Here is a 68,777-nt window from a genome sequence, read left to right on the forward strand (position 1 = left end):
TATTCTTTTATAGCTTCGTTATTAGTAATAATTTCGTTAATATATATATTTAGGTATCCTTAGCTAGGTCTTACCTAGGAATAGTTAGAAGTATAATATTCCTTTTTCTTATATATATAATAGGTAACCGAAGATAGGTCCTTATTTCCGTAGAACTAATAATAGGATAAGACGGGAGTATTTCGATTAGGGTTTATAGTCTCTTATCTATAGAAAGAGGATCGGTACTTCTTAGTATTTTCCTATTATCCCTTTTAGTCCTAGTCTTCCCGGTATTACTTCTTCGGATTTATTCTAGGTAGAGAAGGATTCCGATATCCTATACCTTAACTATCCTATATATAGATCGCGGCCGAAACTATATTAGTACGATTCTCCGGGAGATCGTTCTGGTATAGTACTTTAAGTTTATTTTTAAGGACTAGACGTAGTTTTACGTAGTAGCTAAGAGTACGCTCTTTCTCCTAAATATTTATATAGTTTTCGATAGATTAGAGATAGTTATAAAATACGCGTAGGTCTTAGTCCTTAAGCTAGTAAGCGCTATAGTATTTTTCCGTAATATTAGCCTCCGTAAATCGATCCCCTCGGATAAATTTGAGTATCTAGTTAACAAAATTATCCTAGGTAGGCTATTAGGCTATAAACTCGGTCTTTTTATAATTTATCTACTAGGCCTATTAGGTCGGTTCTAATATAAAGAATCTAATAGGAATCTTATATAAATTACTTATATATCGGTCGGGACTAGCTTCGAAGATATATTCTAATTTATCGAGCTACTAGATATATTACTCTAGGATTAAGATAGAGCTTAAGCGGTATAAGATATTATTAATTTTAATCTCTATACCTCGGGGTCGATAGGAAAGAGGAGGCGCGGATTAAGGTTCGGGGGTATCTCGTTACCGAATCGTAGCTTTATATTCGAGTTACTAGATCCGTACTAGGAGGTAATCGAGGGTATTTTGTTCGTTTAACTTAGCCTATTCGGGAAATCGTATCTCGAAACTAGACCTATCTTCTAGGTCCCGAGGGGTTAGGCTAAGTTTACTTAAGGATTACCTAAGCCTCTTACTAACTTATCGGGATCGTTCCGCTACTATAAGATAGGCGGATTATTAATAGATCGTCGGTATAGATATTTCTTCTCTAGGTAGCTAAATAGAAAGATTTAGTAATTATTAGAGGGTCTATATCGTAGGACAGAGAACCTATTAGCTAGGCAGAGAGTCTAAGTCTATAATTATAATTATCAAAGACTAAATCTTAGGGTGTAGTAGACTTTACTAGTTTATATAATATATATATAGGGGTTCCGTGTACCGAGTCCCTATAGCCCCGCATAGAGCCTTTAGGGTTATTATCCTAAGGCGACGCGGGGTCGATTCGATCGTGAATCGTCCTAAGTCACTATATATAACTATACCGTGATATTAAAGGAGAAATCCGAAAAGAAGATCTTAACGAGCTTCGCTAAAATAAGCTTATTAGCTATTAATATTATAGCTATATTAATAGATAATAACAAATAGTATACTTAGATAGTAGACTCTAGCGTATTAGCGTATATAATACCTTATTATATAAATTTTATTAATTTCACGCTACTAATTACTAATATAAAGCTCCTAAATAGTTATTAAGTATAGACTAAAGGATATAGTAATATTATCCTAAACTTTTTAAATAGAAATAATATTTCTAAGCTTAAGCTACTTAGAGTCTAGTATATTCCTTCTTTTAATATAAACCTTATTTCCTTATAGTAACTTACGAAGGATTCTAGTATTAAGACTCGATTTAATAAGATATATAGCTCCCTATATAGAAGGGAAGAGCTTATCGTTATAGTAAAGTAGGAGAACGGTTAATATTAGGTTCGTATCTATAATAGTAATAGCCTTATTAATATACTTAGAGCTCTATCTATTTAACTATCCTACATATTTAGTAATAGCTATATACCCGCTATAGATTTAGCTATAGCTTCTTAAATTAGTAAGATTTAACCTATTTTAATAGACCTAGCTTATCGCAGAGCCTATTACGTAGACGAGTAGAAGATAAAGCGTATACCTAAATATACCGAAGGAATTAATATTAAAAAGGGATCTAATATTAAGTACCCTTATCCTCCTTATATTCTTAGTAAAGGCTATATCTTACCCTTTAGACGAAGTAAGCGTATTAAGACTATACTAGTATAGAAGCTTTATATTAATATTTAGGGTCCTATCTTTATCGTAGGCGTTAGAGGTAATCGTTATTTTATAATAGTTACCGATAATACTACTCGCTTCTATTAGGTCTTCCTATTAAAGGCGAAGAGCGAAATTACTAATAAAATTCGTATATTAGTAACCTATTTTTTAATATAATTTAACTATAAAGTTAAGGTAATTTTAGGCGATAATACGTAAGAACACGTTAAAATCGCTACTTTTTACGAAGAAAACAGTATTATTTAGGATCCTATTCCCCCCTATATACCTTAGCTTAACGGTATTACGGAGATTAGGAATCGTTAGCTTATTAAGCTACTAATCGCTATATTAGCTAAAAATCAGCTTCCTAAATATCTATAGGGTAAGCTACTTTTAGGTATTAATTATATAATAAACCGTCTCTAGTAGTCTACTATTAATATAACTCTATATAAAGCTTTCTATAGCAAAAAGCTAGATATTTTAAATCTATACGTACTTAGCTACTAAGCTTAGTATCTAATTCTAAAGGAACATAGGGTAGATAAGCTTTCTCTGTATATAGCCGAAGTAAGGCTAGTAGGCTATAGTACTAATAGATATCGACTCTATAATATTTATTTAAAGAAGATCGTAGTCTCTCGTAATATAGTCTTTAATAAGAATATAACGAAGGATCTACCTAAGCCTATATATAATCTTAATATAGAGCTAAAGTTAGTTCCTATATAATCTACGGCTAATTAACGCTATTATATACTATCGGATTTCCTACTAGCTAATAGCGATTAACTAATTTAGCTAGATTTAGCTAATAGTCCTAATAAGCTAGTATAGCTAGTAACTCTATCTTCTTATATTCTAATAGAAGACCTACTATTATCTAAGTAGTCTAATATACTACTTTCTTTATTTAAACGCGAAGTCTAACTTAAAAAGCTTCGTGAATAGATTAAGTAGAGATTCGCCTATAAATAGAATAAATATATCGACGATAGCCCTTAAACTATAGAGGATAGTTCCAGAACTATCGAGGGTAGTCCTAGAAATATCGACGATAATCTTTAAACTATAGAGGGTAGTTCTAAAACTATCGAGGGTAGTTCTGAAACTATCGAGGCTAATCCTAAAACTATCGAAAGTAGTTCTTAAACTATACCTAAGATAGGTCTTCGGTATTCCTTACGAGTCCGTAAGAAGACTTAAGCGGCTATAGAGTTAGAGGAATATTTATATTTTCTTAAGTATTTAAATATAGCTCTGGCTAATTATATTAAATATACTACTTTTTTAATTCGTAGTATAACCGTAGACGTATAACTACTTCTAAAGCTTTTATATTAAGCTTTAGCTTAGTTAACGCTATATAAACTAGATAGCTAGCGGGATATAATATAAAATTATAGTAAGGATAAATAGACTAAATAGATTAAAGCTATAGATAAGGAAATATAGAAGTAGCTAAAAAACGGTACTTAGCGCGTATATAATCTTCCTACTAAGGGTACTAAAAAGACGCTTCTTCCGCTTCGATAGGTCTTTCGTATTAAGGACGATAGGTCCTATAAAGCGCGTCTTATTATAAAAGGGTTTAAGTAACGTAAAGGAATCGATTATCTTAATATTTATATAAGTATAGCTAAAGCTTTAAGCTTTAAAATATTCTACGTAATCGCTACGTATTTCGGCTAGTAGATATATTATATTAACTTCATTATAGCGTTTCTTAACGTAGAGCTTCTTAAAGAAATCTATATTTAACTTCCTAATAGTTTTAAAGAGCCTAGAAAATACGGCCTTCTTTTAAAGACTTTATACGGTCTAAAACAGAGTCCTCGCGAGTAGTATAATACTATCTATAGGGCTCTAATAGTAATTAGATTTATTTACTTATAAGTAGACTATTCGGTATTTATATATATAAAACGTAAGCTCTATCTTCTTATATATATTAATAATATACTAATTATTATACCTTTATATATATCTCTTATATAGCTTAAGGACTATATTCGAAAATCCTTCGATATTACTAATAATAGTACTACTACGCGATTCCTTACGATTAATATCATTTAATCTATAGATAGCAAAGTTATACTTTCTTAGCTCGCCTATATTCGTAAAGTCCTTACTAAATTTAACCTATAAGATATATATATAGTCCCTACGCTATTTTATAATAAGGAGATCCTATAACCGCGTAAGGATACTACTACTCCGGCCGAAGTTAAAGCTTACTGTAAGATAGTAGGCTTACTTATTTAGCTAATAGTTAATACGCGACTAGATATTATATTTATAGTTATAAAGCTTATAAGATATATATATAACCCCTCCGCGAAGTATATAACTATATTAAAGCGTATCTTTCGATATCTTAAGGGTTCTGAAACGCTTACTATCGCGTATTCCTACTTACTAGACCTCCTCTTTAGATTCGTTAATATAGATTAGGCCGGTAAATATATAGATAGTAGTATATTAACCTCCGGCTTCCTTTTTAAGCTTACGAATAGTACAATTACTTAGGCTTATAAAAAGTAAATATATATTACTCTTTCCTCTACAGAAAGCGAGTATATAGCTATATCTTTAGCTATCTAAGAGGTATTATAGCTATAGCTTTTCCTTAAGGAACTTAATATAGAGTCCCTTTTATAACTTCCTACTATAATCTACGAGGATAACTAAGGCGCTATTTACCTTACTAAAAGCTATGATTTACACTAACGAACGAAGTATATTAACGTTAAATACTATTATATTAGAGACTAAGTCTCTAGGGGGGTATATAAATTCGTTAAAATCTCTACTACAGAGTAGGCAGTAGATAGCTTCACTAAGCCGCTATAGCGAGTCTAATTCGAGAGGTTTCTACACCCTTTGGGTATAAAAAAGCTCTGATTTAATAGCCTTTCTAGCGAGCTTAATTCTAAGGGTTTAAATACCTTTTTAAGCTCAAAAAGCTATATTAAGGCGTTATTAACATATTTATATGATCACTTTTCATGTTTTTCGTGTTTTGAGTGAGATTGGTGGATCGAGGTCCAGGGGGGTGTTGAGATAGCTTAGTGGTCAGGCGTGTCACCAGTGTGGTGCGCGCCCACGCACACCACCTTCGTAGCTTAGATAGGCACCTCTCACCAGATTCAATCTCACCATTCCTTTCTCCCCTCTTTTGGGTCTGCTACGATCTCCCAGTAGCCTCCAATAGTTTACAATGCTATTCTCCGGTGCGAGCATAGATTCGGGATGTTGAAGGTACAGTAAGACGAGCCCCCCCCATAACGAGGTCATTGTCCTCGAGTCAAACAGACCACAATCCAGTCCTTCGTAACCGGAAGAAGATCTGGGCGAGTGGCTTCGCTAACGGGTAAGAGGAGATAAAATGGTGGAAGAACACAAGCACCATGGGCCTTCCCAATTGGGCGACCATGATGGGTCCGCTAAGCGCCAGATTCGGTAGACGACTCGCATTCATTGTGTGGACTGTGGAGTTGCAATCAATTCAGGGACTCCATACTCGGGTCTTCACGAGAGAATCGGCCCTGGGCGCCGCGACTAAGTGGGAACCAGAATGGGCCGAGAGCCTGTGCGTGCACTCTTGAGGTAATATCAGGAGACGCCATCGCCGTCCGATCGGCATGCCAGGCCCCGCCTGGCTTGATTGAAGATGGAAATGGGAAAGTGGTGGTGATGGTCATGATCTTTGCTCTCTCGTACTACACGAGAGAGAGAGAGAGAGAGAGGCACGTGCCGATAGCGGTTTCATGTCAGATCCACACACTCTCGACCTTCGTCTGTACTCATCCCTGGGCAATGCTCATTCGAGTGTCGGGCGGCAATCATTCTATCCCAAGTTTGTAGAAATAAATCTACCGCGGAGAAGATTCTGGTGGTTAAAAAAAAAGGGACAATCTCACGGGTAACCGACTCTGTGTCCCATAACGCCAACAGACTGCATCGGGGCCGAGACGATGTCTGGAGTATTCGGGGGTTTTTTTGCGCATGAAGAACAACGTATTGTAGATCTTTCGTTTGAGAAAACGTGACATGGTTTCGAATTAACCGATGTATCCCACGGTAAGCACTGATTGTCATCCTTTGAAGATTGCTCATGATTTGCTCGTTAAGCCAGCGAGGGGGAAGTCTCTTGGAACCTTGTCTCGTCTCATATACTCCTATCCTGGCAGGGTTGCGGGGAAATCATGGGTCAGGTATGGAGGGCCTGCAGGAGGTAAGTCGAACACGAGCAATGAGGACATCGGTGTCAACGCAATGCGAAAGGCATGTGCCATGACATCGAGATGGTCCGTGACTAAATGCTCGACTGGTCGTCCATCATGCCACCGATTTACTGAGATGGATATGAAGATAATCCTGTTGACAGAGACTCGGGGACAACTTGGTCATACTTTAGTATTCAGTTAAGGTAGTAGGAACGGTACTATGCATGTCGCTCGCAGATCTAACCGAAAAGGTTAGCGACCCATAGCGCAAACTCGATGCAGGTAAGCCACGGCGCGAGTTCTCTTCCAGACTACAAGTCAATTTTGTGAAGGGAACTTGGATTCAATTCGTATATGAAGCAAGGCTTGTACCGCGTGCCCATGTACATACTTCGACCACGCTTCAAACATAGACTGTCTACCTAAACCTCCCTGATCTATGTCTCAACCCCCGCCTGCACTATTCATATCATCCAACTCTTGAATTTCTGTCCATACATCCTCAAAGTTCACCACAAGATGATCTCCCTCGCCATCTTCGACTTTGACGGAACCCTCTTCGACACCCACGACTCCATCTCCCACACCATCCAATTGACCTTCCAAGCTCTCCTTCCCTCTCAACCTCCCTCCCCGACCGAGATCCAACGCCTCATCGCCAGCGGCGCCGGTCTCTCCGACACTTTCAAAGCTCTCCACCCAACCCCCTCGACCTTGACCACATCGATCGAAGCCCACTGGATCGCCAAATACCGGGAGCTATACGCAATCCACGGCCAAAGCCTCATCCAAGCGTTTCCCGGCGCAGAGATCGTTCTAAGCGAGCTACGTACCGCCGACATCCCCGTCGCGATCGTGACCAACAAGGGCGTGGAAGCGGTCAAAACGGCGCTTGAACGCAATGGTCTGCGCCATCTTGTTCCCGAGGATTGGATCGTGGGTGACAATACGCCGGGCGCGAAGCGCAAGCCAGACCCGGCGAGTTTCAAGAATGTGTTGAAGCCGATGCTGGTCAAGGCTGGGAAGCTTGAGGCGGGGGATGTGTTGGTTGTGGGGGATACGGTGGCAGATATTGAGTTTGCGAGGAATATCGGCGGGAGCATTTGTTGGTGTCGGTATGGATATGGGGATAGAGCGGTCTGTGAGGCAATGAGGCCTGGTTTTATCGTAGATGCGCTCGCGGATGTATTGAGTGTTATTCGGGGATAGTTACAATGATGTAGAAAGATGCGCTCGTCGGTCTGGTTGTATTCTTGCATGTGGATCCATGTTGGGACTTGCCCGTCCTTCATGCTGGTGACATGTTGATGGGTTACTAACTTACTCCTACGCTACGGTCTCAGAAACATGTCGAGTGAAATGCATGTCGTTCGATGATTGTGGTGAAGGTAAGGCAATTCAAGCAGTAAGTTCACTTTTCTTGATGTGTACAAAGGACTCGGGTCAATGAGCTTGTTTGGCTGATTTTGATGAATTCTAGTACATGACAGAGAGGGTCCCAAATTCGCCTTCTTCCTTTCAGGCTCAAAGCATGGTCATAAGTTTGTGATGAAGACCACACTTGCATGGAATAGAATCAAGTCCGTTCACAAAGTGCGGTAACGTTCACTCGGCACCCTGTGTGCATGGCATCACAGTAGGACGGGAACCAACTTCTTCTCGAGCTCTACCAAGACTCGGGATCGCGCATTTCCCAGTTCTCAGACCATCGAGGACAGTCGAGTGTATAGAGAATACATGTACGTCTTGCTCATACTGCGCCTCAGAGTCGCTGACTAGCCTCTGTTTGGAGGCGACTGCGAAGAGCCACCAGCCAAAAGCCGGGCGGGATTTGTGCTCTGTTTGGGTTATCACTCTGTCTAGGTTATCAAGCATGGAGCGATGTTGTCAATTTTAGTTTGATGTTCAGAACATCCTTCGCCTGCACACTGTTCTTCAAGCCACGGCGTACACGACCGGCGAAGGAGTCCACGTGGTCACCGTGGGCTGTAGGCGAATGTCCTGCGCCCCCAGGAAATTCCACTCATTGCGCGTGATGGGGGTGACATCTGATGCGGAAAGGGGAGTCTTTGGTCCGCGTCTTGAAGAATGTGGTTTCATCGTGCTGGACTTGAGTGGACTGGCTTTGACGGCGTGTGTGCTTGGCTTTACGGCGGTCCTCTCTCTCGTCTGCGCAGGACTGGTGGAAAGACCTCTGATGATATTAGACTTGGCTGGTGAGACCTTGGTCAATGGCTCTCGACGCGCCCGGACAGTCCGCAGGGGAGCTGTCGCAGCGGGAGGCTTGCGTGTGGCCTCTGTCTTGACGGGTGCGGGTGGTGAGGCAATGATGATAGCTTCTTGGTTGTAGGTGGCTCGGTGTGCGGTGGCAATGGTGGCCAATAATTCATTCTTGACATCGAACTGTTCATAGATGCGGTGGAAAAAGGCCTTGCTGAAGGGGCGGCCTTGGAAATCTTGCATGATTCGATGCAGGAGCTGGACACAAGAGGTCATGGCTTGTTCATCGGTGCGGGAAAAGGGGCGAGAGGAGAGGATGCACATGCGACGCTTGAAGATGTAAATGCGGTCCATGTTGAGAAGGGTGAGACCCTCTTGACTGAAGATGACTTCGTTCTGAAGGATGGATTGCTGAACAAGGTATTCGTTGGCTTTGCGTTCGTGTTGGCTGCGGCTGAGCGCCTCGGTCCAGCTCGATCCCAGAGAGAATTTCTTGGCTCCCTTGGCGATGGCCCGTTCGAGGACGCGCCAGGATGCGACGTCGAGAGGCGTGATGGGGATCACCATCAGGTCGGATGGCTCTCCCGTGGGGTAGGGCTTACCCCGGCCCACGAGGAGGGTGACGTGCATTGTCTTTTGCTGCAGCTTGGATGAGATGTACTCGAGTGCGGGAATGATGGAGGGGAGCACCACTTCCGAGTCAAAATTGAAATCCGGAGAGAGAGGAGGAGAGATCATTTCGTTGGTGAGCAGGCGAACCGGTGACCCGGGCACGAGAATACCGGTTGGCCGTTGGAAGACGCCCATGGCGACGATATGATAGAGCAGATAATACTGAACGTGATAGAATGATGGATGAACAACTGATTCCAGTGGGGATATAAATTGATGAACTGGGCTCTGATATAGCTGTGCGAGGAGGTAGTGGTGGTGGTGGTGGTGGTGGTGGTGGATCGAGAAGGGATGCACAGTCGGATCGCCGTGGTGATATAACTGTTGTCTTTCCCCCTGCTCGACTCCTCTTCCTGCACGAGTGTCCACCAACAGTTGGACCAACTCTTCCCCAGGCTCTGGGCTCTCCCCGCACGGCTTGAATGGAAAGTGCGGCTAATTACCCGTCATTTTAGCTGCAGGATTGATGCTAATCATAGTCAACCCCTCGACCTGAACAGCCAATCTCCAACCCGGCGTCGTATGCAAGCCAAGCACTCGGCCAATCCACCGCAACCCACACCACCCGGTCCAGACCTCCCCCGAAAGGCCCTAAGTACACCAATTACTCGAAATGGAACCGCGGGAACAAAAATAACTTCTGTTGTAGCCGCCCGGGGCGTTCTGTATGCAATCAATCACGCCAGCCGACGCAGCTGGTCACATTACTCTCGTGGTCGAATTCCACGAGAAATTTCCATTTCGTCCACAGCGGTTGACGATTCGCGATAGACACTTCTTGGACGCTTGATCACCTGCAAATGATGCAGAGCATGTCAAGGGCCTTGATTTCCACTTACCGGGGGGACTACTAGTCTACTACTAGTACTCGACTACTCATTCCCTGCTTCACGAATCTGAGAAGAAAACTCTCGATAGCGACTCCTCCACGCTTGTGGCACGGTGATTCATCCGGTGACCTTTGAACGCTTGACTTATACTTGAACGAGGTCAAAAATTGTTGCGTCTTCCTTTGAGCGCAATTCTGAATATTTCTCAGAACCCTCATGAGACTTGCTGACCCATACGGTATCCTTCATAGATTCTCTTGTCGCTCGATCACTCACCTCTTGATCAGAAAAAATCAAGCTCTCTCAGCCGCGCGATGCTCGGTAGTCTTCGCCTTCAAAGAGCTGGAACTCTTCTGCCACTTGTAGATGCCGCAAACTCACCTCATTCAAGCGATTATCTGGAGCACAATCGCCAGATTGACTTTTGACAGCTCAGACTTTCATGTAATGACAGGTTATACCCTCGCTTCCGTGGCATGGAACACCAACCCAACACCCAACATGTCGTAACCTATGGTCGCCGGTCAAGCAGCATCAGTGCTGTCGACAGGCCGTACCGAGAACAACGCATCCCCCCAACTTACCGCGAACTATAGGCTCGGAAGAGATCCTGGACAATGACTTGATGCCCACCGTGTCTGGCGTACCAACAGGCTCATCAACGCAAATCCATGACGAATCCGGACTCTGTTCGAACCGCAGTGCCGTTCGTCTAGCCCGGAGACAGGTGTCTAGGTCTACAGGTGTTTTTTTACGTTGACACCATCCATGAGGCTCATTTTGAAAGCAAGAGTACCGAAGCTAACTGACCAATGAGTACAATCCCCGGGCGCTTGGAAGCGTAGGGTCCAAAAACTACGCCCATGCAGCTGAGGTGAACCAAGGTTAATTAACCATGTTATCCCGGTCTCAGTGCTCAAATTCACTTGCTTCGAGTTGATCAAGCCGATCTATGCAATCATCAGCTGACAATAATAAAGAGCCTGGAGTAAATCTCTCTCTCAAGCTACAGATCATCCCTGCCGCAAGGGCGCCAATTTCTGGACGGAGATTCAAAGACGACTGGGTAAAAAGAATCAAGAAGAATCAAGACTCGCTCCTAGATTCTTCAAGGCAGTTGACCGATACCTTGACGATTCCCGCCCAGGAAAGTAATACAAAATTGCAGCATTATACGTGGTTTAAGATTCCACGAGTAATAGACTCCAAAACTGTAGACGTGGAACCGATAGCCCCGGTGCGCCCAAAGTATAACCCTTGATGGATGTCAGTTAGAATCTTGCGGCTTTCTCTGCACCTTTGTCCGGTATTCTTCAGATGGTGTCTCTTTACTCGGTCAACTGCTTGCCAGACTCGATAAGATTACGTCTGTTTTCCCAGCATCGGTGCTTCTGCATGGGTCCTAGCATCGGCGGACCGTAGGAGACCAAGACAGAAAGTGGATCGTTCCTATTCTACTTGGCTATCCAAACACAAAGACAAGCCTTCGTTGCCACCATACATTGACATGCTTCCTTTGTGTCTAGTGCCTACTAGCCAAATGAAATCTCACATGAACGCTAAGCCTTCCATTCTCCATTGGTTTACCATTTACAACCACAGTTACCTCTGAACCTGAAGATTGGATGGATGAATTGAACCTTAGTTCTGATGACGGGAATGAATTCAAATCAATGGGTGACCCTGCTACCGATCCGGGTAATGACCCTTTTGTAATCAGAGTAGGGCTCGAAAAATGCAGGGAATTCTGTAATTGTGGATACGAAAACCGCTGGACGGGTTCCCGTCGGCGCAGACCGTATTCGAGTTGCTCTCTGTGTAACAATCTAGACGCTCAACAAGGCATCCAAAGCTGTCCTGATGGATCCGAGCCAAGATGGCTCAAGGACTGCACAGGCCAGTTCTACCAAGACCACACCGTCGATGACGTGGTAGATACATAGAATTCTTGCTTCTCCGATAAGGTCAAAGCTCTGTTCAGTACGGACGAGTGATCAATACGGGACCTGCTTGACCTATCAATTGCGGAGTTCGACAAAAGGACTGGCGTTTATCCGATACTCGTCGTCTGAAAGTCCAAGGTTATCGGTGCTGATATCGGAACAGCTTCAGGAAAGGCGGCCATCAAAAGTCGCGATAGACAGACAGCATGACCATTGCGTCAGGTCATTCACAGTGCAACTTAGTCTTTATTTCCTTCGCAAGGAAGCAATCACGAAAAAGATACCAAATCGGCCATTGGCAAGTTTTGCGCCATCCGTAGACTGAATATCGAAGGGACCTGCTTATACTCGAAAACACATCTTTTGTGTGTATGGTTTCAAACGCTTCTGCAACCGGAAACGAACGGGATATTCGTATTCTACACAGAGTTTGCCTAGCTGCTAGCCACTGTTTATATTCCGTGCAGTCCAGTATGAAGCCCGCTTAACGAGACATTTTCGCTAGAACAAGGTGTTGTTCTAACTCGGTGGGAGGCTTGCAGAACGGTGCGTGAATGTAAAGAGTAGCGAGGAAGAGATGGTATCGTGGCTACTAGTAGGGTGATTGGATCTAAGTGAATCGTAGGCTACTGTCTTTGAAGTCCCTATTATGATCAGGATCTACATCACCACGGTAAGCTTCGTCCACGGGAACTTGATCACGTTACTAAGCTAGAAGGGCCTTGCGTGAACCGTGAAGCGACAGAGCCTGGATCCTCCCGATGAGAGTCGAAGCTTGAACCCGAAGTGATCACGAGACGAGCGGAGCCGGTGTAGGACCTGTCCGCCCTCCGGTGGAAATCATCCCCCGTTCACCTGGAGGGTTGAGTGCGAGTGATTGGCCATCACTTTCATCGGGGGAGACATTTCGAGCCGTCCAGTCGGGCTTGGCAGGACGGGCCAAAGTAACGTTGGCTGAACGCCAAGACGTCGGGCCTTGAGGAGAGCGAACAGTAAAGTGCCCAATGCCCTTCACCGTGGAGATGGAATGGGCTGTGTGGGGATCTTGCTTATCAACCGGGTTGCTTCTCTCTTCCAACGGGTCAGGAAGTGTAGTCCAGGACCTGAGGACCGCCAGACAGTCAATCAATACGTGCATACGACCAAAAAGCAGCCGACGCCAGCCGTGCCGAACCCGTGGCGCGGGGGGCTGTCTTGGCTTGAAGGGGAGGGACCGGCGGATAGCGGTGGAGCAATCAGGCCTTATCGCGGGCAATGGACCGAATTGAGGTAGCTAACTGTACTTGACGGGAAACAATTAGGAGATCGGATGAGATCCAGGGCCATGGATTTTCATGCTCGACGCTTGATACGGTTGCAACCTTGTAACGTACATGCTCCTTGGCTCTGGAAACCGCACCGGCAGCGGTCCGCGAGGCACCTCGGCTCGCGTCACCCGAATTGTAGTCCCTGGACATTCTGTAGTTCTCAGACGATGCACCGTCTGACATGCTGCCGGCAATCACCTTCCGTGGCAATGACTGACGGCGGTGCAAGATCTACGCATGTAGGGGTGACAAGGCCACATCTGTGGCGGCCGATTAGTGTACTCGCCGTTCGGGAATGTTGATACTGTTACGAAGACTTCCACCAGTGACGGGCCAAATTTGCAAAGACTACATAGTAGTATGGGTCAGAACATAGAGAAGCACCTTAGGATACGATCTCCTACCTCATCGACTATTTCAACAGAACCTTTACAAAAGACCATCTTGAAGGCACCTACCTTCAAGCTGTCATATCAGGTAGTCTACAGAGGTCGCAAAGGACATGTACTATCGTCGGAGACCTGAAGTCCAGGGACTGAGGGACTTCTCCAAATCGCCCGGATAAGGTATTCAATGTGAGAACACTGCCCTCCAGGCCTCTACGATGCGAATGGCATGTTCAGTGGAGCTTGGCGCACATCAACCCTAAATGGGAGATTCCTCGCGGGTCTTCTCCGCTCCAAATCTTCTCTTCTCAATCGGCTCTTCTACTTCTTTGGGATATCTCTGGCTCTTCCCCACCTTCCTTGCGCGACATCACCTTGGCCATTACCGCATGGATATCTTCCCCGTACCGGGTCAATCTCGACCCAGTTCAACACCTCCATTTCCCCCGGGCTTGGCTTTCCCCCTCCCCCTTCAAGCTACCAAGCTGCTCAACCCAGTCCGGGCCCAGACTCTGCCTGTCGGAGTGGGGCCAGCCATCTCGAATGGAGCCAAGAGCGAGAGCGAGGGAGCTTGCGGCTTATCTCCCCGACTGGGGGCCAGCGTGCGCTCTGAGATTCTCCGTGCTCGATTTACTTTGCCTGGATCGACGCTTGGCTTTTGCGGCGAGGCAGACAGACTCGGGATGGAACGCTGGCCGAGAAGGCGCATGAGATCTTCACCATGGCTGGTCAGCTGCAAGACGTGGGCGGCAGGGATCCCTCAGCTCAGTTCTGAGACCCCAAGAGGCTGAATTGCCCAGACTTGCGACGAGCTTGGGATTCGTATAATACTAACGTTTCCCTCTCCCCCACCATTCTGCCCATTTCGTTTTCCTCTCTCTCTCTCTCTCTTTGGCCCATTGTCTTTTTGACTTCTCTCCTTTCTTCCGGTGGCTCACTCTTGCGGCTGCTGTTGTCCTTCGGGGGTTTCCATAACTCACCAGCTCAGATACGTCTCGGCTCTCACGCAGAGGAAGTGAGAAGCGATCTCTGACGATATCCCAGAGTGGCTTTGAACTCGTGCGAACCTCGATGTTATCGCACGAGACAAAAACTGAGGGTTACGCCTCGGCAGAGCCAGTCAAACATGAATACAGCAACGATGGAGTGGGTGTCGCAGAGGCGGGTGGTCTCTCCAACCCGGACCATGTCGACCTGCACCGTGCCCTCAAGGCTCGTCATATTACAATGATCGGTATCATTCAACGACATAAGCAGATGACGTGATGATAAGCAAGGCTAACGACGATTGACAGCCATTGGCGGTGCGATTGGAACTGGATTGATCATTGGTACTGGTGATGCTCTTGCAAAGTATGTATTGACTCCATCTTTCGTGTCTCTTCACTTGATCAATGTTGAATTGATATTGACACTTCTCATAGGGCCGGCGTGAGTACATGGAATTCTTTCCCACTCAGCTTCGATACCTCTCTAATACATGTTGACCGCAGCCCGGCTCTGTCCTGATCGCCTACTCTTGGGTCGGCTTCATTGTCTATCTAGTCATGTGTGCTCTCGGAGAGATGGCCACCTGGCTTCCCCTCCCTTCTGGTTTCACTGGCTACGCGGTTCGCTTCTGCGATCCTGCTCTCGGTTTCGCTCTCGGCTGGACGTACGTAACCGGCTTTTCTTTCACCCTCCCTTTTGTGATGCTAACAAAGTCACTGCTCAGATACTGGTTTAAATATATCATTGTCACGCCGAATCAACTCACGGCCGGTGCACTTGTCATATCATACTGGTTACCACAGGAAAGAGTGAATGCAGGCGTCTGGATCGCAATCCTTCTTGTCGCCATCGTGTGCATCAATTACTTCGGCGTCCGCTTCTTCGGCGAATTCGAGTTTTGGCTGTCCTCATTCAAGGTCATCGTGATCCTTGCCGTCATACTGCTCAGTTTCATTCTGATGTTGGGAGGCGGCCCTGATCATGACCGGAAAGGCTTCCGCTACTGGAAAAATCCCGGTGCCTTCAACACCTACATCCTGGACGGAGATGCTGGCCGCTTCCTGGCATTTTGGTCCACCATGGTGAGCGCCACGTTCGCCTACCTTGGCACGGAGTTGGTTGGCGTGACGGTAGGAGAAGCGCAGAATGCGAGATCAACTGTGCCAAAAGCAATCAAGTTGACCTTTTGGCGAATTCTGGTGTTCTACATTCTCTCCGTCTTCTTGGTGGGCTGCTTGGTGCCATACAATGACCCAAAGCTCCCATACAATGATTCAAAGTTCAAATTGAGCACTTCTAGTGCAGCTGCCTCGCCATTTGTCGTTGCCATCAAGAACTCGGGGATCCCCTCCTTGGATCACGTTCTCAACGCTTGCATCTTGGTCTTCGTCTTTTCCGCTGCCAACTCCGATCTGTACATTGCCACCCGAACTATCTACGGCCTGGCTCGCGAGGGTAAAGCTCCTAAGATCTTTGCCCGTACGGATCGGCGCGGTGTCCCCGTGTTCGCTCTGGCCATCTGCTCTGCGGTTGCCCTGATCGCATTTATGAACGTCGCCAACGACTCCCGCACCGTCTTCAAGTATTTTGTCAATCTCGTCACCATCTTTGGTCTACTGACTTGGCTTTCCATTCTCGTCACCCATATCTATTTTGTGCGAGCAAGAGAAGCTCAACGAGTGCCTAGATCCGATTTAGCGTACGTTGCGCCTCTCGGAATTTGGGGATCGTACCTGGCGCTGGCATTTTGCATCCTTATCATCTTCACGAAGAACTACGACGTCTTCGTCCACAGCAAGAAATATGGAAACTTTGATAAAATCGGATTCATTACAGCCTACCTCGGAATACCGCTCTACCTTCTACTTCTCTTTGGCCACAAATTTATGACCGGCTCTAAGGGAGTCAAGCCCGAGGAGGCCGATCTGTGGACCGGCAAAGATGAGATCGACCGGGAAGAAGCTGCTTTCATTGCGGCGCGCAACGCGGAGATGGAAAATCATGCTGGGTCCCACTGGTTCTATCGCAAGTTTGTTTCTTGGTTGTTCTGAGCATAGGCAAGTTGATATGGAGGATTCTCTCTTTTCTCAATGCTCATTTGACATGAATGCATGAAGGTCACATGCTACAAGCGAATCTGTTTATCCAACTCTACTTCCCGACTGTACCTTCTACTGTGAGGCAAAGTGACATTCTCATGGCATGAAATAAGGGATACTCATAAGTAGTACAATCTTGGCTTTTTTTTTTTCTTTCTGAAACTAGGTAAACCATGAAAATTGCTGGAAATGCTCGTAATCGCATGTTGTGAACATCATCTCAAGACGCAGTATGGGCGGAGGAACACGGAGCTTGCAAAGCCCTAACAATCAGCCACCCCTTCAGAAGCCCAGACAAGACCTCAGGAAACCCACCCATCCGAGAATTAAAACCACGACCAAGCCCGCCAAATCCTCAACAACCAAGGTAGAGCACCAGACCAATTACAGACCATCGACAAGCCATGAAATCAGATTGAGGTAGGCTCTATTAAGCTGTCAGCCCTAGAGCACGACCTCATCCATCCCGCGGGGATGCAGTATGCAACTATGCACCACATCTTATCTCGGATCACCTTATCGATAACGGATATTGGCATGTGCTTCGGGTTTGATAATCTTTGCCAAAGATTGTACAGAACTAGTGATCATTTTGGCCGTGGGCACGTTGTGATATAAAAAAAAAAGTCATGTCGTGTCATGGAGACCTGCCGGGTGGTCCGACGAGGTGTCACGTTCTTCAAGCCCAGGTTCCTCTTTGCATGGCATGCTCGTGATACTGCAGTTCCCACCGCGGTCCGTAGTAGCCTATGTAGGTAGCACGAGCCTCTCCTCCTCTGGGTACAATCTTAATTGCACCTCATCCCCTTTGCTCTTTCTTCTTCGGTGGCTGCATCTACCGTTGTAGCCGAAAAGAATCATTTGGTTTTTCCATCAGTTCTGGTTTGGCAGGATAGATAATTCGCAATGGAGCAGCCTTGGAGAGATTCCTCACATTGAGAGCTTTTTGGACAAGACGGTTCAAAAAGAAAAGAAAAAAAGAGCGGAATTACAATTGGAGGGACGTGAACAGATCATATGAGTCATTAAGATTCGAGTAGATGAACCGCAGCTGAAGCGTCTCTTGACCGATCATCTCGACGTATGTCTTATTTCAAAGAAAGCGGCTTCTGTTCAAAGTTGAACGGGGCCTTGACCGTCGGTACTGTCAAGTCCTCTAGCTCACGTAGTTTCTCCCCCCAAACAAACTTGCCGAACGCCAAAATGGCATTGAAAATCTCCTTCCCCGTGGGAACAATGTCCTCTGGTGGAAGAAGGAAGCCATAGCTACCTCGGTCGCGTAATTTGATCTGGAACGCGTACGTGGCGTGTAAGTTGTGGTAGAACCAGTCCAGGGCACTTCCGCCCGCGCTGGTGCGGGACGACCCTTGGGCGGTCAGAATCCCTTCGCAAGCCGATGTTACGTCATACGACTCGTGGGTAGACTGGCGAATTGCTTTGGCTAGTCCCAGGCCCAGTTCCTCTAGACTTTCCAAGGTTGGCGGGACGGCGGAGCAGCTGTAGGAGTATGGGTACAGGATCTGTTGAGAGTATGAGTGCAGGTCCAGGAAGCCCACCATGTCGGCACGACCGCTCTCGGTTTCGTTCTGCGCCCACTGGGCCAACCGACGAGACTCGAGGGCCTCAAATGGCTCCGATCCTGCGTAGTTTTCCGAGCACGGGTTCGACCGAGTCGACTCGCCGTCCCACTCATAGTCCCAGGCTCGGTCGAGATCCACGCCTCGACAGAGTGACAGCCCGGTTGGCTGTCGATTCTTGCGCCACAAACGATCCCCTTCCCAAGAGTAGACGTAGCCATCTGGGTTCAGCGTGGGGATCAATATCCAATCGTATTCTTGCAGGAGTCGGGTCACTTCGGCGGAATGGCCGTAGCGAGTGATCAAGTTGTATGCCACGTAGGTGACGGTCGAAGTGCTAATCCACTCCCGCGCGTGAGATCCGCCAACGATCAAGATCGTCTTGCGTGGGCCCGATGGCTCCAGCGGCGATGGCGACGCTCCAACTCGCAGAGCTTGAATGTCCCGACCTTCGTAGGATTTTCCTACGCTCGTCAGCTGGACATGTGTGGGGAACATGGACGCCATCAATCTCATCCATTGCACAATCACCGATAGCGGCTGATAGTCGTGGAAGAAGACATCTTCCACCGGCGCGGTCGCGGCTCGCCTGCTCCCAGACCGGAAGTCCGGTTCGGTTTCTAACGACGGGTGGAGATGTCGTGGGTAGGTATTGTAGATCATGTCGACCAGATCGTCCATGAGCGGAGTATGACTCGATCGCAAGGAAGGAGGGAGCAGATCGAGGAAAGAGGGTATCTAAAGGTGAAAAGGACCGGTCAGAATCTCTACCAACGGTCTTTCATTCGCGCTTCGTTTCCCGTCATGCGAAAGACGAAAAGAAGTCAAGTCGAATCACCTACCATGTCTTCGGCGAGTCGAATATCAACATATCTGGTTGTAGTCGCCCAGACATCCAGCACAAGAACTTTGGACGCCGCGGCCAGCGCCTCGGCGTCGTGCGGATGTCGCAGGTGAAAGCGGATAACAACGTCGCTCCCGTAACGGTCGCGCACATTCTTTGGCAAGCTGAGCTGCTTGAGAGATGATGACCGGGGCTTCCCCCACAAAGATTCAATCACCCAATCTCGAAGACAATTCCACGGCCGGCGCGGTTGAGGAGGCTGGTCGATGAAGTTGGCGGGTTGAAGCTGCGGTGGTGTAGCTGCATCAGGCGCAATGCTGGAACCCGCGGGGACGGCCGAGATGGGTGGACTCAGCGCCGAGAGCAGGACGATGCTGCGAAGAACACGCATCGCGACGTGTCGATGCCCGTCGATGGGTCTGACAAGGTTGGTCAAAAAGTGGAGGACCAATTGTTGAGGAGAGACGGCTTTCAATCAGTCTTGAACAGCAGAGAAATCGCCGAGGGGAGTGCGCCTAGCCGACGTCGTTGAGGCTCAGACTGAACGGTTGAAGCGGAACTAAGATAATCAAGAATTAAGGAATTGGGAAATTATTTGAGTCAGTCGTCTCGGTGGGTCGGGCTGGTCCGAAAAGGGTCAAACTCAAACGTTTGGACAGACTGCGGGGCGCAAAGCTACCTACAGTTAGGACTAGGTAAGTTAGTAGTTAATAGGTACCTGTGAGCTGACTGAGTGGCGAAGTGATACTGAAGTAAAGCTTTGGAGCTTCTAATTTTGGACCTGGACGATAAATGACTCGTATCGATAAGATAGCGCAGTAAACGTCCTTCCTCGCCAAATCAATCACTCGGGTGTCATTGCCATTCATGTACTACATACTTACATAGTACATCGCGCTTATCTTGACCATCATGAGGCCGACGGCGTACTGTGGAGATGAACATGCACATTGCACAAATGCACAGTGCCTCTTCATACGCACGGATCAACTATCGGACCGGCCCCGGAAATGATAAGCCGCTGCCTAGCCTGGAAGTTAGAACGCTACTCGTTAGTTATCTGCGGAGACCTACGATAGTTAGTCACTAACTAACTTAAGTTACCTGTTGTGACGAATCCTCTTATGACCAAACGTCACATATACCCAGCATCGATAATGTAAATAGATTTCTTACCCATAGCTACATTTTTTGGCTGGCAGAGATTGTATCAGTACTTTATGTGTTGTGGAATAGAAGGCTGACTTTGTGGAAGCATGCGATATGAGGAAATGCCGTTGTCCGATGGGCAGAGATAGCCATCAATGGGTGAATATATGCAGGTATGTGTACATCAGTTTTCTTCGAAAAACGGTACATCTACGATCGATGGGCATGCCAGCCAATAACCACGCCGCAGATCTTCCCTTATCCCTCTCTTCGGTGTGTCTGCCTTACCTCTTGGTAGACGGCTGTTTGAGTCGTATGTCCCTCTTCAACTCCCGTATGTAGGCGTAGCTTACCATCAATTGGTGACACTACATCCACTCGGTCTGCTATTTCTAGACTAATTAATATTGTGAACGCTAGGCTGTATGATATGATCCCTTATCTTATCTTATCACAAGCCTTCCTATCTAACAATGGCCATGACCACCACCACTCTGGAGTAACTTTCCAGTTAAGGGATGGTACAAATGGCCATTATGCTTATAAGAAGAATCAAGGCGAGATGGGTTGGAAACCTGACTCGAGTATTCGCGTACAACTCATCCTGTATCTACCTAATTCTTATCTCGCCCAATCTTTGCGACACTACTTTGTTACTCCGATGATGTCCAGCCGTTCACTCTGGGAAAGCGGGCAGTGGTTCCTGGAATCACTTGATCTCGCTCATGGCAATCTTCAACCCTAGAACCTGCTGCTGGATTGCGGCTAGCTGAAGCTAAAATCTGAACTTGACAGGACAGACAGAATCGGTGCAGATGCATTTACCTGTAGTTTTCCTTCCTGCCGCTTGCTCAATCAAGACCAGGCGGATCAAGAAGAATGCGGCACGCTAGGGCTCGTTGATGCCCGTACCGAGCTTTTTGCCCTCGGGTTCCTATTCTACCAGATCAATTACGGCTGTGAGGTGTATTGAGATCGTCAGCTGATGTCGCATCCCCGTGAGCACGGTCTCGAGGTCGTGGGACTGTTGTAAATGATGGAGTTTCCCGAATTGAATGGCCATTTGCATGTTGACGAGATGATCGATCGGTGCTGGGACAACAAACAAATATAAGACCGTGGTAATGTCTCCCTCCAGACAGAGACTTGACGGCCTACCGTGAAACGTCACGTGGTCCTCCACCACAATTCTCAAGTATCGTCCTCTGCATCAGTAACGATATCCTTCTCTCTGCTCCCTTCCAGTCCATCTCCACCTGCAGGGGCAGTACAGGCGCCAGTCGTTCCGTCCTCGCAATGCTTTGTCATCTTATGATGTGGCCTTTGCCAGGTCTTGCATGTAGGTAGGCTAGGTGGAACCTTCAGTATGTCTGTTCCGACCAATGCATTTGACTGATGAGTCCATCGACTCCATTTTCTCTAATCTGGTAATCACTCGTTGAAGCATGACGAGGCCTTTTCGTCCTCGTTCAGTCAGTGACATGTCATGCAGGGTCTATTAGTCTAGATGGCGCCGGTCGGATCCATGCGGCTTTGAATTGATTGCCGCGTAGGTCTAGACCAGTAGACAGTGTCTACTAGATACTGGACACTGTGGACACTGGACAGTCATTCTCATTTCAATTGTGGTGTATGGGCTATGGTGTACAAGTTAGGTACGCACTGCCCTAGACAAGCTGACTTGACGAGAACTTGCTTGTCAGTCGTGTCGATCCCGTTTATTTGCTGCGTGGGTGTTAGTAAAACTACACCCACCACTGAATGACTTGAACAACCTATGTAGGTAACTACTAGGTACTAGGTAGTAGTTAACTAAGTAACTACTACTAGTAGGATAATAGGTAAGTAGGTCATGGTCATCGATATGGAAATACCAGGGCGGTTATTTCCTATAAGTTGGAGGTTCAGTCCAAGAATGCCAAGTAGACCTTCAAAACTTCGTCGGCCTTGCACCAACCCCTCCTTTCTTTAGCTCGAAGTCCTGTTCTCACTTGTATCTCTCGCGGCAGAGTCTCCGCTACGATTGTGCTTGGTGACAGTCGCTAGTGGTGACCATCAGCCACGAGGCACTTGCCATCTCAGGCAAAAATGCCAACCCACTACTACTGAAAGTCCGAGTGTGACTTTGCAGTGGTTCGCGAAGTGGAAGCGGAAAGTTCCCACGCGGAAACTGCTTTCACGTGTCGTGTATGTGAATTGCGAATGCCCGTGACTTAGCCGTCCTTCAGTCTCCAGCAGTGCAATCAATCTGTCCAGTGTCCACCACCTCCGTGGGGAAATATCCAACTTACATTCTTCTCACCACGCCCAGCCCCATCGATTTGACGTCTACTGGCCAGCACCGCCCCTCACGTTCTCAGGCAATTTTGTCTCTCTTCCTCCATCGAGAAACTCAAATCCATTGCATTTAATCGAGGCTTCGTGACCCAGTGGCTCGTTGCCCCCTTTGGGGTTTTTCGTTTTTGGATCGGTTCCCTGTCCACAAGTGGACGATCGTGCACTCCACTCCACGTCTGAGCCCATAAGCCGTGTTCTGGAACACTCCAATATGCAGGGCTGGCATTGACCTGACCTGGATCGTGTTTCTGTCGAGAAGCAACCACCCTCTCCCCTCAATTCTTCTCCTCACCCTTCACCCTCGTGCCCGTCGAGCATTTCGCCGACTCCCTCTGGGCGATCCCTCCTTTAAGAACTCCCCACCCCACTACGAATACAAGCACCACCACCGCCACCACCATAACCACAACCATCGCTGCCTTTCCCGCTAGTGACCACTACCGCTCCTGCCCGACTGTCCAAACGACTTCTGCCTAGAATCTCACCTCCTCCCCCGCCCCCGGGACACTTCCTGACAGCCACGCATGGGTGGAAACACCTCGGTCTCTCGCAGCCATGCATTGGAAAGGCCTGCGACTCGTGGCGGATGGGAGTGCCTCGCGTCGAAGCACCATTGAAGCTCCGCCGCAGGTGCGGCGCAGCGAACATCTGCCCCGACCCCCAGCCCCCGCCGACAGCCCCCGTTACTCTGAATCAACCTCTCGGACGTCTACCAATATTCCGACGGGGCTCGACGATGTCGCGGCCGCGGGACAAGACGCCGACCATAGACTGCAGGTTCCAATGGAAGGAGGCGCGCATCGAGATGTTGAGCCTGCGCCGGTCGATTTTATGGGGAGTCCCTCCAACGGGGATACCCCTAGCTTGCGGAGAAATCGATTCAGTTTCATGAGATTGCGTCACGCCTCCGACCCCCAGCTGTCCAAGTCATACGCAAAGGCCGAGGGAACGCCTCCAGTGCCGTCGCTGCCCCGTGAGTACAACGATCCAATTTTCTCTTGCCCGGCTCTTCCTCTCCCCCATCCTTGGTGCCCCTTCCCCTTAGCCTCCTTCTCCTCTTCCCCCTTTCCGACACGGAGAGCTTCTCCAGTCGCAGTCTTTCTCGTGACGCTCTGATGCACTCCAGACACAGATCACGGGAAGAGTGGAAATTGAACAAACGGCTGACCCATCTCCAAGCTCCCACGATCATCACCACTGCGCCCACGAGTCACGATCTGGAACCACCCGCGAAACCCAGACACAAACTGCGTCTGCTGCCCTTGTCCCGAAAACACTCAATGGAGGAATTACCCCGAAGCTCGAGGGAAAGCCAGCGGAAACCGGCACGGCAACAACATCCATCCATCGACTCCCAGATCGCTGACTCGACCCTTTCAACCATCCATTCCCCGGGCGCAGAAGAACCAGGCAGACTGTCAACAACCTCCATTCGAAGTGCCGGCCGAGATCTTCCCTTCAATGAATCTCAGCGATCATCGGTTTCGGTGCCTGATCCACGCTTCTCAGAATCGTCTCGGTCCGATCAAAGTCATGGAGACCAGACGTTCTGCACAAACTCACCGCGAGACGTACAATCATCTGCAGGGGCGACGGGGAAAAGATTCCGCATGCCTCGACTGAAGCGACACCGCAGCCCTCTCTTTCCATTGCCCCCTAAGGTCCCCTCACCCACAAATCGAGCGTTGCCGGCCGACGACGCAAATAATCATGGTTCCGACCAAGACCAGATTTCCCCACTTCCGTCTCCAACACGGTCCTCCGTCGGCCTGGCAGTGGCGGGTGCACCTCCACTCTTACGCAACAATTCCACCAACTCTGCTCGCTCAATTCGTTCAAACCCTTCGCTAACAGGTCGCGGAAGATCATCCACGATGGGTTCCCTCGCGGAGCATGTGGTGGATGATCTTTCCGCCGCACCCTGGTTGGCCTCCTCCGGCCGCACTTCGACCTCAACAAGTGGGCGCAAGAGCTTCGGCGATATCTTCAATTTCTCTCAACGATTGCGACAGAATTCGGAACCACCCATTCCCCGACATGGGTCTCCCGGGATTGGGGGAACGGCCACTCCGTTAAAACCTGAATTACCCCCAGTTCCGGCTCGCGAAGAGGGCGAGACCCCGGCGGCATACTTGACTAAACTGGAGGAGACCTTGCCCCGGGGTATGATTGGAGGCATTCTGGCACAGTCAGACGACGAGTTCTACAAAGTGGCGCTACGCAAGTATATGCGGTCCTTCTCCTACTTCGGGGATCCTATCGATATGGCCATTCGCAAACTTCTGATGGAAGTGGAGCTACCTAAGGAAACCCAGCAAATCGATCGCTTCCTGCAAGCCTTCGCCGATCGTTATCACGAATGCAACCCTGGCATTTTTGCCTCGACAGATCAGGCTTACTTTATCGCATTCTCAATTCTCATCCTGCACACAGACGTGTTCAATAAGAACAACAAGCGAAAAATGCAGAAGCTCGACTACGTGAAGAATTGCCGCGGAGAAGGTATCTCCGAGGACATCTTGGAGTGTTTTTACGAGAACATTGCCTATACTCCTTTCATTCATGTCGAGGACGCCAACCTCCGCGATCGTCATCTCGCAAAGCCGCGGCGAACGCTATTTCGAAGCACCAGCTCGGAGCATCTGCCGCTGGTGACAAGAGAGCCTGTGGATCCTTATACTCTGATCTTGGACAACAAGCTTTCCACCCTCAGACCGAGCTTAAAAGAAGTTATGGACCTTGAGGATACCTACAGCCATATCGGCTCCGAGGGTCGGCCAAACATGGATGACCTTCATCTAGCTTTCGCCAAGTCAGGCATCCTCCAAATTATCTCCCAGCGTTCACGACCGGATGCGTTCATGCAAGCTAGTTTGGATAATCCTGCAGTGTCACATCCAGGTCTGGTAGACATCAAGGTGGCCAAGGTCGGCTTACTCTGGCGCAAGGACCCCAAAAAGAAACGGGCACGATCCCCGTGGGCCGAATGGGGCGCGGTCCTCACATTCTCACAACTGTACTTCTTCCGCAACGTGACTTGGGTACGGAATCTGATGACGCAACACGAGGCTTATGAAAAGAAGGGACGACGAGGGACGCTTATCTTTAGGCCACCTTTGGCGGAGTTCAAACCCGATGGCATCATGTCCACAAACGACGCAGTGGCCCTGCTGGACAGCAACTACAAAAAGCACAAGCATGCATTCTCATTCGTCCGGCACAATTCGGTCGAAGAGGTGTTCCTAGCCGATTCAGAGTCCGATATGAATGACTGGATTCACAAGCTTAATTATGCAGCCGCTTTCCGAACAACTGGTGTTCGGACGAAGGGGATGATTGCGACCAATTACGAGGGCCAGCGTTACCGCCGCAGCCAGCGTATTGGCTCCATCTCCTCGTCAACTTCACATCAGTCCCGTGATCAAGAACCAACTTCTCCCAGCATCGATAGCGACGTCGTTGCTGAATTCGTGGCAGGCCGTCGGCAGCTAATGAGCCAAAAGATTCATGATACCAATGAAAAGCTCTTTGCTAACCAACGGCATTTAGATGAGCTTTTGCGTAATGCCCGCCATTTGCAAATCCTCACTCCAGTGACCCCCCGGGCCCGAGAAAGCGTGATCATGGCGGCGGCGCGTATGGCGGCCAAGCTTCGGTGGGTCCGACAAGACCTCTCGCGCAATAAATGCTACCGCGAAATTCTTCTCCGAGATCTTGGAGAAGAGGAGACCGATGCGGCAACCCGGAATGGTTCTATAGCTGGGCAGACCACGTCTACGCATACGAGTCCCCCTCGTTTGCCCTCCGTATCTGGACCATCCATCCAATCTGAGCCTAGTTTGCAACTTACCTCTGACGTCGACCGTGGTGAATCATCGCATGACATCTCTCCAGAATCCACTGCGACTGTCCCAGCGGAGAAGCCGCGCATCGATGTGGGCTTCTTGAGTCAGCCTACAACAGAAGACCTGCGCCGTCCGAGCATACCGACGTCGGTCACTTCCTCTGATCTTGGCCGCATTGGTCGGTCGCTTTCAGTCGCCCGTGCCTCTGCTAGCAGGTCGGAGAGCGCACCTCGTCTTGAGCGTGAAGTCTCCACCGTGAGCCGGGGAAGCAAATTCGACGCTGCTAGTCTGGGGTCCCGTGCATCAAAAATAACATCCCCGGTCAGCTTTGACGACGGAGAAGAGCGTCTACTCATGGACAGTGGCCTGCTGGATCATGATTCGCCGTCGAAAACTCGAAAAACATCGGGTCCGGTACCGGAAAAGGAAAGTGAGGATCGACAGGATGAGTCGTCCGAGGTGTCTCATAGTGATCACCGGTCTAGTCGGGTCCGACGCAGCCTTCACCGAACACTGCGCGAGTCCCACAGTGTTCATCGTCACCAATCGCGCCACAAGAAAAATAGCGACTCTGTCTCGAGCGTTGGGCCCCTTGAGGATGATGGCAGTGAGAGCAACATTCTTGCCCGAAAGACACCCAGTTTCACCGTCCATGGTAAAAAGGCCTCGGTTGTTACCTTTGGCTCCGAGTGGCAGAACATGTCGCCTGAGGAGCGTCTCAAGCTTCGCAAACCCACTCCTCATGAGGAGCATCGCGGTTCAGATCCGATCATTGTTGGCAGCGGCGAGTCCATAATGTCGGAGGGGCTCGCTGCTGATCGTCGGCAATCCGTCATGAGTGCTAGCACAATGACGGGTCTGAGCATACGCAACGACGATGACGACGACAACGATACGATCGATCATTTTAAGGATGCTCAAGAAGTTTTGCCGTCCGGCACTCTCACGCGATCCAAATCGCAGTCAACTCTGCAAGAGCGAGTAACCGACGTCACACCTGATCACGGCATGTCGGTGGACGACAAGAGAACCACAACCGCTCCCTCTGGTGCCAGCTCCGGTCTCTTCGTCTATGGGGGTAACCTCAATTCGACGGGAGAAGTTGGTTCTCCGTCATCGAGCTCTCTGGGAGAGCGCGGGGTCAATACTCCGTCTTCCGAAAATCTTCGCCCGCAGGAGGTGGGCGCATGAGGTTGAACACTTGGCCAGATAAGGGCATCGCTCATTTGGCCAGTTCAATGGCCTGGGTTGTTTTGCGCAAGTGGACGACGACTACGCTATTTTGATTATTTTTCCCTTTCTTTTTTTGTCTCTTTTTCTCACTCCTCTACATCGGCTTTTGTGAACCTGATGAACATTCAACCAATTATACCCCAATTCGACTTTTGAAATTTTTGTTTTCATTGACATGAGCCTCCTGATCGTCAATTTTCCGTTCTCTTCCTGGAGTATCGAGCGGGTTCCATCTTTCAATTCTTTCTGTCATGGTCGTTATTGCATTTGATACCGCAGCCTGCATCATCATAGCATCACCGTTGGCGACAAAAAACACGTCTGATTTTCTGCATCTGACTGCTTCTGGGTGGACTAAGGTCATGGCTTTGCACTTCTATGCTGGTGTTGTGAGGATTTAGATTTGGCTTGATGTTCAAGGGCCCACGGAAGGGATTTGCTTGTTGCTCGGCTCTCTTCCCGCTCCTGCTCGATTCTATCACTCAGGTCGTTGGGTTCGACAGTCTACGAGCATCGCCCACTCTGTACGAAACAAAGATTAAAATGGCAATGTTGCATGATTGCCATCTTCTCGTGGAAATGCAATTGACTCACATGGGCCACTTGGCCAAGCGTAGTGCCACGTGTAGATACTAGATAGTGTCAAGTTGTCAACAACACGATCGATAGGCATTCCCTTATAAGCATGGCTGCAAATGAAATAAAATGGCAATCGTACTCTGGCTCTGTACTCTACTCATATCTTTATAGTCATTCATTTCCCTGCTCCAATTGTCTGTTCAGCCTCCCCAAGTTCCGACGCCCTGCGTACTTATTGATTTTACGGTTAACTCGAGTGGGGCGGTGTGATGGACCAAGCTCTCCACACAACCACGTTTATGCCGCTGGTCTCCGCCAGAATTTCCGCGGCGTAGCTCCGATTACTGCCACTCCACCGCCAAAAATACGTAGGTCCTTCCTTCATTACATCAAGTTCCACTGCTTAAGTACCTCTCCCACTAAACCACGTCTCAACGTCCTTTGTCCGATCAATTGGGCGTTCGAACGATTATAATCCACATTGAACATCGCAAACCCTCCAGCAATTCCAGTCACCGAGGCCAATCTGGTCTTTGACTTCCGACCGCCACTCTCGAATGCAAAGCGTTCGATCATTTCGCCCACCTCATCACTTCTTTTCGTTCTGATTTCCACCCTTTACATCTGGTTGGCGCGATCCCCAAATGGCTCATTCTAAACGAAACACCTCGCTTCCCCACTTCACCTCCTACGAGCGCAACCTCGTCCGCTCCACATGGGGCACGAAGCGCAGCGTCATCGGCCGCGACTCGTTCCTCCCCTTCGCCTCCTGCCGATTATGTCTGCAGCCTGCGCGAGCGCCAGTGGTCGCTTGTGCTACTAATGGTGATCTCTTCTGCCGTGAATGCGCCATCAATGATCTTCTTGCGCAGCGGCAGGAAATCAAGCGGTTGGAAAAGGAGCGCGAGGAGGCGCGGAAACGGCTCGCGGAGGATGAGGAGCGGATGTTGGAAGAGGCGAAACAGAAGGATTTGAGGGCCTTTGAGCTCGTCTCGATGGGGTTAGAGGGGGCGTCGGGTGCGGGCAGAGCGGGGAAAAAGAGGAAAGTTGAGGAGGAGCAGGCGATTGCGGCGTTCAAGGCGAGAGAGGTCGAGGTTGATGGGAAGAGGAGAAAGGTGTTTGAGCTGGACGATAAGGAGATGGCGAGGGTAGCCAGGCAGGAGCAGGGGAGGTTGAAGGCGGAGTTAAAGAAGGAGAAGGTATGTTCATCTTGCAAGGATGGAAGTTGAAACATCTCTGGGGTGTCATTTGATGAAGTCAAATGTGGGCTTTTGGCTAACCGTGGTGGGAACTCTCCTTTTGTCTCAGGATTCGAGTAAATCAGCTTTGCCATCCTTTTGGGTCCCCTCCCTGACCCCCTCTACGGATCATGATGCAATTACCGCGAGCAAGGCTGTCAAATTGACGCCCATTTGTCCTGGATCGAACGAGAACCACAAACACGGTTACTCGCTCAAGTCACTGGTGGAGGTCCATTTCACGGAAGAAAAAGGGTCAGATGGGACCGTGTCGCGAGTGTGTCCGAGTTGCACGAAGACTCTCAGCAATGCCGTGAAAGCGATGCGTATGTTCTCACCCCGTTCCTTTCGAAGATCTTGACTGCCCTTCCCCCTCCATTTGGCCCTGGGAGGCCCGTTTGGTGGTCGACTAACTCTCGTGATTGTCGAGATCAGTCACGAAACCTTGTGGTCATGTCATCTGTTCGCCCTGTGTCACCAAGTTCATGACGCCTCGTGATGTTCCCGACCCTCACGCTTCGAAAGAAGAACAGGCCAAATCTGCTGCTCTTCATGGACAGGTCCTGTGCTACGTTTGCGAAACAGACATTACCCCAAATGCAACCCGAGAAACGAACCATGACGAGGGTGCAATGACGACGTCACCAGAAGTCAAAAAGAAATCCAAGAAGAAGGATAAAGAGGTGATCCAGCCCGGTCTGGTCGAAATTAGCTCCGAGGGAACGGGATTCGCGGGAGGCGGGGGTAATGTGGCTACGAAGACGGGCGTGGCGTTTCAGTGCTGAGAGAGAGCATTCGGACCATGAAAAATTAGGCATGGACCCGGATTAAGCTCAGGAAGTTTTCTACTGGAATGACGAACTCGACATGGTGGTGAAATATGCACCATGTCCATGTTCTCTCGCGTGCAAGTCATTGATGAGTGCGCAGTCGTACCCCATGCATAAGCCGGTACGGTATCCAATGCTGATTTGATGCTCATGTGTCGAACCTAGTAGAAAAACGCCCAAATGAAAGTATGCAGTGTATACATGTCCCGAGGTCGTATTGACTGGATTAGGGCTTCTGGCTGTGAAGGAGACCTTGTCAAGGTTCTTCTCCTTTCAATGTGCTCAACAAGCGCCTAGCCATCTCATTGCTCTCAGATAGAAGCTTCTCTCTTCTAGTTGCGCTTGCGGGCATTGTTGAACTCGCGCACGACAATATCGCACTTGATCTCCTGGCACAATCGACGGCGGCGGCTCGGATCTAACTTGGCAGCAAATTCCAACCCCGTTGAACGCTCCACTGCCTCCAAGGGCACCTCAAAGTCCGACAGACTCTTCTCATTAGGAATGCGCGCATTAGGCAGAACAAAGGCACCCAGGGCAACCTTGCTGGTCGGCGAGTCGGTACCGTCCTCGGCATAGATGACCTTGTAAAAGTGGGTGGGCACGGCAACATTCGGCGGTGTTCCAATCACCTCGTAGTTGACGCGCCATTTGCCATCCGGGTCACGATGGGGCAAATACATGGGACCCGTGACGACTCGCACCGAGGGATAGCGAGTGGCCAGTTTGCGACAAAAGTCTTCAAAATGCGCCCAGTAGTCACGGTTGAAACCCTCGCCGACCTGCGGACACATGTTGCTCAGGTAGAAGGTGTCGTCCATGGCGCCCTGTGACCACTTGGCATCGGCAGCGGGCACCTGGTGACCGCGATCGTAGCCCGAGCGGAAGTAATCGGCCAGTTTGGCGCGGAAGAGGGCCGGGATGGAGGTATCCTCGGCGAAGGTGCTGTGTTTGCGGTCGGCATTGTGCATGGCCAAGGACTGGGGCGTGATGTGTTCGGCCACCCAAGCCGGGTTTCGTGTGCGACGATCGTAGCCGCCGTGCAGGGCTCGTGTGGACAATTCATCGGCGATGGGGCCGGGGAAGCCGTACTGAAGGATGCCGGCCGGGTTGACGGGCCCGTCAACCGCGACGGCCTTGGTCGCCAGTGCAGGTGTGGGAATGGCGGTGGGCACCTTGACGTTGCCTGCGATCGAGGGAGGAGGAGGTCCTTGTTGTTGTGGGCTCGAAGTCTGCGTCTGGGAGGAGGAGGAGGAGGAGGAGGAGGAGGAGGGAGAAGACTTGGACGAGTACAGCAGAGCCGTCACTCCGGCGCCGGTGGCTGCACTGGCGGCGGCGATCACAGCCAAAGTTGCCTTTGACATTGTGAACTTTGTTGTGTGATTTCTCACTGGCGTGATGAAAGAAGACAGAGCTTGAAGAGCCGGGTCAAGTATAGACAAGAAAGGGAAAGGGAAAAAAAGCACTCGGGCCTGCGAGTCGGGTCACTTTTGTAACAGCTGATCTCCTCCGGCAGGTGCGCGCGCAAAATACACCAGGGGAAAAGGAAGAGAGAAAAGGACGGAAAGGAGGCAGAATTTCAGGAACCTCACAATCATCCGGCAGCCGAGAGCAATTCAGTTTGTTCATGCGCTCTCACTCAATGCGCCATTTGGCCAACAATATCAGTAAAGTGGGTCCAGTCAGGGCGGTGGGCTGAATCTGGCAGGCGGTGAAATCGACTGCTACATAGGGCTGGTGTGTGACAACAATCGACTCGAGTCAGGTGAGCCGTCAATATTCATAGTTCAGAGAGTGGTGAGTCTCGGAGTCACCGGTCAGCAGCAGCTCGTCTCACTGAAAAGCCACGGGGCCCTGGCCAGCTCGGTCGATATACCGTCATATGAACGTGGCTTGTGGACATACTGGGAAATTGTCATACTTACTGTGGTGTCACCTTCTCGGCAGACAGTAATATCGCCGGTTGTTGTCGAGCACCGAATGGGATTCAGTACCAGTTTCTGGATCTTGCAGGCCGGCGAAGGATATGCCTTCCAGATTTATGTACTTCTATCTGTTGACTATAGGTGAGTGTCTACATGTATGGATGGATGCTCAACGGCTCTTGGTGGTCATCTTGGCACATAGTCCAATACCAACCTACTTGGTGCAACATCAAAGAGGTGGATAGCAGGCCACTGTGAACGATGAACCAGAACAATTACTCCGGAGTGTAGGTAGGTACGTAGATAGACATATACCTATATATATATATCTAGAGTCGACTTGGGTTATCTGTCAAGGCGAAAGAGTGCTTGCCGGGGGCGGACGATGATCCTCAGACCTTCCAAGTTCCAGGTTTGTCCTTGCACATGCATAAATGAAGACGAACCTACATATATGAAGCACTCGCGGCTCGCCATCAATTAAAATTGAAATTCAGGGCAGAATAGGTAAGCGGACGAATTTCTCCAACTCTCAACAGCCGGCTTCTCTAACAGAATCCTCAAAGACCGCTGCAAGGTCAAGGATCTTCCCGTCATACCCACTTCCTCCGAGGAACGTGATCCCAAAAGGCAGCTTCAATCCCTCGCCTTTGTCCACCCATCCAGCTCGGACACTGACGCCACACAGATCGACAACATTTCCTGCGTGCGTGAATGTACCCAGCTTGGAATTCAGAGCGAGCGGATCGTCCAGCATCTCTTGGATGGTCGGGTGGCATGGTACACTTGGTACGACCAGGACATCGATCCCACCTTCTAACGTGTCAAAGATCTTTCGTGCTTGCATGGTGTACTGAATCTGTGCGGCCTGATCTTGAAACACTTGCCACGCTTGGACATTGGACGACAGGGCAGATTCAAAGATGGATTTGGTCGTGGGGTGGAGGGTTTCCAAGTTCTTTACAAAAAACTCGTGGCCCATGGATGCCAGGCGCTCGTGAACGAGACTTCCATCGTACAGCAGATCACCGGCTTTGGCAAAGGGTGAATAATCGACATCGATCAGCTTCCCACCACAAGACTGCAACCTCTCAACAGCTGCGGCGAAAAGCTTCTGATACTCGTCAGAACAAGTCTGCAGGAGAGACAGTGGAGGAATACCAAAGGTGAACCCTCCTTCCTTCGGTCCCCGGAAATCCACTTTCCATGTCGATAGACTGCTTGGCACCTTTGCATACGGATCCGAGGGATCATGCTGATCCATGGTATACCAAACGTCGCGCGCATCCTGTATTGTCGGCGCCATAATAGTGATTGTGTCGAGGCTCTTGCATGCAGGCACCAAGCCCTTGGCAGAGATGGTGCCTTTGGTGGGTTTGAATCCCACAATACCATTCAAAGCCGCTGGAACTCGAGTACTGCCTGCTGTATCGGTTGCAACGGCAAAGGATACAAGCCCAGCAGCCACCGCAACGGCCGATCCCGACGAGGAGCCACCGGAGATGTGATCTATGCTCCAGGCACACACAGGAATACCGTATGGCGATCGGCAGCCTGATAGTCCGGTGGCAAGTTGATCCAGATTGACTTTTCCGATGTATATGGCACCCGCGTCGAGTAGATGTTGAACTGAAGGCGCTGTTGATTCGGCGGTGTAGGCGTAGCTCTCGCACGCCACCGTCGTTACCACTCCTGCCACATCGATGCTGTCCTTGACAGCAAATGGAATGCCAAACAGGGGTGGCAGAGGCTTTCCAGCATACTTGGCAGAAAGCTCTCGGGTTGTTGCCAGTACGTCTTCTCGAGATCGTTTGGAGATCCAAACTGTATCGTCGAGTTTGTCCCAGATTTCTTGTTCATCAAACACAAAGTGGACAATTGTTTCAGGGTCAATGAGTCCACTCTTGTACTGACCCAGCAGATCATTTATGGACGGAAGACCATCTTTCAGACTTGATGCTGACTTTTGTGGTTGCATTTCCCCAAACCGCTCTGCCTCGGCGATCAGGCTTGAACTATGGCCGATGTACCCGAAGAGACCGTCCTGGCCGCAGATGATATCGAGGGAAGTGGTCACCATTTGCTGATCGAAGCCCCCAGTACAATCTGCCAGAAGGCAACACTCGTACCCTCGATCATTACATTCTCGCAATGTGGTCGTCACACAACACCTGGTCTGCCCGTTAGCTTGCCCCAATGCAGCACACCGTCAAACAATAGGGGACTTACTCGGTCGTCACACCCGCAAAAAGCAAATGCGTAATCCCTCTTGCCAAAAGTGTTCTGTGCAGATTTGTGCCCCAGAAACTCCCTTTTCCCGGCTTGTCGATGATCGGCTCCCCAGGATGTGGCTTAAGCTCGTCAATAATATCATGACCCCATTCAGCCCTCACCAAAAGCCTACCCATAGGTCCTTGATCGCCGATTCCCATGGTATGATGGCCATTGGGAGCACTGATTTGTCTCAGCTTCTTTGCTGCAGGGAGATCTGAGAGGTCTGGACGATGGCCTTCTCGTGTATGGATGACGTGCATTCCCATCGAGCGAGCGACTTCCAGTGCTTTCTGGACATTGTTCACAATCTTGCGCACAGAAGAAAATATCTCAGGATTACCACACTGAATCGAACCAAACCCGTTCGGGTCCAGAAAATCCCTTTGCATATCAATGATGATGAATGCTGTCGTTGCGGGGGAAAACTTGAAAGAGTACGGGCGAGCGTCCGCCAGTGAGAGCTTGATTGATGGTGCCATCTTGAGCACACAGTCGTCCTGTACGCACTGAAAACCAAAGGGCTCTCTTTATTCGAATGGACAGATTCGTTCCTATAAACAAGATACTCGGGATTTATATAGTCCATCAGACAAGGCAGACAGCCCATCACATCAGAGAGAAGAGGGATATCTCATGCTCCGAACGTCGGCCGGCCTCCGGCCCTGTACCAAGCGCGCCGTTCGCCGCGCCGATGGCAGATAAGAGATGATTTCCCCGCAATTGCGATTTAGCCGCCAGTTGGTCAAGATAAGGTGGCGACGCGTGACGATAAGAAGTAGTATGTCGATCTTGGCCCGGCGGTGATAATGTGATTACTCCGACTCATTTGACTGAACTTACAGGATGTTGATGTAGTCATACCTGACTTTGATTGAGAGACGCCAGGTTCCAAATTGGGAAATCCGCAAGTCTCGCCCCAGTATTTGTAAAGACACGCTTGTATTTTACTGAGTGTGCGGGTGTTTTGCAACATTCATTCCTTCGACCACGTACTCATCTTTCTTTTCGTCGAATGGTTTACATACGAACCGAGGCGAGGTCTCTTTATCGTGCACTCGATAGGGATTGACACTTTTGGAAGATTTTTGGAGGTGTTCAGTTGCAGGAGTCCCTATGGGAGTGGCGGCGTTGTTGGTGGCCTTATGGCAGTCTTGTTGGCAGTCTCTTTGCGGGGACTCGGCTATTCATCTCGGCGGCAATTTCTTGAAGCTCTAGGCGGGAACCCTATTTTTCAATGTGTTCACTCTGATTCTATTCCATGCAACTAAAGATACCAGGATTCATCATGGCGCCATCGGAACCGATCGGTACAGCCCATAACTACCCAAACTTGAAACACCCATTGCCAACCTGTCTACACAATGCAAGTATGTCCGAAGAAGGGAGGAACCCCTAATCTTCTCTCCCCACGGATTCAGGTTGATCACAAATCATCTGTAGCATTCACGGGATGACGATATGTCAGAGCACATTGACGCCTCCATCGAGCGTTATAGTAGCCCTGATGCTAGCTCCTCGATGGACACGAGACTCCAATCAATGAACTGGAGTTAATTCCCAGCAATCATGCCAGGACTCGATGTGGTCTTACAGGTAATGGCCGAGTTGTTGAGATCTTGGGCAAAGTGAGTGATGCTCCCAGTCCCATTGAGCAGCAGATTAGCTTTCGTGCTAGCTCCTTAATGATGACTGTTTCACCGACGCCGGTATACGGAGTATGTAAACGGGAGCACATGCTCAAGGGAGCACTGACACCACTGAGGATGATTATTTTTCATTCGATGGACCGGGGGTCGAATCCTAGCAATTCTGACAATCGTCGCCCCGGTCATATGCGCGGAGGCGATGTTGGCCGCCTCTCGGGGCACTCTTCATCAAAGCTGGGCGATGGCAACAGAGTTAATCCAAGACACTGATATGTCTGACTATGACACCAGATCACATCTGATGGCGAGGGAGACACCCGAGTTCAGGCCCGGGCGGATAGTACCCGGAATGCTCTCAAAACCAAGGACGAAGCTGTTCTATAAGAGGGATTGCAGATACAGCGGTCTGCGATCGTCTAAAACGCCGATCATTTCAGCTGCTTGGGAAGCTGTCACGCTATACAGACCTTGCACGAATTTAGCGCGAACATTACTGTAAGATGGTCTCACATTCGTGGGTGGTATTTCACATTTTCACCGGCTGCTTTAAGAGCTCTTGCAAAGCCTTCGCAAGGACCCTCGCAACCAAATTCTCAAAAAGACACTGACAAAAATATTCTCGATAATAGCCAAATCCATCAAAGAAAAAAGGCAAGTATACATTGCTACACGATTCAGGTTGGCAGTCAATTCTTTGGAGCTCTAAGCCAGACTAGTATTCATGTATCGTTCGTTCAAATGAGCTTGACACAACTCGATACACCAAACCAATACTCCTCTTTCAGGATTCAAACACGACTAATCGCAGCTGAACTAAAATTAGCTTCCATCTTCTCATCTCCACCCAGCGGCCTCTTCAACCCATCATTATAAACCGCCACCCCATCAACTATGACCGTCTCCTCCGAAATCGTACAATCAAGCAGCGTCTCCGTCGCCGGCCAGAAGTAATTCAGCGCACAGTAGATCACAAACCCACTTGTGAATCCCCACAGGAAGCTGATATCGTAGACATGCTGGATCGTGCCCACCGACAGACTCGGCGTCACTGCGTGAATCATGCCGGGAATATTGGGCGTCACGGATATTAAAAATGCAACTGCGGCGCGCCAGTTGACGCCGCCCTGGTACCGGTAGATACCACGGCGTCGATAGAGAGATGGGATGTCGATGTGTCGTTTCTTGACGACCCAATAGTCTGCGCCGATAATTGCGGAAATCGGGGCCAGGAAGATGGCCAGGGACCCCATGAAGGTCAAGAGCGAGGCAGCTGACGAGATGATTTTCCAGGGGACCATGACCCAGCCTCCAATTATGGTGGTGATGATGGCTCCACGGCGAAGATTGATGTACTTGGGAAAGAGTGTTGTCTGAACACGAAAGCATGTTGATTAACCGTCGGTATATCTCGCTGGGATGTGAGGACGTCTGCCTCTGAGGGTACATCTTTTTAGTAACTCACCATATCGTTCGAGCAAGAAATCACGTTGGCAGAGATGTTCGTTCCGATCTGCGCCACAACCCAGGAAAGACCAACGAAAAACGCGCCGCATCGACCACTTGGTCCGTCCCACTGGGCAGCCATTTGGACCGGGTCCCAGATGTACATGCCATAGAGCACTCTACCTGCACTGGCGGCAACAATGCCGAAGATGCCAATCAAGGATGCGATGAACGGCATGAAGAGCGCCTGCCAATAAACACCCCTGGACTTTTTCAAGTAGCGGGTGAAATCTGGAATGTTGGTACCCATTGTCATCCTGTTCCACCAACCGAGTGTCAGTATTCATTGAATTCGGCCGGCTTGAAAGCGCATTTGAACAAACACGGGCCAATGTTGGAAAAATCGTTCGGAAAAGACGCACCATGATCCAGTAATGCTTGACATGGAAGACAGAATCAACCAGTTCTTGGCAGACCCCGAAACAGTGGCTTCCTGTGCCCAGATGTCGCCAGCCCCGCCGGCCTGAACACACAAGTAAATGATCATGGCAACGGACGTGACGAGCACGACGACTGTCTTGAACACGAAAAACCATCTGAGCTTATGTGGCGGGATCAACAGGAACGGGAATTGGATGCTCCAGAAGAGCACGTGGGAGCACATCTGCTGCGATGTGATACCTGCTGAGGCAGGGAGTTGGTTCGCAATGTTCAGGTAAGAGGGCCAAATAGCGCGAATAATTTGAGTCATGGCGGTTGAACCGGTGTATGTTTGGATGGCTGTGGGAAGAGCGTTAGTCACAGTTGCCACCTGGGTTGAATGATTAGATCGCACGTATCCGTTCGTACCATGCCAAAACAGCGCTGTGATCATTCGAACGACGACGGCGGCTCGTGAAAGGTAGAATCCAAACGACGATCGTGAGGCCACGGCAAAATTGACATGAAGATGGGCTCCGATGGCACCGTTGAGTACAAGCGGTATGATCACCATAGAATAGCCAATGATTAGACAGTATAGTGCTTCTCTCCTATAGAGAGAAAGAAAAAAAAAGGGAAAGTAAGCCACAGACTATAACCAATTTGGCAATGTTGGACAGGGTAGAAAGCTTTTCAAACGAACCATGTCAGACCGACGGCGATAATAGAAGCAGCACCCTCCCAGCCCTGAGCGTTAAGAGCATCGCTGAACCAGAATCCCAGTACAGTCCATGTTGACCAAGTTCGTTGCTCTATGGGAGTCACGTCGGAATCGACATTGGACCAACTACCGGGATCAGTAAAGGTAGTCGTCTGCTTTGGTAACACCCAGCCTGAAGCTGTTCTCTTCTTCTCTGCATCTTCCCTGAACTGTTCTCCGCGACGACGTAATGAAGAAGTGACTGAAGCCAGTGCCATGGTTCACACGGTCCGGGGAGCTTCCACGACAGATAGAGAAAGACAAACTCCCCAAGGAAGTTCCCCGCAAAATTGCAAGTAGATGGACAGGGAATAGATGGACAGGGAAAGGAAGTACTTTAGTGATCCCGTCCTTGCGCTGCGTAGCCTAGGGCGCCATGCTATATGTCTTGCAACGCCCTCGATCGATGGAATCTACCCCATACTCGCAGGAACGATAGCGGCTACGTGATTCATGTGCATCCAATACCTACTTGACCATAACGAACCTTAGATAAGGGATCTGGATAAGATGGTATCTCGGCAGTTGTAGATTACGATCAGCGCAGATAAGAGTTTCCCCGTCTTATCTCGTTTTCGCCAGTCGTCGCCACATGAGTAAAGCCGGGATTGTCCCCCTCCCTCAATTAGTCCGATAAGCTTGCAGTGCGTGGATTGGATCAGAACGTAATTTTGTCGACTAGGTCGCCCAAGTTGACATAGCTTTCACCACAGAGCTTGCGTGGCTTTCGATGAAGACCCAGCCACGTGGGTGTTGATCGGTGATGGTGGGATCCATTCCAAGCGAAATGCGATCCGCCGGGCCCAGGGATAGTGGATCCTTCAAGAACGACACATTGCCATGGTTCAGACGGGGCTTTGTCGGAATACTAGGTACATAAATTATGGAGGTTTGATTGAATTTGAAAAGGACCAATACCCGATTCCAAAGGGAAAATTGAAATTGTTGGAAAATTGAGATCTCAATATTGAAACAGAAAAGGCAATGCATATGAATCCTTTCGCAAAGACCAGGGACAAAAAAAGAATTGAGAACACAAACAAGATAGTAGAAAGACCTTATCCAGACACACAAAGGGGACACGTCAAATCATAATTATTCTATAACCAGCCACCAAATTTGAACCATTTTCATGCAAATATCGTCCGTACTACTTCTTTCATAAATGCGACTCTGAAGACGCGATTAGGCGGAGGACAGGTACTTGAGCACGCTTTCCCGCTCCTCAACGGGTAGCATGGACAGCACCTGCTGCACACCGCGCAAACCACCATCCTTGTTGCTGATCAACAGAGAGGCGACCTCGGAGGCAATGCCCTCGGTCCGGAGCGCTTCAACCTTGGCTTGCACAGCCTTCTTGTTCTCCTCGTACCACATGGCAACCTTGCGATCATCGTGCTCCAATTCCTGGTCCAAAAGGCCGGTCCAGGCGTGCAGGTTGCGAAGGTGCACGGCGCGAGGAGTCTCGGCGGAGGGTAGAGGAGTCTCGGCAGCGGAGGCAGTAGACGAAGGAATGGCGCCATCCCGAGCAGAAAGGTTGGGAGAGGCAGCAACCATGCGCTTGACGATCAGCTCCTCGCTCAAACGACGGCGAAGACGCCAGTAGAAGAAGCGACGGGCATTCTGCCAGCGCATAGCACCACGGATGGTGTTCTTAGCTTGCATGCGGCCGGCACGGTCGTGCAGATCGGCGAATTGGAGAGCAATCTGCATGTACACAGGGAGCAGCTGCTCCTCACGCTCGGCCATCTTCGCCTTGATTTCGGACAGCTGCTCCTTGGAGAGCGAGGTGTCCTCGAGCGAGCGGCGAAGCTCACCGTAGGTGGGGTCCAGACGAGCCATGGTGTCGAGCTGCTTGTCACGACGGTACTTGATGTTGACGATACCCTCGGGCTCGAGGACACCACCACGGGCATCCTCGTCGGCGTACATCTCCATCTGCTCGGGGTTGATGGTCGGGTCGACGACGACCCACGAACCACCACGCAGCTCACCGAAGGGCGGGATGTAGACAAACACGGGCTGCTCGTACTTGACAAGTGCGTCAACGATGTAGGAACCATACTTCAGAACCTCGTTGTACATATCCCGCTGGCCACCCGAGAAACCACGCCAGTTGGCCAGGATCATAACGGGCAGCTGCTCGCCATTGTTGAAGTCGCGGAGCGCCTGCGCAGTCTTGAAGGCGGAGTTGGGATACCAAACACCACCGGCCTCTTGAGAGATCATTTCCATTGAGTCGGGGTTGGCCGGATCGGCAGGAGTAACGTTCTCAACGGCACGGGTCTCGACAGCGATAACACCCATGGGGATACCACCAAGGCGAGCACGACCTACAACAACAGTGCGAGCCCAGCCACCCAGAGCCTCCTCGAAGGAGTCCTTATCGAAGAGACCGGGTAGGAAGCCGTCCTCCTCCTGCTTACCGGCGATCAGCCAGCGCGGGTCGTAAGCCTGCTTGGCAGGAGGGTGGTAGGCCACATCACGGTCCCAGTCATCAGACCAGGCACGGATCGGGATAGGAGCACCCTTCTTGTCAGGAACAAAGCTCATCCAGTCAACGATCTTCGAGACACCCTCAAAGTCATCGTTGGCAGTCATGTGTGAAACACCGTTCTTGTACATGATCTGCGTACCACCCAGCTGCAAGTTGGAGGTATAGACCTCGCGACCGAGAAGCTTGTTGATAGCAGGGGCGCCGGTCAGGATGATGGGCTGGCCCTCAACCTGAATAGCACGTTGGCCAAGGCGCACAAGATAAGCACCGATACCGACGGAACGGCAGGTCACCAAAGTGATGGTGAAGATGTCTTCATAAGCTTTGGACGTGGCACCGGCGATCAAACCGGAACCCTTCAGACATTCGACACCCAGGCCGTCCTTGGCACCAATGATGGTGGTGATCTTGTGACGTTCCTCACCCTCGTCAGTGATGAGCTCGGTAATGACCTCCTTCTTCTTGCTGGCATCGAAACGCTTCTTGACCTCGGGGGTCAGGTACAAGTACTTGAAGCCAGCCTCGGGCTTGGAGGCATCATTCCAGGCAACAGAGAAGTAGGGGATCAGTTCCTCGGCCATACCAATGCGAGCACCGGAATTGGCGGACAAGTAGATGCGGGGAATTCCAAGCTTGCGGGCCAGTTCAGTGCACTTGTGGAAGAACTTATCTTCCTGGGGTCCAAAGGAACCAATCTGGAAGGTAATGTCGTTGGCAACAATGATGAAGCGACGGCCACGAGGGTACTCAGGTGTACGGGCGGTAACGATCCAGCCGACCATACCGTGGCTGTTGGTACCGGGCTCACGGGAGACCTCGACCAAGTTATCGGTATCATCCAGAACCAATTCGCTGTAGTCGATGCACTCTCCAATGGGCGGGCGTTGCGAGGCAAGGGAAGGAATGGTCTCGAGGGCCTTGGTCCAGCTGTTCTGGAAGGCCTGGCGGAAGAGCTCGGGGAAGTCGTACACGTACTGAGTTCCCATAAGGTGGGCCTTGTAACGCTTGGGCTGGAGCCACTCCTTGGTAGGGTAGGGAGTGGAAACAGGGCGCATGTGCATGGATCCAAGCTTGTTGGTACCACCGATACTCTGGAAGATCCACTCGCCCTTCTCGGACTTGCGCTCAATGTACAGCTCGACCTGAATGATGAAACCGTAGGTGTTGGTGATGATAACACGCAGAGGGTAAGGCATGCCGGTGGTGGGATCAGTGCACAGAATACGAATCTCAGCACCGGTCACACGCAGACGCCAGAGACGACGACCAAAGCGGTCCAAGAATCCAGCAAGAGCCTGCTCAACATCAATGGGCTGCAAGTTGAAAACGGGAGAGAAGTTCATGAAGATGTGGTTCAGGTCAGAGTTGTTGTTGCCGATAATCTCGAGGGCATCCAGAATATCGTTCATCAAGCGATCGGCTTCCGAGATCAGATACTCGGCGGTAGGAATGTCATCGCGAAGACGGCCAGGACGCACGACAGCACGGACGAAGTAGCGCTTGTCAACAGCCTTGTCGTTCTCAGGGCCCTTGCCAATGGCTTCGTAGACGTGAATGTTACGGTTCTCGGTGAAGACAGGCTTGATCTTGAACTTGGACAGACGACCCAGTTCCAGCTGGAAGGCCAGAGCAGGTTCATTGTGACGGATGCTCTCATCTTCCTCGTAGGTAGGCCCACGGAAAGTGAAGTAGCCAGGGTAGACACCCTTCTTACCGCAGATGAAAGTCACCCGACGGATGCGACGGGCCAAAAGCTCCTCCTTGGCATCAGCGAGCAGCTTCTGCATCTGGCCGACGATCTGAGAGTCATCTTGATCCTCAATGTCGCGGATGGCGATGTTGAGCACACCGGTGAGCTCGTCGCTCTCGGTCTTGATCGCGGGCCGACGCTTGCCCTCCAGGTTGGCGATCAAACCACCCTCAACGGCACGCTTGCTCTTGGAACCAGCACGAGGGAACGCCTCCAAAGCGCGAATGAGATACTCCTCTGCATCTTCGAGGTACTGAATGGGGAAGATCGCACCCTTGCGAATGGGATCGCTGGAGGGGTCATTGACAAGGTATGACATGTCGCTGATGGAGTTGATCCGCTTGAAGGGGTTGTGGGACTCGGCGGTGGGAGTGCCGGGGGTCGAGGGCTGAGTCGAAGAAATAGGACCGAACTCGGGCTGGCCGAGCTTGCCCAGAGTGAAGTCCCAGGTGAGCATAGGAGGCTCGACACCGGCGGAGTAATCAATGCTCTTGAGGGTGTAGGCACGGTAGGCACGGCGGACGTAGACCTCCAGGGCGGCGAGGGTAACCCAGGCGTCGGAGTGGATGAAGAAGCGGGGCAGAACGTCAAAGACGGTGTACTTGGAGTCGACGACATCCTTGAGCACATTCAAGTCGGGCTCACGGTGCTCCCAGCCGGTCTCGCCGTAGCGAGACTCGACGACCGAGGAGCGGAGGATGTGCTCCATCTGAGACAGGCGCTCCTCCAGCGAGGGCAAGGCGCACTGAATGAGGACCTCACGGGCCTTGAGGGTGACCTTGGCCGCAGCGCGAGCCTCGAGCTCGGTGAGCTTCTTCAGGATAGTCTTGAAGTGCTTGCCGACATTCTCCACGTTCGGCTGGTTGGGACGGTACATGTCCAAAATGGCCAGAACGAGGTTATTCTTGGAGCCGATGCGGCTGTGAGAAAGAACGGTGTGAATGACGGGAACAATGTTCTCCTTGTTCTCCTCACGAAGCTTCAGGATGACATCTTCGTCGCGCTTGGTGCCCGTGCTGAAGAGCTTTTCGACTTCGTAGTACTGCTCCAGCAGACCAATGAAAACATTATACTCGTTGGTCTTCAGACCATCCAGATACTTGTTGATCACGTGGTCTAGGGGCAGAAGGGTGGTCTTGAGGATATCAGCATCGGAGGGGTTGACGTTCTCCTCGATGAAGCGAGCAATCGTCTTCTGAAGCTGCTTGGCAGGGAATTCAGCTTTACGCGCCTTGGCCTTGTCCACAATGGTCTGCAGCTGGGCGTCAAGCTTCTGAGGCATGCGAGAGTGCAGAGCTGAGGACTGGGCATTCCACTCGCCGTAGGGCAATTCAGGGTTTTGCAGGACCTCCACCAGCTCCTTCAGGGTGGTACCCATGATGACCTGGTTGTCGAAGCCGCGGAGAATGTTCTCAAGGATGGTGTGCAGAAGAGCAAATCGCTGGGCGGGCTTGGAACCGACAACGACGGGGGGGCCCAACTCTGGCAGCTGACCGGTGAAGGGCTGGGCGTGCTTGACACGGGAGGGGTCATCAAGAGCCAGAATACCCAGAATGTCACCGGCCTCCAGAGTGGCACCGGGCTGCTTGATCAGCTGCACAATACCATCCTCCTGAGCGATGAGCGGCATGTACATCTTCATGACCTCGACCTCGGCGTAGGGCTGACCGGCACGGACGTGCTCACCGTTCTCCACGGTGAACTTGACCAGCTTACCGGGCGAGGGAGAACGCAGTTGAGTGGGGTCATTCTCCTGCTCCAGAAGACAGGTCTTGCCGTCGACACTCAGACGAGTAGCAGCGGCCTCCTCCTTCCAGTAGATGTTGTGACTGCGACCGTTGAGCAGGATCAGCAGACCACCGTCAGCCAAGGCGCGGACACCCACGGAGCACTTGGAGCCGTTGATGAACAGGTGATAGCTGTCCAGGCCGGCGCGGGTGGCGGTGAACTTGTAGCGATGGCCCTCGTAGATGAAGTCCACGGGGAACACAGTCTTGAGAATGTCCTTGGAAGGGACTTGACCCTTCTCGAGACCCTTGCGGTACTCTTCGATGCCGGCCTCGCTGGCCAAGTGGGCCTTGGTGACAGCACCACAGATGACGGCCACGATGGGGTCAGGGCGCTCGGCGGTCAGCTTGTTGGATATCAATTGATCCAACCATCCGGTAGTGATGGTATTATCCTCGAAGGCCGGGGTCTCGAGCAGCTTGATCAGGTACTCGACAGTGGTGCGGAAGTCACCACGAATGCTCAACTCCTTGAGGGCAACAACCATGTGCTTTCGCGAGGCAGATCGGTTCTCACCGTAGGCGAAGATATGACCGAACTGACTGTCGGAGAAGCTGTGAATACCACCGGCGGTACCGACGGAGAAATAACCCCACACATTGGAGGAGGAACGGAAGTTCAGCTCGTGCATGGTACCGCTCGAGGGCTTGAAGCCCTCACCGGGATCCTCGGAGGTGATACGGCAGGCGGTGGTGTGGCCCTTGGGCTGGGGGCGGCGCTGAGTTTGGAAGCTCTCCTCGCTGGAGAAGTCAAAATCGATCTCGGAGGAGGTGTTGGGGTCGACACCGTACAACAAGCGAATGTCACGGATCTGGTGCAGGGGGATACCCATAGCGATCTGGAGCTGGGCAGCGGGCAGGTTCACGCCCGAGACCATCTCGGTGGTGGGATGCTCGACCTGAAGACGGGGGTTCAACTCGAGGAAGTAGAACTTGTCATCGGCGTGCGAGTACAGGTACTCGACAGTACCGGCCGAGACGTAACCGACCAGGCGACCCAGGCTGACGGCGGCCTTCTCCATGGCCTGGAAGGTGATCGGCTTGGCGATGGTGACGGGAGCCTCCTCGATGATCTTCTGGTGACGACGCTGAACGGAACAATCACGACCGAAGAGGGAGATGTTGTTACCGTACTGATCGGCCAGCAGCTGGACCTCCAAGTGACGGGCGTTGCCCGCGAGCTTCATGATGAAGATGGGGGAACCGGGGATCTCGTTGGCGGCGGCGTTGTACAGGCTCACAAAGTCCTGCTCGTTCTCGACCTTACGGATACCCTTACCACCACCGCCCTCGGACGCCTTGATCATCACCGGGAAGCCAATCTCGCGGGCCTTCTCGAGACCCTCCTGGGGCGAGTGGGTGCAGCCCCGGTTGTAGACCTCATCCTCGACGGTGACGATGCCCTTGTCATCGACGGTCACTTCCTCGACACCCGTGCCGGACCAGGGAATGCAAGGCACTCCGGCGTGCTGTGCGACAATCGTGGAGGAGATCTTGTCACCCAGCGAGCGCATGGCCGAGGCGGGAGGTCCGATGAATATGATCTTCTTGGGCGACGCGGCGAGCGACTCGGGCAAGCGCGGGTTCTCGGAGGCGTGACCCCAACCGGCCCAGACGGCGTGGACATCCATTCGCTCGGCCACATCGACGATCAACTCGACGTTGGCGTAGTTGTTGTTGTTGGTACCACCGGGGACTTCGACGTATTGGTCCGCCATACGGATATAATCGGCGTTGGCGCGCAAGTCCTCGGGAGTGGCCATGACGGTGAACTGGATGGCACGCTCGTTGCCGAAGGTCTCGTAGGCCCATTTCCGCACGGATCGGATCTCTTTGACGGCGGCAATACCGTTGTTGGCAATCAGAACCTATTGAGATCGAACGAGAGTCCTCGGGTGTCAGTCTATCGGGCCCAGTTTTGTCCATTGCCGTCATTCTTTCCAGTCCTTCATGAATTTTCCCGTCTCTGGGTTTTGAGTCGCCTGTTCTGTCTCTTTTTCTCTGGCTCGGCCTGGGGTCGTCGAGGCACTCACCGAGGTAATGACGGAGTGACCGCCATGGCGGGCGACAAAGTCCTTGACGGAGCTTGGCGCTGCTACGTCGAGGTGGTTACCACCGATGAAATGTGAAGGGAGATTGTACTTGGCGGTGTCGGAGCTGCCGTGGCCATTGACAGGCGCAGTACCGTTGGGAGCACCCATGATGGCGTGTGTGAGGATGGGTGAAGAGGGAGAATATTAGGACCGGAAACCGAGTTGTTGGGGAGGATATAGTGGGGGTCAGGAAATTGTGACAGTCACTCGGAGACGGGAAACGATGGCCGAGTGATCAATGATGTCGGGCTCGGGAGGCTAGAGGTGAGGAAATCTCTAGGTCCGGAGGAATTAAGGCTGGTCCTGAGGGCCGGACGAGTCGTCTGTAAGGGGGGGAAGAGAGAGAGAGAGAGAGAGAGAGAGAGGGAGGGAGGGAGAAGGGCGGTAGTGTACAGCAGTGGCGAAGAGGAATTGCCAAATAAGCCCAATAGCGCGTGATGGGCGAGAATCGGAAGGAAGACGAGGAAGAAGAGGAAGAAGAGAGGAAGAAAAGAAGAAGACTGCGGTTGGGGTCTCCGAGTCTATTCTTTATGATTGGCAATGGTTGGTCCGATCTGCATCCAACAAAAAAAAGAGTCCCAGTTAGTTTCGTACAGTCCAGGCTTTTGTTTTTTTGGGTTTTTTCTTCTCGCTTTTTTTCTTCTTTCTTTAGCCCAGGTGCTGTCTTCTTCGGTTTCTGCGCGGTCTCGCCCTCAAACGGCGCTCCCATTGTCAACCACGTTGTCACCCTGCATTCCTGATAGCGTCACCAGATTCTCGGTGCAGGCTCGACCTTGTCAGCAATTTTGCTGATGGTGCAGATGCGGCCCTTGAGATCTCCCGATGCGGCGTCCGTTTAGCGCGGGCCCTACTGCGCGGGCCGAGAGCTCTTGAGCGTTTGCGGACTACACCAACAAACACCTTGACGGGAGAGGAAACAGGCCGCAGGAAAACAGGCATGGAGCAGCACGGTTGCATGGGAGCCCATCGCGAGCTTGAGGCAGCAGAGAGGGGGAGTTTTGCACGCCACCGATCGGGGCATGGAGAGGAAAAATGAGCATGAACTGGGCAGGTACTAGGTAGGCACTTACCAAGACGTCTCCCAATGCGCATCAATGACTTCCCAAAGAGGTGCGTGACAGTGACGGCTCGACGAGTAGGGGAGGGGTGAGGAAGAGAAGAGGAGAGGAAAGGTCTACGAGTGCAGTCGGACGGATGCCAAATTGGACGAGCGACTGGGAATATATTATTTTCTGGATTCTTTGCCAATGAGCCCCCAAGGGTGCATCTCTCTCTCTCTCTCTCTCTCTCTCTCTTTGCATCTTCACCTTCAATGGAAGATGGATGGACCTCCCAGAAATTTGATGAGGAGGATGTCCCACCGAGTCGGGAGTCGGGGGTCCCTGGGCCAGGAGGTCAGGTACCGGTGCATAGAACAATGGGTGGGGAGGTACCTGTCCCCCAACATGGACTGCTCGATTGTTGGGCCGGGTCCACTTTTTCCAGTCCCGCCGTGCAACAATCAGCGTGAGGGCACCTGCGAAGAAGGGACACTCATCCAACGCTTATCCCTCCCGGTCCCACGATGTCCCACGATGTCCCACGATGTCCCACGACGGTGGCAGTTCCCACCCTGTCCACGCCAAATTTGATCATTTGGCACGCGCAAAACCCAATCACACATCCTCCCCCCGCCCTGCGTCCTGATCGGGTAAGAGAGGATGTGAGGATGGCGGTTGCCGAACTCTGGTCGATGAACATGGGGGATACGAACATTTCGTACCTGTCGCCAATGACTTCCAAGGTTCCATCGACTTCCGCCTGAGAGTCCTCCACCGTCTATGCATGCCGGCATGATTGAAAACACCCCTTTCCCATCGTCCATACAGTATACTGAGTACACTGTATAGATTATAGAGTATAAACTATAGAGTATAGAGTATAGAGTATAGAGTATAGACCATAGATAGGTATAGAGAGTATAGACTCTATACTATAGAGTGTGGAGTACACAAAGTACTGATTCTTCATATTGAGGGAGACCATTACCTCCTCCGTGTATCTACCCCAAGACTGCTGCAGGTGACAGGTACCTAACCATCCCGCTGCAGTACAGTACCATCCTTCTCGCTACGAGATAGATGATACATGAATCTTTACCTCCAGTAGTTCGCTCATGGATTCTCACTCCTGACATGATCCAACCTGACGGCTACAATTGTCCCCAACTGCAGCTGTGACCCTCCCGAGTCCAGTTCCGATCCGATCCTCTAGCCCCATGGAGCTCGGACACCGACCCGTTCGGATCTCGTACTACAAGGTCCGACAAAGCCTCGCGGTCTGGATGAGATTGATACCGCTGTCCAAAGTAGGATGTCACATTCACAATACCTGTATCCTGCACGACTGAAGGTAGTTGCGCGCATAAAGGATTCCAGCATACGGCACTTCTATGAAAATCAGAAGATAGCCAGATCCCGGCTTCGGAGAACATTGCAGACTACTCGTACTCGATTGAGAACATTTCCCAGTCTGAATGAGACCTACCGACCTAGGCATAAGTACCTACGTAAGGTACTACCTACCGATCAGATGACCCCGACTCAGACGGTAGTAGAATGGGAAGTCAAGACCAGCTGGCTTCTGGATTTCCCACATTCCTCGGGATTGCAAAGCCACGTCGAGATATTCTGTCGAGTCGGGCACGCCCGGACTCGATTCAAGGTCACAGTGACCATAGATCGAATTGTTCGCCACATTCAAGAACCACATAAGATAAGAGGCCCCAAATAAGTACACACAATTGAAGAGGAACCTTGACAGTAGGCTTCATCTTATCCCGGAGGATAAGGAACCTAGGTAGGTGGTTCATGTGAGATTCGCCAAACTTCCATCGAGGTCATCGTTCATCTCTCCGCCTTACATAATCAACTGTTCGAGTCAAGTGAGCAGTACTAGTAGGTGCCGGCACTGAACAGTGAACCCAGTCGTGGATTCACGTCTCCAAAGTTCGTGATGGACATATTGCTCGACTGTACAAGATTGAGTGCGTCATCGATACGCATAGGGAAGAGGAAATATTTCCAAAAAGACCTTGGTGGCGTCCTAGGCAGTCACTAGGTATCAAGTGAGGTGTATACTTCAATAGGTACTACGATGCTTCATCTGAATGGCTCAAAGCTTCAAGTACCCCACTGCGGGCTGTGCAGCGGAATTACGAACTTCTAGATCATCATCTGGACGGTAGACTGAGATACTGGTACCTGGATCAGAATTGAAGATTACATCCTACTTTAGTAGGTATCCTGCCACTGATCATGGACATCTGTTTGTTGTTCTCGATGTACAGTCCTACTACTGGACCTGCCCAAGTGCCCACTCTCAGCGTGGTACCGTGGATGCCCAGCACCAACGAACTGCCGCATTCGGTCGAGTGGATGACGTCGGTGTTCATGCCGACCGGCAAAGTGTTGAGAAATGGCGGCGCACGGACCAGCGGCAACCACTCGAGGTCCCACCAGGCATAATTCTTTTTGGATTCTGCCGCCAGGACTGGCGATAAACAAGGGCACACTCTTCATCATTCATCATTTCATACGACTTGCCAGCACAGTACTTACAGGAGAAACTCATATGATTCGGCGGAATAGATAATGAAATTGAGTCACCTTGTCCCTTTGCTGCGGCCAATGGAATCTCGAAGAGGGAGAGAAAGAAGTAGAAAACAGGAAATTCGTATATGTACTGTATGTAGGTCAAGCAGGCGACTACTGGTATCCTAATAACTATATAGGTTGTATCCGTTGTAATACTTAGAGCAAGCTGCAAGCGAGTCGTGCATCAACAGGCTTCCTTGACCAGAAAACGGTGGAATAGGCAGTATCGAAGGTCCTTGAGTACTTTTGAAGACCGCAAGGCCCACTATCACTAGGTTCCTAAGGTGGGTGGGTCGGTCTACAACATCCAAGCTCAGTCTATCAACGCGGGCAATGTCTTTGGTAAAAGGCAAATACCTCGATCACAGTTCCACACAAACTTTCTGAATTACAACTGGGGCGGGAAGTGCGGGGAGACCACTCTCGATCATGGAAGGTCTTGGCCTGCGATGTCATGCTTGTCAGGAGTGAGAAGCCACTCCATTATCTATCTATGTTCTACTCACATTGTTAACCCTCCTCTGAGCGAGCCTACGAGTAACGGGGAACAAAACTATTCAGTGCAATCAAAAGGCATTGTGGGTATTGGAAGAACGCCTCGCGATGAGTTCGCAAAGACCAAGTCGAAGAAAAAAAAATTGAATGCTGAGACACAGCTTAGGACGACCCCTCAGCAGCTCTGATCGAGAGGCCATGGCGCACCAAGGTCAAGGGAGTGGTGTGTGCTGCGAAGGGTTAAAAGGCGGAAACTTGCACTCGAGAAATTGGGTGCAATATAAAAGGCCCCCACTGGTCCAGGCGGGTAATCAGGCCAGTGAGCAAGAACAGGCGAATGAGACAATCTACCACACCAAGGTGGCGCCGGAAAAATCGCAGGTCTGTACAAAAAAAAATGCAAACCAAGGGCCAAGGAGTGAACCGATCATACCACAATCCAGGTGGCGTTGACGGTGCACAGAAAATGATACGACTAGAGATGGATAGATCCAAACCAAATGCCTTTTCGCCAAAGAGAAAAACAGATCAAGAAACAGCGGTCATCTTCCGCGATGGTAGACCATCAGCCATTGATCCCTTATGATTTCTCCCTTCCGTTCGCATGGAAGGAAAAGCCAGAGGAGAATTTATGCCGTCAAGAACAATTCAGAACGTCTCCCCCAGATCAGTCTGTTTTCGTGTCAGGGGCGGAGGCATTGTTCCGGGACCAATGCTGGTCTTGAAACTGCGAGGTGTCGGAATGGCGGACATGCCGCTTGTCGTACGCTTCTTGATCCCGCTCACGTTGGCCGAGATCGAAGGTCGCCTCACGTCATTAGGAAGGCGAGACACAATCGGCGTCGGGAGGTCATGGTCTTCATCAATGTTGGACATACTGCCCACGGATGGAGTCTGTCCATTATGGTTGCTCAGGGAGGATCGTGGCCGGCGAGCCTCCGTGAGCGGATTTGTGGAGTAGTGGCCAAGCGGTGTCTTGGCACCAGGACGGCTTTGCCGACTCTCAGGACGTCCAAGCGGAGGAACACCAGAGTGCACGCTTTGACTGAAAGAGCCACGGCTCGAGTAACTCGTTCGACTACTTGGTCGGCTATCGCCAGTGCGAGTCCCACCTGACTGGCGGCCCTGTGAGGGATGGGACGGATTGCCTTCGCTGTCTCGCACAGACGAGCCATAGCTACTGCCGCTCATGCGATTGCGGTTGTTCCTCTGACCATGAACGGAGGACGGAACTGGGCTCTCCCCCATGACCGAGCCTTGGCGAGAGCGAGGCGATCCTCGGGAAGAGGTTTCTGAGGGTGCAGGCAGACGAGATCGGGCCGACTGGACACGTTCCTCCAACTTCTGCATCTTTCCGATGAGTCCGCGAATCTGGTAGAGGGAGCCAGATTTGGGCAGTGCAGGAGGACGTGATGTTGTCGACCGAGACAGACTGTTTCGGGAAGCATACGGTACGGACGGGGTGGGACGAGCAGTGTTGCTGTAGCTACTTGTGCTAAATGCAAGAGAGGAAGCGCGGGAGTGCGGGGCTGGCCGAGTCGGCTGGGTTCGGGCGTTATGGATGGTGCGAGAATTGACTGGTTCCGCACCAGTCGCTCTTGTGCGAGGAAACGTAGGGGTAGCATTGAAAGACCTGCGAAAGTTGGCGGAGGCTTCCGAAATGGGCGGGGAGGGCGGAGTTGCAGTTGAGGCTGCTAGCGTCGACTTGGCCGGAGGAGTCGCGAATACGGGGGAGAAGTATCCGCACCACCAGGCGAACGATCGAAGATTCCCAGCGGTTGCGGGGTGGAAGGGCTGCGGTACAAGGGCGTGGGCTTGCGACGACGATAGCCCAGACCCTCGCTATTGCGCAACTTCTCTTGAACAATCTCGGCCTCAACCTTCAGATCCGAGAGCTCGTCTCGCAAGCGCTGATTGTCGATCCGCAGATTCTCTCGCTCGAGTTCTCCACTTCTGATTTCCTCTTCCAACAGAACTCCTCGCTCGATCGCGACGTTGTACTTAGACTCTAGGTCCTCCAGGGACGAAGTCGTGTTGCGGGCTTGGCGCTCATAGTCGTCATTCGCAACTTCGATATCACGCAGCTTCAACTGTAGCGTGCGATTAGTGTCGCGCAAAGAAGTGATCTCCTTCTGGAGGGTATTCTGTGCGTTATTGGCTTCGGTCTTGGATTGCTTGTATTTGGTCTGCGTTTCAAATGAATTAGCATTCGCATCTTATTTGCAAGGCTTGGTCGCCTTTCTCTAGCGACAGTCTTCTAGAGGAATAGGCACGAACCTTCCACTCGTCTACCTCATAGCGCAGGTTATCCACCTTCTCCCGCAACTGTCGCTCTCGCTTCTCCTTATCCTCCATTTCCTTCTCCATCTCCGCCTCCAACTCGGTGCTGGAAAGCTGGAAATCTTGTAGCTCCTCCTGAATCGATTCATATTGCGCCTTATACCACTCGATTGTGTACTCTGCAGGGCTGTTGGCGCCCTGGCCCTTGGAGGGTGAATCATCGACGGCGGGCATCTTTGCTACCGCGTTGGGCACCGGACGGGCCGCAAGTCAAGAATCAGGAACACCGGCGGCTAGAAACAATGAATCACCAGCGCAAAGCTAGTCTGTAGTGAATAGAGAGCTTAGACTTCTAGATCTGAGCCGTTGGAGCTAAAAACATGAGCTGGTAGTGGCTGGCTTTTCAACGCCAGCGACCCTGGGCGTTTGTTGATAAGAGCCCCTCAGCGAGGCGGTGACGCAGGGCGCTCCAGAAGTTGTTCGTGCAGCACCCTCCACCGAGAGAGCAAGGCAGTAAATGCCAGGGACGAGGCCGCGAAATGGCGCAAAGCGACACTTACCAGACGAGCCTTACCTTGCGGTAAGAGGCCGCAAATGAAGTGATCGCACGACTCTCCGGTGGAAGGTGATTACTCGCAAAGCGGCGCGGTATCGACTCGATCGGACGAGGAGTGTTGATGTTGCGTTGCGGTTGTCAGGGGCGGGCAACAGGCCGCTATCCTGCTTTGGGACAGACTCATCAGGTGCCCCTCACCGCCCAGAGCTGCCCAGAGCTACCCAGAGCTGCCCAGCGGCTCGTCACATGCATCTGATGTTGGCTCTGCTGCACGAGGGAGTCCACCGCCTCCGGTAGTTTATTGCAATCTTCTTCTATATTATTGAGTCAAAGCAATATGGTCTAGGCATTAGAATCTTCTGTAAGAGCAGTCCCCCGAGTCATGTAACAATATACGACTTTCGCTGAGGTGTGTCTCCAAGAATGAAACTTTCACGTTGCCGCCGTCAGCCGTCTGATGTTTCAGTACTACTAATTTGTGGGCGCCCGTGGATTTTGCCTGAGTTGTTCATAGCTTCATTGTCACATTGAAAGATTCGAATAATCTACTAGGTTTGTGAACTTGTTCTTGCAGCATCTAATGTCATCTGTTCAAGCACCGGCCATAGACGCGCGTTTTTTTAAACCATTGATTCACCTACCTGAGCCTAGTAAATCGCCATGGACTATGAACAGTGACACGCGATGCACCCAAAGTCGGACCCTTTCAAGTTCGAGTTGTAAAGTAACAATCAACCATCTTTAGACAGGCCGGACACGTGCGGAAATCAGTGGGACCTTCAGTCCTAGGTTCAACTTTTTGGGTAGATGTACTACACAAGAATGTCCACTGCAGCACCTAGGTTCCAGATAAACTCAATCATGGATTGATTAATATTGCCCGGTGGTTGCCATTTCATGTGTATCAGACGTGCAGTCACGCCGCAGCAACCGTATCGCCCGCAGGTCCTTAGTACGTGACGTTGAATATATTTTGGATTCTCAAGCTTCCAGAGCCGGGTATTTCCCCACCGACCGAACTAGCTACGTACGCCAACGAGCTTCAAATACTCATCGACCGGGACCTCAAAGCTTCGTCAAGGCCTAAATTGAGAGCCAGAGCTGCATCAATGGTGAGTTGCATGCCTTCCAAGCTTGACACAAGAATCCATTCCGTGCGTATTCCACTAATATCACCATTTGAAGTACTTACTTGCCCTAAGATTCCTGGTGAATAGCGGCCCAGTACCTCACAACGGTCTCTGATGTTCGCCGGGTTGCCTGCTGAACTACAGCTGAGGGTCCACTTCTCCCACAGTCTACGCCCTCATAGTCCCGACATGGCTTGTGAATGAAGGTAGAACTCAGGAATGAATCGACCTGCACTGAAGCAGGTTCCGTCCTCGCTCAGTCAGACTCTTTCTTGACCACGAGAGGTCATTCTCAACCAGCCCCGGACCGAGCGGGCCTGGCCCGTCGGAATGTGTTGCCAAGATGGCGGCGTACCCAGCATCCCACTTACTCATGGCAGCATGCCGCACTGCAGTTCTTTCAAGAGTGCATCGGAGTCCAGGCACAGCTTCTGGCGCTCCAGATTTCTTGACTGAACTCAACGAGAGGTCGGCTACCGCTACCGTAAGACCCTTTGCGACGCAAGTCGCAAAGGGTGACTAGAGCCGCAGTCAGACAGCCCTCTTCAGGATCCTGATCTGACTTGACCTGACTTGACTTGATTCGAGATGCTTGAACGGTGATATCAATCATGGCCTGGGTTGCGCATCTGTTGTTCCTTATCAAGCCCTAAGCCCAGCCTCGTCTGCGGCGGAATGCTATCGCACCGGTGGTGATCATCCAAGGTCCACGTGACCTACTCGATCTGGTTGGTCTGACCGCTCGGGACAGATCCGCCGTCTAAACTCCGACCAAGCGATTAGATTGTTCTAATCAGCCGCGAGATGTCTATGGCTCCAGGCATGATCGGAGCTGTGTTTCTGGGGTAATCTCATATCATCCCAAGCTGGCCGTCAACGGCTAACCTTCCCTTTTGACGTGTAAGTCGATTCTATCTCCGGGGTCTCTGCGTGTACACACTACATGCATCGAGCCCACGTCTGCAAGGCGTCTATCACGTGGTATTCTCGTCTGTCTTCACGCCTTCTTCCCATACTGCCGGCGAGAGCTATTCCCACGCACAGGGATTTCCGCGACTGGGAGCCCACGGACGTTGCTTCCACGCACCTGTCTATGCTCGACCTAGCTTCACCTTCGGAATTCCCACGTACAAGACAAAGAGCCCACCGTGAAGAACCACAAATATGTGGAAGTGATGCTCACGTCATTCTCCATTGACAGATCATCGTCGGAGATCCTGGACCGACCCAGATCTGCCGGCATGGCGGACCCATCTGACTTGAACCTGGACGCGCCCAGTGACCTTCAGGACATTCCTGACTTGGCCATGCAATTGATTCCCCCACCCGAGAGCACATATCCAGACAAGTAAATGATACCCATTCCGTCCCTTCCACCGCAAGACACCCAAATACTAATGGAGATTGGGTATAGAAACTCCCTCCTCACGGCCGTTCAAAATCACGGAAAAGCCCACGGCTACAATGTCGTGGTCAAATCATCCAGCACACCCACAGAGAAGAAACCAGGTCGAACGGCGAAAGTGTGGTTGCGATGCGACCGTGGTGGACATTATCGTCCTCGAAATGGCCTGACCGAGGAAACTCGAAAACGCCGCCGCACGTCTCGTCTCATGGACTGTCCCTTTATGCTCGTCGCAGCTGGCTCTCCGGGTATTTGGACCTTGACCGTCTTGAACCCGACTCACAATCATGGGCCGATCACGGAAAAGCCTCGCCAGCCGCCTCATCACAAAGTGCGAAAGGGCCAATTGTCTGCCGCGCCGTATGACTGGCCTCACGATTGTTCCTTTTCCCCCTACACCACTGCCCTCGTGATCATAGACATGCAAAAGGACTGTAGGTTCGAGCCATCAAGAAGCCCACCATCGGACTGGTACCAGGTACAAGAGCCCACCGCTAACGACTCCTTGTGTGGAGATTAGTCTGCGCTATTGGTGGTTACATGCACTACCAGGGCTACGATATTTCTCCGGCTCAGGCTCTCATACCTCGATTGCAACGCATCCTCGACACGTTTCGATCTGCCGGGTTTCCCATTTATCATACTCGGGAGGGTAAGTATATCGGATCTCCTCACAATGTTGCCCGCTTCCCTTGCCGCTATTTACATGCGAATCACTCACACATCTTCTTTAAACAGGTCATCGGCCAGATTTATCCACGCTATCGAGTCGCGAAGCGTATCGTTCCCGCAACAACGCCACTGGTCTCGGGATCGGCTCGCAAGGTCCCATGGGTCGTCTGCTTGTCCGGGGCGAAATGGGTCACGATATTGTCGACGAACTACGCCCTCTCCCCGATGAGCCTGTTATCGACAAGCCAGGGCGCGGGGCTTTTACGTACACCGATTTTGAACTTCTCCTCCGCAACAAGGGCATCAAGAATCTGATTATTGCGGGCGTCACGACGGACGTGTGCGTCTCAACGACCATGCGCGAGGCCAACGACCGAGGATTCGATTGTCTGTTGTTGGACGATGGCACAGCCGCAGCCGAGGCTTCTCTGCACACCTCCACAATGGACTCGGTCAAAATGGAGGGCGGAATCTTTGGATCAGTGGGCCGACTTGAAGACGTAGTTCAGGCCGTTGAGAATTTCAAGGCCGTCGCGTCGAAGAAGCAGGTTCCGCAAACCACAGGCTGAACCAGGTGTTGAACTTCCCGATGGCGACTGGGAAAAGTTACTGATGGATTATCCCTCCGGTAACGAGCCCCCTTAGCGATGCATTGACGATTCATGGCGAAGGCGTTGGCACACTTTTCCACGGTCTAGGTTTCTAAGGCGTTTTGCATTTCCTAGTTATCTCCAGCGGAGAATACTAGTCGATTTCGGATTTTTAGCGATTATTTGGTAGGTGTTTGACTTCTGCTGGTATGATAGGTGACTCAGTATTACGCAGAAAAGGGGACTGAATATAGATAAAATGATTCGAATATAGATGAAATGATTCAGAGTTTGGGGTATCATTGAGAGGGGTGCAAATCATCGCTGCGTTTTGAGAGCGACAGCGTCTCGAAACACGACAAATTGCAGGAATCTTTTTCAAAGAACGCAAGCCGTGAACGCCACGCTAGTCAGACGTTTTCGTAGCGAAGCAGTTCTTTCAGCGCACCTCAGAGCCACTTTTTCCCTGCAGCCGTGACCCGCGTTCGAAAGACAGGACTACGGATTTCGGCTCCTTGCTTGTAAAATGGACTCATCGCCGTCTTGACGTAGTTCTCGTAGACTTCGGTCATGAATTGTCGGACAGCCTCTTCCGTCTGGGGAGAGGTCGGATTTGCAGCAATCGAGCTGGTTGAGCCCCGGGCAAGGTTGCTGGATGATCCCAGGATAGATGATGCACCGAATCCACTGCTGCCGCCAGAGTTTGAAAGTTGGGGAGGCTGATGAAGGAGGAGAAATCGCACGCCACTAGGAGTCAAAAACGCGGAGATGTATGCCGCGGCTGGAGGATATGTGTCGACATGTTTCAGGTACCTGGAGAGATGGGATCAGTATTTGTAGGGTTGATGCTTTTGAGTACGTAGTTGGTACAATATTTGTTAGGAGAGTGTCATACATAGCGCCATTGGTCCACTGGGCTTCCTCAACAATGTCCAGACTGGAATGTATGATGAATTGATTCATATATTGCGCTGTGTCTGGAAAGCGAAACCGCGCAATGCCATCACCACCGCTTTTGGAAGTGCCAAAGGCAATGTTAAAGACTGGTGTGTCAGTCGGAGAGAGGATAGTGAAGTAGTAAGACATGATGTTGGATTGAAATTGGCGGTTTTGCTTCTCAGTAATCATGTACCGTGCTGCTGCTTGAGGGAGGCACTCTGTAATCTAATGGGTCCCTCCGCCGCGGAGCTCACGCCGAGTCAATCACGTGGATGATCAAAGGAGCTCCGACCGACCAACCCTGGACCGCCCTCCGCATGCCCTGCACGGCAGGCCCTCGTCAGAGTTCCCCGGAATCAGTCACATGACGTACTGATAACAAGATCGGCCTGTTATCGCATTATCGCAATATTCGGCTTCTGATCTTTATACTCCACAGCTACAAAGGAGCCTGAACGGACTGATAAGAGTCCACTGGAAACGCGCACCTTACAATATTGAATCGCTTCCGTGATATCTTCCCCAAAATTCGGTTCAGATGGCGCGCCCATTCTCGGCCGGTCTCAACATGGCCATCAAGCAATCGGCCGGATTGAAACCGGGCGAGAAGCGCAAAAAGAATATCTTCGATGACGATTCCGCAGACGAAGGCGAGGCTCAAGATGGCACAATCGAGGTATCGACAATTGGTGGACTAGATGCATCGCCTCAACTTTCAACACAATTCACGAATGGCGGACCACCTCCGAAGCCCAAGATGCAGTTGGGATTCACTGCCAAATCGGCTCCAAAGCCATTGAAGAAGCCTTCTCTGTTCGACAATGACGAAGAGGAGGAGGAAGCCAGAGAGAAGCAGCGTCAAGAAGAGGTCCAATTTGGCTTGAATGAGCCACAGTCGAAGAAGAAGAAGACGACTAGCGGCCCAGAAAACGACTTAACCAATCTGTCGGCATTACACAGCAGCAAGAAACATTCCAAAGAAGCCGAAGAGCTCGACCCCTCAATATACTCCTACGATGCCGTCTATGACAGTCTACACAGCAAGTCGAACAAGACGGCGACAGTCAACAAAAGCGAAGCGCCGAAGTATATGACGAATCTGCTTCGCAGCGCCGAGATACGAAAGCGTGATCAGACCCGTGCTCGCGACCGCCAACTGGCGAAGGAGCGCGAAGCCGAGGGTGATGAGTTTGCGGATAAGGAGAGCTTCGTCACGGGTGCGTACAAGGCGCAGCAAGAAGAGCTACGGAAGATGGAAGAGGAAGAGAAGCGCCGTGAATTGGAGGAAGAAGAGCGGCGCAAGAAGAATGGTGGCGTGGGCATGGTTGGTTTCTACCGGGACGTCCTCTCCCGCGGTGAGGCTCAGCACGAAGAGGCCGTGAAGGCTGCCGAAGAAGCTGCGCGTCGGGTCAAAGCTGGGGAGGCCGTTGAAGACGAGACGAAAGCCTCTGACGAAAAGTCCGAGGCACAGATTGCGGAGGAGCTCAAGGCCCGTGGTGCACGGATTGCTATCAACGATGAGGGCCAAGTGGTCGATAAGCGCCAGCTATTGTCAGCTGGATTGAATGTAGCGCCGAAGCCCAAGGCCGCACCATCTACCCAGAGAGCTGCAGAGGTGCGATCTGGAGGTGGGCGACCAAGTGGCATCCATGCTGGACATCAGACTGGCCGTGCTGCTCAACGAACCCGTCAAACCGAGATGATTGCTCAGCAACTAGAAGAGCAAGCCAGGAGGGACGAAGAGGCCGAGGCCTTACGGCAAAAAGAGATCGCGGAGAAGGTTCGCAGCCGAAAAACAGCGACCGATGTCTCCAGCGCAAAGGAACGCTATCTGGCGAGAAAGAGGGAACGAGAAGAAGCTGCTGCAAAAGGCAAAGCTGCTTAGTGTTCGTGCCAGCGCTCGTCAGTGTATGATATTGGGAAGCGCGGCTCACATTAGCGTCTCCAGCTGAAATGCATTAGGGCAGAATTTGAATTGAATCTACGCTACCTCAAACGTGCATCAGTGCGGAGCGCACATAGTCTCCCTGACATAGAAAGAATCGAGATGAATCGCTTGAAGAGTCTCCCACTCTCCGGTCGTGTACCACTGCTTTGAAACTGAACTTACGTCCATGCTCCTGTCAATCCTTCGAAGTCTGGCTTGTTGCTCAGTCAATGCTAACTCTAGTAGGCTGGTAGTCAACTTGCGTCGAGCCCGGAGGAAAAGAATATTTAAAGGAGGTTGGAGAAGACGTGTTCTTAAGTTGAGGATATCCCTGGGCCGATCGCATAGCCGATGGAACTCCAATACCAAACGACTTCAAATCTACAAGTGCCCGTCGAGGTGTAGGTACAGTTGTATTGCGTACAATCCATATTGTGCTCTGTCTATGTTCTTGCTCCGGAACCTGCGAGTGAGGTAAGTGGTATGAAAGAGCAACGAGCATTGGAAAGCGTGGGTCAGACATCCCAGCCATATCGAAACACTGCTTGCACGCTTCTACGTGGAAGCCAGTCGTTCCGCCTGTCAAGGACTCGGGCTAGCCACGACTTGGAACTATGAGATGACCCACCCCGGATCTCGAATTTCCTCCATTTCCTGCATCTCTGGTATCTTCTGGAGTCAGTTAGATACCTCAGGCAGAAGGACGGCGAATGCGGTGCCCGGTTGGGATGGATGACTCATCACGCAACCGGAGAAACTTCCCTGGTCAGAAAGCCTTTCGGTGGCCTCGCTAAGCCGCCCCACTCAGGACACACTTCCAATTTTGCACTCCTCACTACATCGAAAGACTCGTTTCGTCCATTTTCAACACTTCGCATCACCACCACCATCGTCAACAATCATCCAACATGGGTAAGGTTCACGGATCTCTCGCCCGTGCCGGTAAGGTCAAGGCTGCCACTCCCAAGGCAAGTAAACCCTTCGAAGACTCCCAGCGCCACCTCGACGAGACATCCGCGGCACACATGTGTCGCGAGCGTCTGCTCCATCGCCAGGTCATCGCTTCACATCGTCGCAACACATCCTAACGAGAGATTTCGAGAACAGGTTGAGCCCCAGGAGAAGGCCAAGAAGCCCAAGGGCCGTGCCTACAAGCGCATCTTGTACACCCGCCGTTTCGTCAACGTTACCATGACCGGTGGCAAGCGCAAGGTACATACTCTTCGAATTTTCCAACCATCCTTCGCACAAAATCTGCACTCTCACATCACAAGCCGAACTGCTTTCGAAACCATATTTCCCGTCATACTCTTACTCGACAACTCTTCATCGAGATCGACACCAAGCTGACATGAATGACCACTCTCTAGATGAACCCCAACCCCGGCTCATAAATTGCCACTCGTCGATAAAAGAAAACCCCGAGCCGTGAAGGAGCGTCGAGACCTGATCGATGTTTGAAACAACATTCCTCGCGAAACTCGACCACTCCCATCACGTCTTCCAATCGAACGAAGGTGCTTTACCAGATAACGGCTGGCTACTTGTACGGATGATATCATGCTTCGCTTTCACTTGAATTTTTTTTCGGCAACCGAGTCGGTTTGAAAAAAGACAGGATGTTCGGGGAAATGGGTGCTGGGATTCCTCCAGCCTGAAGGTGGAGGATTGTCTCCACGAATTTGGTTGTTGGTCGGCTGGTTAAAACGTCCAGTCGAGCCGTGAACGCTTGCTTTACCTCGTACATAGGCTATTCCATGCATTTTCATTTCCAAATCCAGAAATGGAGCTTTGTTCGGGGATCTCCCATATTGATAAGCCACAAGGAGAATCGTGGACCGTCTTTTCCTTGATCTTACGGCACCATGATACCTTCCTGTCTTTTCTTGGTCTGATTTCGAACACAGTCCCTCGATGATTTGAAGTAATCACTCCCGGCATCCATGACTTCTCACATGCATTACAGAGTTGCCGGGCCGTATACAATCGCTCCTGTCACTCATCCAACTCCCAGTATGAGATGATCCTCGAAGTGTGACCAACTTCCAGGCCGAACGTCACACTCTTCCAGTGGACCTTGTAGACATCACCCATTCATGCATTCTGACAGCCTGGCTCTATGATACGGGCCTCATCGAAACAGTTTAACCATTGCGAGGCTGCTCGACTGAACGTCGTAGATTATGTCAGATTTCGCGCCCAAGATCAAGCTTCATCTACTGTCTGAATATGGTCAAGACTTGGAGTTGGTGTGACTATATCACTGCACAGTGATGCACGCGCCTCACGATTGATATTAACCGGATCCATTCTCTCGTTTTCTACATCACAACCACCATCTGCGCTCTTTATCTAATTCATCATCGAGCTGATCCAACACACCTCAGTCTACCTTAGGTACAAGGCTACCGCTGGTGTCCGTCATTTTCGAATTTCAGAAGACACCACCTAAGCCAGATTGTAAATGGATTCAAGGTCGGCAATCTATTGGGAGGGAAAAGGGGAGAAGGTGGAAATAGATAGGTACAATGTCGATGTTCACATGTGGTTAGTGGTTACTCTACCACGTTTATTCATTGTTCGGTGGCAACCTGAGAGAGGACATTTATTGACTCTATTATCAGGCCTGGAGTCGCTCACGGAAATAACCACCTAGTTACAGAAACGGGTAGGTGGTGATCAAGTTAGGAGGGCTCGTTCTTTAACGTTTCTGAGTAATATATATCCATTTGATAGGAGTTGCTCGTTCTGTGCCGAGTCCATTCGACCTGGAAGTTGAGAGGGAGAACCTGCACACTTGCATCAGTGTATCGATAGGTGTCAATCCTTACCTACCTGTGTGGATGGAACATATCTTGCCAATGAAGATGACGGTTATGGATTGACTCTGAACTTCTGAAGAGCCTCTACCGGCAAGGACCTTCACGATCAAGTCAAACTCTAGTGGGCAGTGGGCACATCCCTTGACGTCCAGAGCCGTCCAGGGTCGAGCTCAACACAGACACACTGAACAGAGAAAAGATGGTCGTCTTTACTCCAAGCATGCTCAAATCCAGTCAATTCGATTGTTCATGGAACAACCGCCCGAATCACTCGATATAATAGATGCGTGTAGTTCAGAGCAGACAGAGCTGAGAGGACCATGGCTCCGTGTGCGATGTCTCATGCACGCCACAAGCCATTGAGGTCCACTTTGAGACCCGCTGGCCGAGCTGGGGCCGAAACGCTGCACGATCGACTGTGGCTCCTCCCCAGCTTCCGTCACGCGACCGTGACTACTTCCCCCAGCATTTGTCCTGCGATGTTGATCTCTTCGTCATGACTTTCGGAGTGATCTTCTGCAGCAATTCAAGGACAGGCATCCCAATTCAGCCAGCAGTGGGATTATTACTTCATGGAGACCGCACTCTTCACTCCCGGAACTCTCGGAACTGAACCAGACCTGGCCCACGCAAGTCGCCATGACTTCATCTTTCGCGGAATCCACGGGTCACAGCCTCTCAGTGAGTGCTGAAATATGGACAGCGTGCGCTGATCAAGGGCCGAAGCAAGAAAGATATGGTCCAGATCGAGAGGGGAAGAGGCCGTCCTTTGTGTGCGTGCTGACGAAGAGTTAGTATACAGCCTAGACGCGAGCTATGACCTTCATGGGAGCTCCGACTCTCAGTACTTGGGACAAGTCTTCGCGTCACTTTGAGGCTCCGTGGTTTGGGTGAATAAGGACCTCCCTTCCTTACACCCCATGCCAAAGATCCAGCCCTTTCATGGAAAGTTCGAGGCTGACCCCACAATTAACCATGACAGAAGAGCTGAAAGACGGCCTAGACAAGCTACGGAGGTTCGTGAGCTGTGGCCCAGCTTGACTGACAAGACGGAGCTTCCGAAAGCGTGAAAGATTGGGCTTTAGCCAGTCACACCTCGACGCATTTACGGATGGGTCATACTGTCTTCATATGAGATGAGACATCTTTGACTCACAAGCTTCGAAACAAGTATATCGACTCAAGGTGTCACTTTTCTCCACCCGTCTCCCCTCACCGATGGATAGGCTTCCTTCCTCGCATCATCGACTCAATTCATGCCTCAAACTGGCATGCCACTCATGGCTCTCATTCGTCGAGCATTTGCCTGATCTCTCCAGATCTGGCTGATGGTAGAGAAGATCTTGGTGCATCATTGGCAAGTTCATGGCGCTTCAGAAGATCCCGGTCTATCGATGACTGCCATGTTTCCGACATGGCCGACGTGAAGCAATGATGCCATGACATGGTAGGGAAGTACCTCTTGTTATTATACCAGCAGAATGTCCAAATTCATATAGGTTCTTCGCAAAGTTTCTCAACTCAATGAATCTATGACCGTATGATACTTCCAATTAAACTGTTACGCAACTACACGACTATCAATTATCACGACCCTTAATTATTCCTATTATTGTCAATTACTTGCGAATTTAATAATCGAACCAAAAAAAACAACACCATGTCTGCCAACGAAATGAGAAGTGAATCGGAGCAGCATGGCTCGAGCCTCGGCTCCCGCCTGACCAAGAAGTTGAGCAAGAGGCTTTCAATTGGCTCCAAGGAAGCCGACAACAGTCACCCAGGCTCAAACTACGAGAAAGACATGAGCAGTGGTCGGAAGAGCGTGCCCGACACTCAAACTGCTAGAGAGCAAGTTACAATGGCCAGCTCGGACGCCGCACATGGCAGTGCAGCGACTGCTAAGCAGGAGACTTCGCAGATCCCAGGCACCCAGGGTATCGTCACAGGAGATGATCCTCGTGAGACATCCGCCAGAGATCAGGTCAACGCCATGAGCGCCCAGGAACTCGGTACCCGAGCCGGTGACCGCAGATCCAGTATCACCCCAGGAGTACTCGTGTACAATGATGATATCAAGAGGGGTCCCATCACCACAGGCGTTCGAAGAGATACTGGCCAGTCCACTCATGGCGGTGTTGGCAGCAGTCAGGACCAAGCATCTAATCGGGACGCCCAGAGTTCGCTCGCTTCGAATCAAGCTCAACAAGGTTTGAATCAAGAACAAATGGGATCGGGGATGACCGACGCTGGCACAGGTAGTGCCGTACGCTCGACTGACAGCGCCTACGGAACAAGCGAGACGAAGCCACAGGAGCTTTCTAGTAGCTTGACTGCCGACGGTGGCATCTCACCGACTGACAAATCGTCTTCCCCAAAGTCAGGAAAGCCTGGCTTTGCTGCCTTCGGAAATGGTCCTCTTGGTAACATTTTGCGACGTGCATCCGGTCAGGGAAGCTCCAACAAGAATAATCTCAACGACGAACGATTCACCCAGATGGATGCACAGCAGCCGAAGTCCACGGATCAGAGCCGCGGTATCAGTGGGGGTACCGCAGCAGGTGTTGGGATTGGAGCAGGAGCTGGGGCTGCACTTGGAGCACTAGGAGTGAACCGTGGAGTTGACCTTGCGGGTACGGACAAAGCTGGCATGAATACCAAGGCGATGAATACCGATACTGTGGACACCACTGGCATGAGCAACGCTGGCATAAACACCAGCGGTATGAGCAACACCGGTATGAGCACCAGCGGCATGAACACCAACAGCATGAACACTAGCGGCATGAACACCAGCGGCATGAACACCAACCGTGGCATGGACGCCCCCGGCATGAGCACCGGCAGTATGAACACCAGTGGTATGAACACTAGCGGTGGGAACACCAGCGGTATAAGCCCGAAAGGTACAAGCACCACCGGCATGAGCAATCTCAGTGGTATGAGCACCGCCGGTACAGGTAACCTTGGCATGAGCTCAGACAAACAGGCCAGCATTGTCAAGTCTCGTGACGGCGGCATTGTACGAGGAGGCACCGCTGTCATGGGTGGCGCCAGTGAGACTTCAAAGCACGCAGGGTCGCAGTCCGCGAGAATGTCAGGAAAAGAAGGAACAGCAGCTACAGGACTTGCTGGTGCAGCTGGCCTCGTCGGCGCAGCCGGGGCAACTGGAGTAGCCGCAAAGTCTGCTATGCCCGGTCAACATGGAGCCACTGGGGCATCTCGCGAATCCTCCATTACTGGTAATGACTTCAAGTCCAAGGATGGAATCCAGAAGACTGCAGAATCATTGCCAGGTCACGCTCCTGTAGCAGCTGCAGGTGGTGCCGGCATAGTTGGTATGAGTCCAGCCAAGGCGACTCAAACAACCAGCGTCTCCTCTGAGCCGGGAATGCCTGGAGCTTTCCGAGAAGCTCCAGTGCCTACTGGCCACGGACCTGCGCCCACTAAATCGACCTCATCGACGGCCGACACTGGTCTGCATAGTTCGTCCGCTCGAAGATTACCCGTGGGACTGCCAATGCCATCTCAGCCAGCACCGCCTGGTACCCGAGTCATGGATCTTCCTGACAGCAGTGATCCAATCAGTCTCGCCAAAGCCTCCTCGCGCAGTCAGTACTCGAGTATTCCAAGCTCAACTACAACAAGCACCACTACAATGTCTACCAGAGCAGTAAGAGGCTTGAGCATGAGTATGCCAAAGGTGACTGTACTTCAGGACAGGCTTCAGGCAGTTTCGCAAAAGTGTAAGACGCAACTAGGTACATCAACCAGCGAGATCAGCCAGCGCAGTCCCACCGTCGATGGTTTCTTCGACGCCGTGGCCACTGAGCGTCTACGATGGATGCCGCGGGATGGGAGTCGACTCGACTGCAGCCTTCGATGGGCATCGCGGCTTGCATCCGCTGTCGATGCTCTCCGCAAATCCACCGAGTCATTCGCCCCGGGTGCTGAAGCAGCTTCCCAACTCATCTGGGGCTTCATGATCGTGATGCTAGAGTCGGATTTGGATGATACTGACCTCTTTGAAAGTATCTTTGGACGGTACGGACGCGTTGCGGTTGGGCTCTATCTGCTGATTCAGTACGAGTCAGCCTACAAGAATTCAACAAAACTTCAGCCTCAAGCTACTGCGGTCTTCGCGGATTTGCTTGAGATGGTTTGCAACACCACGACCAGCGTCGTTGAGGGATTCAAGGCAAAAGAATCAAGCCATCTGATTGAGCACAGCGTCGACTCTGCGTTCATCACCTATGCCAAGCGCTACTCGACTCACTGGAACAACATCGTTGAATCATCCACTCACCGTGTAGCTAAACAAAGCTCGCTGATCAAATCCAACCCCGAGCTCGGAAGTTTACGTCAATTCCTCGGTGTTCAGGATCGCCCTCTTCAGCTGATTCTAGACTCTCGCTTGCACTCTCTCGCTGAAGGATCTTTCGAGTGGTTCAACGGTACTTTGTACGATTTCTCCATCGGCAAGGCGCCAGTGTTAGTCATGACTGGCGACGCAGGTTCAGGAAAGAGTGCCCTCGCGCAATGGACAGTCGAGCGTTTGCAGGAATCATCTGAGCATGAGTCTTGGAATGTGATTCCATACACAATTCGTACGTGTTGACATCGAAATGAGTATCATCGGAATGTGGCTGACCAATACAGGTGCTGATATTCCGGTAGCAACCTTGACGCTTCGGCTCTTGAAGGGAATTCTGCATCAAATGCTAGACCACTGTGTCGGTGATCGACAGCTACAGGAGGCAATCCTAACTCATGTTGCCAATGCCGCGCAAGGGGCCATGAATGGTGCCTCTGAATATGAGGTCGAGGAACATCTCTGGCAGGGAATTCATGCCGGTTTGGGCTCAACAATCAAATTTATGTTTGTGATTGATGGAATGGATCAGATCAAGGCTGGCGATGCCGACGCAACCGATGTCTTGAACAAGTTCACCAACATCCTCTCTCAGCAGAACGCGGGCTCTAAGATGATTGTCTTCACCAGACCACTTAGCTCTAAGATCCGACCGACAGGTGTCGAACAGACGACTATGCAGACTGCACAAACACGTCAGGATCTGGTTGCTTTCGTGACCAAGAAGTTCCGCAACTCACTGCTTACCACAAATAAGAGTGATCACTTGCAGTCGGCCGTGGCTGCTGTAGTGAATCGCTCACAGGGCTCTTTCAGTTGGGCTGAAATGGCTGTCGAGTAC

At 50.9% G+C, this 68,777-nt stretch overlaps 18 protein-coding genes across 18 annotated transcripts in view; 9 read left to right on the forward strand and 9 right to left on the reverse strand.

Annotated features, from left to right (window-relative positions):
- Positions 1–6,958: 6,958 nt before the first annotated feature.
- On the forward strand, positions 6,959–7,648 carry N7539_005640 (HAD family hydrolase; the record flags this gene model as incomplete). The annotated part of the gene is made up of 1 exon (XM_056935242.1): positions 6,959–7,648. The coding sequence occupies one exon, from the start codon at positions 6,959–6,961 to the stop codon at positions 7,646–7,648; it is 690 nt and encodes a 229-aa protein (XP_056790436.1).
- A 726-nt stretch (positions 7,649–8,374) lies between these two features.
- On the reverse strand, positions 8,375–9,466 carry N7539_005641 (uncharacterized protein; the record flags this gene model as incomplete). Its single annotated transcript, XM_056935243.1, has 1 exon — positions 8,375–9,466. One exon carries the CDS (start codon positions 9,464–9,466, stop codon positions 8,375–8,377), a length of 1,092 nt encoding a protein of 363 aa, XP_056790437.1.
- Positions 9,467–14,868: 5,402 nt separating this feature from the next.
- N7539_005642 (dicarboxylic amino acid permease agtA) lies at positions 14,869–16,838 on the forward strand (the record flags this gene model as incomplete). Its single annotated transcript, XM_056935244.1, has 5 exons — positions 14,869–15,031; positions 15,093–15,150; positions 15,222–15,228; positions 15,291–15,451; positions 15,512–16,838. The coding sequence occupies 5 exons, from the start codon at positions 14,869–14,871 to the stop codon at positions 16,836–16,838; spliced, it is 1,716 nt and encodes a 571-aa protein (XP_056790438.1).
- Positions 16,839–17,974: 1,136 nt separating this feature from the next.
- N7539_005643 (M14 family metallopeptidase) lies at positions 17,975–19,698 on the reverse strand (the record flags this gene model as incomplete). Its single annotated transcript, XM_056935245.1, has 2 exons — positions 17,975–19,201; positions 19,306–19,698. 2 exons carry the CDS (start codon positions 19,696–19,698, stop codon positions 17,975–17,977), a joined length of 1,620 nt encoding a protein of 539 aa, XP_056790439.1.
- Positions 19,699–23,348: 3,650 nt separating this feature from the next.
- On the forward strand, positions 23,349–27,829 carry N7539_005644 (Arf family guanine nucleotide exchange factor SYT1; the record flags this gene model as incomplete). Its single annotated transcript, XM_056935246.1, has 2 exons — positions 23,349–23,766; positions 23,973–27,829. The coding sequence occupies 2 exons, from the start codon at positions 23,349–23,351 to the stop codon at positions 27,827–27,829; spliced, it is 4,275 nt and encodes a 1,424-aa protein (XP_056790440.1).
- Positions 27,830–29,094: 1,265 nt separating this feature from the next.
- Positions 29,095–30,473, forward strand: N7539_005645 (putative RING finger domain protein; the record flags this gene model as incomplete). Its single annotated transcript, XM_056935247.1, has 3 exons — positions 29,095–29,649; positions 29,759–30,014; positions 30,124–30,473. The coding sequence occupies 3 exons, from the start codon at positions 29,095–29,097 to the stop codon at positions 30,471–30,473; spliced, it is 1,161 nt and encodes a 386-aa protein (XP_056790441.1).
- A 377-nt stretch (positions 30,474–30,850) lies between these two features.
- Positions 30,851–31,882, reverse strand: N7539_005646 (DNA/RNA non-specific endonuclease; the record flags this gene model as incomplete). Its single annotated transcript, XM_056935248.1, has 1 exon — positions 30,851–31,882. The coding sequence occupies one exon, from the start codon at positions 31,880–31,882 to the stop codon at positions 30,851–30,853; it is 1,032 nt and encodes a 343-aa protein (XP_056790442.1).
- Positions 31,883–32,975: 1,093 nt separating this feature from the next.
- Positions 32,976–35,196, reverse strand: N7539_005647 (Allophanate hydrolase; the record flags this gene model as incomplete). The annotated part of the gene is made up of 2 exons (XM_056935249.1): positions 32,976–34,614; positions 34,673–35,196. 2 exons carry the CDS (start codon positions 35,194–35,196, stop codon positions 32,976–32,978), a joined length of 2,163 nt encoding a protein of 720 aa, XP_056790443.1.
- A 1,955-nt stretch (positions 35,197–37,151) lies between these two features.
- Positions 37,152–39,204, reverse strand: N7539_005648 (nucleobase cation symporter-1 family protein; the record flags this gene model as incomplete). The annotated part of the gene is made up of 5 exons (XM_056935250.1): positions 37,152–37,733; positions 37,826–38,123; positions 38,229–38,586; positions 38,656–38,837; positions 38,930–39,204. 5 exons carry the CDS (start codon positions 39,202–39,204, stop codon positions 37,152–37,154), a joined length of 1,695 nt encoding a protein of 564 aa, XP_056790444.1.
- A 967-nt stretch (positions 39,205–40,171) lies between these two features.
- N7539_005649 (acetyl-CoA carboxylase ACC1) lies at positions 40,172–47,221 on the reverse strand (the record flags this gene model as incomplete). The annotated part of the gene is made up of 2 exons (XM_056935251.1): positions 40,172–46,888; positions 47,054–47,221. The coding sequence occupies 2 exons, from the start codon at positions 47,219–47,221 to the stop codon at positions 40,172–40,174; spliced, it is 6,885 nt and encodes a 2,294-aa protein (XP_056790445.1).
- A 4,670-nt stretch (positions 47,222–51,891) lies between these two features.
- nde1 (nuclear distribution protein NudE) lies at positions 51,892–53,757 on the reverse strand (the record flags this gene model as incomplete). Its single annotated transcript, XM_056935252.1, has 3 exons — positions 51,892–52,934; positions 52,991–53,429; positions 53,521–53,757. The coding sequence occupies 3 exons, from the start codon at positions 53,755–53,757 to the stop codon at positions 51,892–51,894; spliced, it is 1,719 nt and encodes a 572-aa protein (XP_056790446.1).
- Positions 53,758–55,609: 1,852 nt separating this feature from the next.
- N7539_005651 (uncharacterized protein) lies at positions 55,610–55,822 on the reverse strand (the record flags this gene model as incomplete). Its single annotated transcript, XM_056935253.1, has 1 exon — positions 55,610–55,822. One exon carries the CDS (start codon positions 55,820–55,822, stop codon positions 55,610–55,612), a length of 213 nt encoding a protein of 70 aa, XP_056790447.1.
- Positions 55,823–56,450: 628 nt separating this feature from the next.
- N7539_005652 (cysteine hydrolase family protein) lies at positions 56,451–57,855 on the forward strand (the record flags this gene model as incomplete). The annotated part of the gene is made up of 4 exons (XM_056935254.1): positions 56,451–56,557; positions 56,624–57,048; positions 57,135–57,266; positions 57,353–57,855. The coding sequence occupies 4 exons, from the start codon at positions 56,451–56,453 to the stop codon at positions 57,853–57,855; spliced, it is 1,167 nt and encodes a 388-aa protein (XP_056790448.1).
- A 470-nt stretch (positions 57,856–58,325) lies between these two features.
- Positions 58,326–58,962, reverse strand: N7539_005653 (TRAPP subunit TRS20; the record flags this gene model as incomplete). The annotated part of the gene is made up of 2 exons (XM_056935255.1): positions 58,326–58,689; positions 58,772–58,962. 2 exons carry the CDS (start codon positions 58,960–58,962, stop codon positions 58,326–58,328), a joined length of 555 nt encoding a protein of 184 aa, XP_056790449.1.
- A 391-nt stretch (positions 58,963–59,353) lies between these two features.
- N7539_005654 (splicing regulator NSRP1-like domain-containing protein) lies at positions 59,354–60,700 on the forward strand (the record flags this gene model as incomplete). The annotated part of the gene is made up of 1 exon (XM_056935256.1): positions 59,354–60,700. One exon carries the CDS (start codon positions 59,354–59,356, stop codon positions 60,698–60,700), a length of 1,347 nt encoding a protein of 448 aa, XP_056790450.1.
- A 950-nt stretch (positions 60,701–61,650) lies between these two features.
- N7539_005655 (40S ribosomal eS30 domain-containing protein) lies at positions 61,651–62,136 on the forward strand (the record flags this gene model as incomplete). Its single annotated transcript, XM_056935257.1, has 3 exons — positions 61,651–61,797; positions 61,850–61,954; positions 62,113–62,136. The coding sequence occupies 3 exons, from the start codon at positions 61,651–61,653 to the stop codon at positions 62,134–62,136; spliced, it is 276 nt and encodes a 91-aa protein (XP_056790451.1).
- Positions 62,137–65,224: 3,088 nt separating this feature from the next.
- On the forward strand, positions 65,225–68,182 carry N7539_005656 (uncharacterized protein; the record flags this gene model as incomplete). Its single annotated transcript, XM_056935258.1, has 1 exon — positions 65,225–68,182. One exon carries the CDS (start codon positions 65,225–65,227, stop codon positions 68,180–68,182), a length of 2,958 nt encoding a protein of 985 aa, XP_056790452.1.
- Positions 68,183–68,204: 22 nt separating this feature from the next.
- The window catches only part of N7539_005657 (uncharacterized protein), a gene marked incomplete at both ends in the record, with an annotated part of 5,058 nt that continues 4,485 nt past the window's right edge, over positions 68,205–68,777 (forward strand). Inside the window, one exon of the mRNA XM_056935259.1 lies at positions 68,205–68,777. This exon is cut by the window's right edge and continues 4,485 nt beyond it. Coding sequence (XP_056790453.1) covers positions 68,205–68,777 — 573 coding nt within the window.

Source organism: Penicillium diatomitis, assembly GCF_028827545.1.
Source record: "Penicillium diatomitis strain IBT 30728 chromosome Unknown utg000005l_segment0_segment0, whole genome shotgun sequence".
NCBI classification, from domain to species: Eukaryota; Fungi; Ascomycota; class Eurotiomycetes; order Eurotiales; family Aspergillaceae; genus Penicillium; species Penicillium diatomitis.